Source organism: Ips typographus, linkage group LG13 (assembly GCF_016097725.1).
Source record: "Ips typographus isolate SLU linkage group LG13, UJ_Ityp_2.0, whole genome shotgun sequence".
NCBI lineage: Eukaryota > Metazoa > Arthropoda > Insecta > Coleoptera > Curculionidae > Ips > Ips typographus.
The window spans coordinates 2711597-2772544 of NC_138434.1; the positions used below are offsets into that span (position 1 = coordinate 2711597).

The 60948-nt window shown below is 35.0% G+C and overlaps 2 protein-coding genes across 4 annotated transcripts; both read right to left on the reverse strand.

The window, feature by feature from the left end:
• Positions 1 to 27434: 27434 nt before the first annotated feature.
• LOC145737021 (threonylcarbamoyladenosine tRNA methylthiotransferase) lies at positions 27435 to 35421 on the reverse strand. The gene is made up of 11 exons (XM_081991597.1): positions 35305 to 35421; positions 35026 to 35155; positions 33948 to 34165; positions 33748 to 33884; positions 32200 to 32319; positions 31932 to 32096; positions 31607 to 31880; positions 29579 to 29779; positions 29449 to 29524; positions 27597 to 27824; positions 27435 to 27536 (listed from the first exon to the last, which is right to left on the reverse strand). Exons 1-11 carry the CDS (start codon positions 35325 to 35327, stop codon positions 27471 to 27473), a joined length of 1638 nt encoding a protein of 545 aa, XP_081847723.1. The 5' UTR covers positions 35328 to 35421; the 3' UTR covers positions 27435 to 27470.
• A 260-nt stretch (positions 35422 to 35681) lies between these two features.
• On the reverse strand, positions 35682 to 60713 carry TrpA1 (Transient receptor potential cation channel A1). Of its 3 annotated transcripts, none has more exons than XM_081991588.1 (23): positions 60568 to 60713; positions 58870 to 59193; positions 58671 to 58814; positions 47803 to 47959; positions 45557 to 45647; positions 45072 to 45267; positions 43301 to 43530; positions 43178 to 43245; positions 42870 to 43096; positions 42500 to 42613; positions 41820 to 41998; positions 41657 to 41768; positions 41433 to 41600; positions 41209 to 41378; positions 38524 to 38668; positions 38104 to 38199; positions 37825 to 38046; positions 37576 to 37773; positions 36840 to 37067; positions 36504 to 36782; positions 36293 to 36452; positions 36083 to 36207; positions 35682 to 36028 (listed from the first exon to the last, which is right to left on the reverse strand). In XM_081991588.1, exons 2-23 carry the CDS (start codon positions 59173 to 59175, stop codon positions 35873 to 35875), a joined length of 3771 nt encoding a protein of 1256 aa, XP_081847714.1. In that variant the 5' UTR covers positions 59176 to 59193; positions 60568 to 60713; the 3' UTR covers positions 35682 to 35872. The 3 variants fall into 3 exon arrangements, with proteins under 3 accessions (XP_081847714.1, XP_081847712.1, XP_081847715.1); XM_081991586.1 differs by having other exon boundaries at positions 42491 to 42613; XM_081991589.1 differs by lacking the exons at positions 58671 to 58814; positions 58870 to 59193; positions 60568 to 60713 and adding an exon at positions 49865 to 50117 and having other exon boundaries at positions 42491 to 42613.
• Between the last annotated feature and the right edge of the window lie 235 nt (positions 60714 to 60948).

Genomic DNA, 60948 nt, shown 5'->3' on the forward strand with positions numbered 1-60948 from the left:
AAACTGACTTTACTTGCTCGAGAGCAGTTTAATATACTCAGTGCAGTAACTCCCTAATTTGTGTTGTTTTCTGCAATATTCGACAGGAGACTTAAAGAGCATTTTTAGGCCAACACAGTGGTCAAAATTAGAACTCTGTAACTGTCAAATTCACCAAGTTTTCGCCTGTCAAAACTGCCTTTACTTGCTTGAGAGCAGTTTCGTTTACTCAGTGCAGTAACTCTCTAATTTGTACTATTTATTGCAACACTCGATAGGGGACTAAAAGGGCATTTTCAGGGCAACACAGTGGTCAGAATCAGAACTCTGTAACTGTCAAATTCACCAAGTTTTGGCCTGTCAAAACTGACTCTACTTGCTTAAGAGTAGTTTCGTTTACTCAGTGCAGTAACTCTCTAATTTGTACTATTTATTGCAACACTCGATAGGGGACTAACAGAGCATTTTCAGGGCAACACAGTGGTCAAAATCAGAACTCTGTAACTGTCAAATTCACCAAATTTTGGACTGTCAAAACTGACTCTACTTGCTTGAGAGCAGTTTCGTTTACTCAGTGCAGTAACTCTCTAATTTGTACTATTTATTGCAACACTCGATAGGGGACTAATAGAGCATTTTCAGGCCAACACAGTGGTCAAAATTAGAACTCTGTAACTGTCAAATTCATCAAGTTTTCGCCTGTCAAAACTGCCTTTACTTGCTTAAGAGTAGTTTCGTTTACTCAGTGCAGTAACTCTCTAATTTGTACTATTTATTGCAACACTCGATAGGGGACTAACAGAGCATTTTCAGGGCAACACAGTGGTCAAAATCAGAACTCTGTAACTGTCAAATTCACCAAATTTTGGACTGTCAAAGCTGACTCTACTTGCTTGAGAGCAGTTTCGTTTACTCAGTGCAGTAACTCTCTAATTTGTACTATTTATTGCAACACTCGATAGGGGACTAAAAGGGCATTTTCAGGGCAACACAGTGGTCAAAATTAGAACTCTGTAACTGTCAAATTCACCAAGTTTTCGCCTGTCAAAACTGCCTTTACTTGCTTGAGAGCAGTTTCGTTTACTCAGTGCAGTAACTCTCTAATTTGTACTATTTATTGCAACACTCGATAGGGGACTAAAAGGGCATTTTCAGGGCAACACAGTGGTCAGAATCAGAACTCTGTAACTGTCAAATTCACCAAGTTTTGGCCTGTCAAAACTGACTCTACTTGCTTAAGAGTAGTTTCGTTTACTCAGTGCAGTAACTCTCTAATTTGTACTATTTATTGCAACACTCGATAGGGGACTAACAGAGCATTTTCAGGGCAACACAGTGGTCAAAATCAGAACTCTGTAACTGTCAAATTCACCAAATTTTGGACTGTCAAAACTGACTCTACTTGCTTGAGAGCAGTTTCGTTTACTCAGTGCAGTAACTCTCTAATTTGTACTATTTATTGCAACACTCGATAGGGGACTAATAGAGCATTTTCAGGCCAACACAGTGGTCAAAATTAGAACTCTGTAACTGTCAAATTCATCAAGTTTTCGCCTGTCAAAACTGCCTTTACTTGCTTAAGAGTAGTTTCGTTTACTCAGTGCAGTAACTCTCTAATTTGTACTATTTATTGCAACACTCGATAGGGGACTAACAGAGCATTTTCAGGGCAACACAGTGGTCAAAATCAGAACTCTGTAACTGTCAAATTCACCAAATTTTGGACTGTCAAAACTGACTCTACTTGCTTGAGAGCAGTTTCGTTTACTCAGTGCAGTAACTCTCTAATTTGTACTATTTATTGCAACACTCGATAGGGGACTAATAGAGCATTTTCAGGCCAACACAGTGGTCAAAATTAGAACTCTGTAACTGTCAAATTCATCAAGTTTTCGCCTGTCAAAACTGCCTTTACTTGCTTAAGAGTAGTTTCGTTTACTCAGTGCAGTAACTCTCTAATTTGTACTATTTATTGCAACACTCGATAGGGGACTAACAGAGCATTTTCAGGGCAACACAGTGGTCAAAATCAGAACTCTGTAACTGTCAAATTCACCAAATTTTGGACTGTCAAAGCTGACTCTACTTGCTTGAGAGCAGTTTCGTTTACTCAGTGCAGTAACTCTCTAATTTGTACTATTTATTGCAACACTCGATAGGGGACTAAAAGGGCATTTTCAGGGCAACACAGTGGTCAAAATTAGAACTCTGTAACTGTCAAATTCACCAAGTTTTCGCCTGTCAAAACTGCCTTTACTTGCTTGAGAGCAGTTTCGTTTACTCAGTGCAGTAACTCTCTAATTTGTACTATTTATTGCAACACTCGATAGGGGACTAAAAGGGCATTTTCAGGGCAACACAGTGGTCAGAATCAGAACTCTGTAACTGTCAAATTCACCAAGTTTTGGCCTGTCAAAACTGACTCTACTTGCTTAAGAGTAGTTTCGTTTACTCAGTGCAGTAACTCTCTAATTTGTACTATTTATTGCAACACTCGATAGGGGACTAACAGAGCATTTTCAGGGCAACACAGTGGTCAAAATCAGAACTCTGTAACTGTCAAATTCACCAAATTTTGGACTGTCAAAACTGACTCTACTTGCTTGAGAGCAGTTTCGTTTACTCAGTGCAGTAACTCTCTAATTTGTACTATTTATTGCAACACTCGATAGGGGACTAATAGAGCATTTTCAGGCCAACACAGTGGTCAAAATTAGAACTCTGTAACTGTCAAATTCATCAAGTTTTCGCCTGTCAAAACTGCCTTTACTTGCTTAAGAGTAGTTTCGTTTACTCAGTGCAGTAACTCTCTAATTTGTACTATTTATTGCAACACTCGATAGGGGACTAACAGAGCATTTTCAGGGCAACACAGTGGTCAAAATCAGAACTCTGTAACTGTCAAATTCACCAAATTTTGGACTGTCAAAACTGACTCTACTTGCTTAAGAGTAGTTTCGTTTACTCAGTGCAGTAACTCTCTAATTTGTACTATTTATTGCAACACTCGATAGGGGACTAACAGAGCATTTTCAGGCCAACACAGTGGTCAAAATTAGAACTCTGTAACTGTCAAATTCACCAAGTTTTCGCCTGTCAAAACTGCCTTTACTTGCTTGAGAGCAGTTTCGTTTACTCAGTGCAGTAACTCTCTAATTTGTACTATTTATTGCAACACTCTAAAATAAGATTTAAAGGAAATTTTAAGAACTACACAGTGGTCAAAACTAGAACTCTGTAACTGTCAAAATAACCAACTTCTGACCTGTCACAACTACTTCAAAAATTCTCTTTTGACCACCATGTATAGCGATTTTACCTAAAATAGAACAACTGAGTTATGTACTGTTAAAAGTGGTTTGCTGTAAAGGTTGAATTTGACAGTTTTTACTTTGACAGCCCATAACTCGGTCGTTTTGACAGTTACAAGGTGGTTCAAAATACCAATTTGTAGGCCTTGAAATTCTCTTTTGATCGCCTTGTATAGTGTTTTTTCCTAAAATGTCGAATAACTGAATTATTTACTGTTAAAACTGAATTGTTCGCTGTAAAGGTTGAATTTGACAGTTTTTACTCTGGCAGCCCATAACTCGGTTATTTTGACAGTTACAGGGTGGTTCAATATACCAATATTTAGATCAGATTATATAATTGCCTTTGCATAAATTTATAAATAACAATTTTTGTCCTAATTATTTTGAAAAGTGTTTTGGTTAGGGTATATTACATTAAATATGGAAAATATTGCAAATAATATTCAGTATTTGAAATTTTTAGTAAATGAAAAATTAGTAATAGTTCAAGAGCAAATGTAACCAATCACCCTGTACGTATTTAGTACAAAACATTTTACGTTAAATTGTACTTCAAGAAACGGAGAATTCAGTCACGTGACTACTTTTTACGTCATTGGGGGGGATAGGGTGGGGGTGAATCAATGAGAGTTGAACTAATGCGGGTGCATTTCTTACCGCACTTAAGAATTTAATAAAAAGATAAGGTGTTTTATGGCGTTACTCCGAGGCTGCTGTAAAAGATTTATGGGATTTTAGCGAAAATTGTCCTCTCCCCAGGGATATTATTACAAAATCTTAAAAGGGCGCATTTGTACGGCTTAAGCGGGGAAAACTCCAGGTTTTCCTAGACGTCGCCTAATGGCAAAGGATAATAAAGGAAGTTTTGTCTTCAGCAGATTTAAGTGTCACGTATTGTGGATAAAAAAACACCAAACATTCTACGTTACATTGCGCGCCATTAATACTCATTAAGGACCCTTAATGACCCTCGGGGGCCCTTTGGCTTGACACCAGTTTTATATTGAAAAATTCCACACACAGGCACAACACCAAGGGCAATAACATTCAATTAAAACGATTTACGGTTGGCTGCGACACGGTATACAGGGTGTCCACTTGTGTGTAAACGAGCGACATTCTGATCTAAATTTTGACGTTTGACGGAACGTCCTACCTGTCACAGCGTAGGAGTTACAAGTTTGACACCGCTAAATTTGCATTGCGGCATTCAAGGGCAAAAATCTCGTTTATGGTGATTTTTTTGTGAAATTTTGCGTATAAGTGAAAAAAACTGGAAGTTCTGGGCTACATTTTAATGTTTGAAGGACCTTCCTATCTGTCATAGCAACCAAGTTATCATCTATCAAATTTTGACAGAAAATATAATACACATAACACTGTTGGCCACAATTTTGTACGTGACTGTATTTATTGTTAAATAACTCGGTTACTAAGCATGTTTGCATGAATTATATACAGGGTGGTTGAAAGAGGATTTCAAGGGCTACAAATTGGTATTTTGAATCACCCTGTAACTGTCAAAATAACCGAGTTATAGCCTGTTAACGTGGAAACTGTCAAATTCAGACTTTTTTAAATTGTGAAGGGTCTTTTGACAGTTGTGACATAAGCATTATATCAAGGAGTGTCCTGGTGTCACGTAACAACTTTCGGATACGTCACAACTGTCAAATTAGGCCTCGTTTCGGACGTAGAACTATCAAAGTGAAAGTTTCAAAAGGTTTTGAATTGTTACGGATGAAATGCACTTTTCAGCTTCATGGGAGAGAGTTTTTGACAGTTTTGACGTAACTGTTACGTTAACCACTAACTTAGTCTCACGTGACGTCTCTCAGGTACGTCAGAACTGTCCGAATTCCTTCAAAAAAGCTTAAATCCCAATGAAACCTTATTAATTGCTTTGGAAATACGTTATACAGCCCAAAAATAGGGACTTTGCCACTAGATAACTGAAACTGTCTTTTGTCAACTGTTGGCATACTTCAAAACTGTCAAAATTTGGTGAAAATACGTTAAAACCCAACGAAACCTGATTAATAGCTTAAATTTTCCTAAATTTGTTGTCCATTTCCAGTTTTAAAGTACATTTTTATGATTTTGACGCCAAATAGCGTCACAAATTGACAATAAATATGACGTTGCACTGAAATGCTATTACTAGACTTTGTCTATTTTGTCAGCTTGTAATTCTGTCATTTGGACACTTACGTCAGATTGATTTTTTCGACTTTATTGCCCTTTTAATTATCTTTTAACTATCATGAAATGCCTCATCTGTAAAGTGTCAAAATACATCATAATTAATGTGACGTTGCACTAAAATTATGTTTTTAAGTTTTTTCAATTTGACAGCTTGAAACTCAGTGATTTTGACAGTTACGTTAGTCGAGTTTTGATCAAATTGAAGCCCTTTAAACTGCCTTTTTCCTGCCATAAAAAGTTTGTATTGTCAACTGTCAAAATAACGTCATAATTTGACAATAAATGTGACGTTGCACTAAAACTATGTTTTTAGGTTTTTCCATTTTTGACAGCACATAATTCAGTCATTTTGACAATTACGTCAGCCTAGTTTTGACCAAATTGTAGCCCTTTAAAGTGCTTTTTACCTATTCTAAAAAGTTTGTATTGTCAACTGTCAAAATAACGTCATAATTTGACAATAAAAGTGACGTTGCACCAAAATGCAGTTTTTGTACTTTGTACAATTTGACAGCCAGTAATTCAGTCATTTTGACAGTTACGTCATTCTAGTTTTGACCAAATTGTAGCTCTTTAAACTATCTTTTACCCATCTTAAAATTTTGTAGTATCAACTGTCAAAATAACGTCATAATTTGACAATAGTTTTTTGAATTTTTGTTTTGCAAAAACTACAGTTTAAGTAATCGTCTCTATAGTGACGTATTTCGACATGGGACACCCTGTATATATGAGTAAAATGCGACAATTAAACGCGTTTGACACTGGACCGAATGCGCGCCCTTAAAATGCAGATCGCGTGCATATCCGGAGGGTGTAGAAACGCGTTTTATGGCGGTAATTAGTAATTTGTCATGTTGCCAAAATGCAGGTATCGATTTTGTTACGGAAATACATTTACGGCCTCTATTTGCCTAGGAAAGACCACTTTAAATGGCAAAATTAAAGTTGAAAATTTTAGCGAAGGCACACTATTTTAACTGGGACATTCTGTATACTTTTTACGTCAATCTGACAACCAGCTATACGCTGTAAATAAAGTGTACAATTCATGAGATATTCATAGATAAAGTTGTCATTAATTTCAACAGAAAATTACCCAAAACCTGTTGCATAGTTTGACATTTATGTCATTTTGACAGTTTTCGTGTTTAGATATTTTTCGATATTTTGACATTTTGACAGAATGAGTAAACACTTTTGCTTTTTTGAATTTCTTGAATATATTAACATTTTAAATTACGAATTAAAATAAGTTTTCTTGAACAGTTTTTTGATATTTTGACAGTTGGAAATGAAATATCTTTATACTTTATAGATATTGTGACGTTTTTGACAATTGACATTTGCTTCATGTTTGTGTCATTTTTTTAAATACTTTGATGCTTATTTTGATTGTTTATTTTTAAAATTCAAAACTTTGTACACTTTGACACTAATAATTTGAGTTTTTAAATATTATGACATTTTCATTTGTCTTTTTAAACATTCTTATCTTCTGATATTTCGGATTTTTTGACAGTTTAAACCTACACTTTGGAGTTACTATTGAAACATTTGGGTGTATTGCATACAGTTTTCAGCCTGTAACTCCCTTAAATGTCCATTTAGGGCAAAATTGTCTACAATCAATCTTATAGAGCATGAAATTACTTACAACTCTACAATTTACCTAAATAACCGAGTTACGTGCTGTCAAACTTTAGATTGTCTTTGTTAGACTGAATGTTTTACTCTTGACATTTCAAATCAAAATAACTCGGGTGTTTGACAATTTTTTTACTCGAACTGTAGAAAGTTGGTTTAAACATAATTTTATGATCTACATGATGGTAAAAAAATCAACTCTATAACTGTCAAAATAACCGAGTTACGAGCTGTCAAACTATATATGTAATTGTTAGACTGAATTTTTTGTTCTTGACAATTTAAGTCAAAATAACTAGGTTATTTGACAACTTTGCTACAAACTATAGAAAGTGATTTAAACAGACTTTCACGGCCTACACGATGGTATAAAAATCAACTTGCTAACTGTCAAAATAACCGAGTTACGAGCTGTCAAACTTTAGATTGTATTTGTTAGACTTAATTTTTTTACTCTTGTCAATTGAATTCCAAATAACTGGGTTATTTGACAACTTTGCTACTAGAACTATAGAAAGTGATTTGAACAAATTTTTACGGCCTACGCGATGGTAAAAAAATGAACTCGCTAACTGTCAAAATAACCGAGGTACGACCTGTCAAACTTTATGTTGTATTTGTTAAACTGAATTTTTTACTCTTGTGACATTTGAAGTCAAAACAGCTCGGTTATTTGACAACTTTGCTACTCGAACTATAGAAAGTAATTTAAACAGACTTTCACGGCCTACATGATGGTAGAAACTTGCTAACTGTCAAATAACCAACAATTTTGATGTAGCTCCTTAAATAATAGATCTACCCTCTGTCGAACCTACTCTTTGGAGTTACTGAAACACTTTGCATTGCAGACAGTTTTCGGCCTGTAACTGCCTTAAATGGCTCTTTAGGGCAAAAATACTTTGAAGCAATCTTGTAGAAAATGAAATTCCCTACAACTTTTTAGTTTACACTTTAGCTGTAACTCCCCAAATAATGGAGCTACGCAGTTAGCTTTTGTAAGCAAAACAAAAACGAGTTGAAGAGGGGTAAAAACGCTCTCGTGCAGCAAAAATTTAATAATACACGCTAAATCTCTGAAATCCAAAAAAAAAAAAAGTTTAAACTCGTCGATATTTAGCCGGGATTAAATCGCAAAACGGGGAGGTAAATAAAAAATTTGCGGAAACAAAACGGTCTGTCAACGAGACTACGAGCGCCATATTTCATGTTTTTCTCTCAGATTTTTCCAATATTTTAATAATGAACTTTCCACCAGTTTTAATGCTCGTAATCCTCAAGCAATTGACAGGTGGCTTATACACTATACAATAAAATAACCGGCCATTTTGTAACCCAATTATATTTCGATAAATCCACAAAATGGGATTTGCCTTTCACCCTCGTTTTGGGACATTTAGAACTTGTCATAACGAATAAATTCCATTAATTCAAATTCAGTCAGGGTTTTCTGGAAGTCACTTATTAATGGCAGTTTTTAATTCAATTAAATAGAATTTCAGCTTTCAAATTACTTCCAAGAAATCCTCTTTTTTTACAGGAAAATAAAGTAATTTTAGGTGTTTTTATCAATTTAGTGGTTAATAAATGGATTGTCCTAGATTGAAATGGGCGTTTAAAAGTCCATTAAAACTCTTAACTAGGTTACTAGTTTATCTTGAAATTTTATTCAAAACTATATTTAAATAATAGAAGACAAATTACTTGAAAGCATGCTTATAGAGCGTGAATTTCCTTACGACTCTCTAATTTACAGTTTTACTGTAACTCCTCAAATAACGGAGCTACAGTCACTCAAGCACTTGACTGCATAGCAGACAGTGTTCGGCCTGAAACTTCCTTAAATTGCCCTTTAGGGGCAAAATTGCTCAGAAGCAATCTTGTAGAGTATGACATTCCCCACAACTTTTTACTCGACAGTTTTGCTGTAGCTCCTCAAATAACGGAGCTATGCTCTGTTGAAGCGACACATACGTGTTACTGAAGCACTCGGTGCATTGCAAACAGTTTTCTGCCTGTAACTCCCTTAAATGACGCTTTAGTTAGCCCTATAGTTGTCACGTGACTGTGTAGGTGAATACTGCTCTCGTGTCACGTGACTGTTTTCTGAGTCAAAACTGTCAAAACTTGCTCTCAAAAAGTCAAATTATCAGAGGGCATTTTAAAACTTTATGATAATTACGATAACAGTTGTCACGTGACTGTGTAGGTGAATAGTGTTCTCGTGTCACGTGACAACTGTTTTCTGAGTCAAAACTGTCAGAGTTCGCTTTAAAGAGCTGAAAGAAGGTAGAAACAGAAACAGTCGGTTTACTTGCAGATGTAGGGTTATCACGGATTTTACCGCTTTATGGTAGTTATTTTGACAATTGTCACGTGACCGTTCAAGTAAATGGTGTTTTAGAATCACGTGACAACTGCTCAAGAAGACAAATTATCACAGTTTTCCTGAAATGCATTTTACAGCTTTTTTATAATCATATTGACAGTTGTCACATGACTGTGTAGGTGAATAGTGTTCTCGTGTCACGTGGCAACTATTTTCTGAGTGAAAACTATAAAAGTTTGCTCTGAAAAGCTCAAAGAGTGCACAAACAATCGGTTTACTTACACTTGTAGGGATATCATAAATTTGACCGCATTATGGAAATTATTTTGGCAATTGTCACGTGACCGTTTAAGTAAATGGTGTTTTAGAATCACGTGACACCTGTCACATATATCAAAATTGTCAAAATTTGCTCTCAAAAAGTCAAATTATCAGAGTTTCCCTAAACTGTTGGAAGCAGCATGCATTTTGAAGCTTTATGATAATTATGTTGTCACGTGACTGTGTAGATGAATAGTGTTCTCATGTCACGTGACACTGTTTTCTGAGTCAAAACTGTCAGATTTTGCTTTAAAGAGCTCAAAAAAGGTAGAAACAGTCGGTTTACTTGCAGTTGTAAGGATATCATGGATTTTACCGCTTTATGGAAGTTATTATGACAATTGTCACGTGACCGTTTAAGTAAATGGTGCCTTAAAGTCACATGACAACTGTCATGTATGTTAAAATTGTCAAAATTTGCTCTATAAAGCTCAAGAAGTCAAATTAACAGAATTTCCCCTCATTGTTGAAAGCAACATGCATTTTGGAGCTTTATCATAATTATGTTGCTAGTTGTCACGTGACTGTGTATGCAAATAGTGCTCTCGTGTCACGTGACAAATGTTTTTCAGGTTAAAACTGTCAAAGTTTGCTTTGAAGAGCTCAAAGAGTGCTCAAACAATCGGTTTACTTACAGTTGTAGGGATATCATGGATTTTACCGCTTTATGGGACTTATTTTGACAATTGTCACGTGACCGTTCAAGTAAATGGTGCCTTAAAATCACATGACAACTGTCATGTATGTTAAAATTGTCAAAATTTACTCTATAAAGCTCAACAAGTGAAATTATCAGAGTTTCCCTACATTGTTGGATGCCACATGCATTCTGAAGCTTTATGATAATTACGATAACCGTTGTCACGTGACTGTGTAAGTGGATAGTGTTCTTGTATCACGTGACAACTGATTTCTGAGCCAAAACTGTCAAAATTTAGTTTCAAATTTTATTTCAACTGACAACTGTTTTCTGAGTCAAAACTGTTGCTTTGAACAGCTCAAATAAAATACAAAATGCAAATTTAGGCCAAAGTATTGAGTTGTAAAGATATCATGGGTTTTGCCGCCTTATGAAACTTATTTTAACAATTGTCACGTGAACGTCTAAGTAAATGGTGTTTTAGAATCACGTGACATATATCAGAACTGTCGAAATTGGCTTCATAAAATTGAAGAAGTCAAATTATAAGACATTTCCTGCATTGTTAGAAGCGACATGTGACAGTTTAGGTAAATACGTCAAAACTGTCAAAATGTGCTTTAAACTTCAGTTAAGTGGAAATGGATTTTTAGGTAAATGGTGAGTTAAAGGCTTGATTCACCAAGATCATGTTTTTCATAATTATTGTACACGACACTGTCTTAAATAAATGCGTATCGTACAGTCACAAATTATGACACATGATCTTCAAGTTAACTGGAGGGTAATAAATGGTCCCTAAATTGAATTTTGAGTTAATTATCCGTGGCTACTTAGCATGAAGGATGATCCTAGTGTTATAAACAATTTGAGCACATGTCAATTTCCCACAGGCACGCTTTTATGTTCTGGCCTCCGGTTTTGTGAAACGAACCATCTAATTATTACTCAATTGTGAGCCGGGAGAACAAAACGAAATTTTGGAAGCGCTTCTCCTCTATTGTTCCGTCAATTTAATATCTGATGGTCGATCGATTTTAAGATTCCATTGTCGGTGTTAATTATTATTTTTTTTGCCCAAGTCCGGTCCCTTTTCGGCGACAATATCCGTTGATTTTATGAATTAAACATGAACCTGAAAATTTTAATTAATTTCCAGAAGGCATACGGAAATCCCACTGCGAGAAAGTTTTTAATTACTCTAACGTGTATAATAGCGAAAATTGTAATTATTTGTCTTTGTGACAATTACAATGTATAATTTATAATCTGCGAGCTCCGGAAAGTGTTTAGAATTTCAAATCTGACACTTTCAGACATGTATAGTATTAGCATATTTAAATTCGGCGAAAAGGGATGATTAACGGTTGTTTTCGGCCCATTTCTTAGTTTTTCAAATAATCACTAATAGTTCAGTCTTCATAATTTAATAGAGTATGATAGGCCGTTTTTTATTACTCTGTATACAGTAGGACCTGAAAAAGATGAAATTTTTTGCATAAATTATATAGGGTGTTTGAAGGAGGATTTCAAGGGCTAGAAATTGGTATTTTGAACCTCCCTGTAGCTGTTAAAATTCCCAAGTTACAGCCTGTTGAAGTGTAAAGTGTCAACCTAAGACTGCAATTAACTCCACTCTGTATAAATCGTTAAATAACTTGATTACTAAGCATTTTAGCATGAATTATATACAGGGTGGTTGAAAGAGGATTTTAAGGGCTACAAATTGGTATTTTGAACGACCCTGTAACTGTCAAATTACCCAAGTTACAACCTGTTGAAGTGTAAAGTGTCAAACTCAGACAGTGATTGACTCCACTCTGTATTTATTGATAAATAATTTGATTACTAAGCATTTTTGCATGAATTATATACAAGATGGTTGAGAGAAGATTTCAAGGGCTACAAATTGGTATTTTGAGCCACCCTATAACTATCAAAATACCCAAATTACCGCCTGTTGAAGTGTAATGTGTCAATCTCAGAATGCAATCGACTCCACTCTGTATTTATTGTTAATTAACGATTACTAAGGATTTTTGCATGAATTATATACAGAGTGGTTGAAAGAGGATTTCAAGAGCTACAAATTGGTATTTTCAACCACCCTGTAACTGTCAAATTACCCAAGTTACAGCCTGTTGAAATGTAAAGTGTCAAACTCACACTGCAATTGACTTCACTCTGTATTTATGGTTGAATAACTTAATTACTAAGCAAGTTTGCATGAATTCTATACAGGGTGGTTGAAAGAGGATTTCAAGGGCTACAAACTGGTATTTTGAACCACCCTGTAACTGTCAAATTACCCAAGTTACAGCCTGTTGAAGTGTAAAGTGTCAAACTCACACTGCAACTCTGTATTTGTTGTTAAATAACTTAGTTACTAAGCATTTTTACATGAATTATATACTGGGTGGTTGAAAGAGAATTTCAAGGGATACAAATTGATATTTTGAGCCACACTGTAACTGTCAAATTACCCAAGTTACAGCCTGTTAAATTGTAAAGTGTCAAATTCAGACATTTTTAATTGTGAAGGTTTTTTTGACAGCTGTGACGTAAGAATTATATCAAAAAGTGTCCTGGTGTCACCTGACAACTGTCAGATACGTCACCTCTGTCAAATTAAGCCTCATTCCGAACGTAGAGCTATCAAAGTAAAAGTTTCAAAATGTTTTCTTTTCAGCTTCATGGGAGAGGGTTTTTGACAGTTGCAACTGACATCACTGTTAAACTAACTACTAACTTAGGGTCACGTGACGCCTGTCAGGTACGTCAGAACTGTCCAAATTCGGTCCAAAGAGCTCAAATCCCAATGAAACCTTATTAATTGCTTTGGAAACACATTTGACAGCTCAAAAATAGGAACTTTGACATTAGATAACTCAGTCTTTTGTCAACGGCTGGCATACTTCAAAACTGTCAAAATTGGGTGAAAATACTTTAAAACCCAATGAAACCTGATTAATAGCTTAAATGTTCCTGAATTTGTTGTCAATTTTCAGTTTTTACGTCGATTTTGACGTCAAAATAGCGTCACAAATTGACAACAAATATGACGTTGCACTGAAATGCTATTACTAGACTTTGTCTATTTTGACAGCTTGTAATTCTGTCATTTTGACAGTTACGTCAGTCTGATTTTCACCACTTTATAGCCCTTTTAATTATCTTTTGACTATCATAAAAATCCTAAACTGTCAACTGTCAAAATACGTCATAATTTGACAATAAATGTGACGTTGCACTAAAATGCTGTTTTTAGGTTTTTCCAAATTTGACAGCTCATAATTCAGTCATTTTGACAGTTACGTCAGTCTAGTTTTGACCAAGTTGTAGTCCTTTAAACTGCCTTTTGACTATCCCAAAAAAATTTGTAGTGTCAACTGTTAAAATAACGTCACAATTTGACAGTAAATGTGACGTTGCACCAAATGGCAGTTTTTAGACTTTGTACACTTTGACAGCCAGTAATTCAATCATTTTGACAGTTACGTCAGTCTAGTTTTGACCAACCTGTAGCCGTTCAAACTGCCTTTTGCCTGCCCCAAAAAGTCTATAGTGTCAACTGTCAAAGTAACGTCACAATTTGTCAATAACGGTGACGTTGCACTAAAATTAAGATTTTAGGCTTTGCCCAATTTGACAGCTTGTAGCTCAGTTATTTTGACAGTTACGTCAATCTAGTTTTGACCAAACTGTAGCCCTTTAAACTGACTTTTGACTGCCCTGAAAAGTTTGTAGTGTCAACTGTCAAAATAACGTCAAAATTTGACAATATATGTCCACCGTACTCGATGGAAGCTAAAAACACCAAAACAAGTGAATAAAGCGCAGTTTTAGTGACAAATGGACTAAATTTATACAGTAAGGGTGGTAATAAAGGTGGTTTGCACGTGATCAGTTAGATTATAGTGTTATTTACCGCTAGTGCAAATTTCAGCTCAATCCGATCAGTAGTGTTTCTGAGATATTGATACACTTTGAATCTAGACTAGTCTATAAATGGTTGTAATTTCCTTTAAAAATGTCAAAACTGCTCGTTGTGTCAAAGTTAGCTAAAACATGAACTGTCCAAGTGTTGGAAATTATGAAAATTCGAATCGCATTATGTTAGAGCGAGAGGTCATTCCAAACAATCGGGCTCAATCTGCAGAGCGGCTCAATTTCCTATGAAATTCGAGAACGTTCGCTAATTTACTTAATTTCCTGAATGGATTCGCATTGTTCATTGTCAAATCACTTGTCATTAACTATGGGAGGACTGCCGCTAACCCTATTATCAGAGATGTGGCATATTAGTAGCTGATTAATCGCTTTAATGTATTATTAGAGCCGCGTATGCTCTATATCTGACAGTTCTTCGGACACAGCAATTTTTCCCATTTGCCTTGATTTACTACACTCGGCTCTATTTATTATTGAGCAACCCAACAAATAACCGGTGTAACTGTTAGAGCGCTGATGGCTCTATATTCCGACGGGGATATGGTTAAATTAGAAACCTGGTTTCGGAGCACAAATTTACTGGTATGTGACCTGAATAGTTTACAAGTCCGTTAATACCTCTATACTGTTACTCAATCGGAAACAATTTCAGCTCTATCCACACTATCAAGTTGCTCTATTGCAGAAATTACACTTTCCCGAATTAAATCACTTAAAACGTGCATAACTGACAAGAGTACGACACTCCGTTATTTATTTTTGGTTTCTACTTGTTGCACTTGACAGTGTTGCCAGATGTATTGGACGTTTCTATGATGGTACTAAATTTTGACAGCTGACAATAACAATTCTGACGTTTGAACTGTCAATTTTTTTAATAAGTTAAAATATTTATTTTTATTATTTTATTTTTTTTACTTAAAAATAAATTAAATGAAACTACTCGGCACCCGATGCAATGATTTTCCACCAAAAAATGTGTTTTAGAGCTTTATGGTAATTAACTTAAACGCTGCCACGTGATTGGCTAAGTGAACAGTGTTCTGGAATCACTGTCTTCTACGTCAAAACTGTCAAAGTTAGCTTTCAAAAACTCAGAATTCAAGTACAGTCAATTTACTTGCAGTTATATAGACTTGATATATTTTATAGCATAATGGGAGTTATTTTGCCTGTTGTCACGTGACTGTCTAGGCAAATAGTACTCTAGTATCACGTGACAATTGTCACACATATCAAAATTGCCGAAGTTTCTTTATAAAGCTCTTGAAGCTAAACTACAGTGCGTTTTATTGCAATTTTGCAGACAAGATGTGTTTTACAGCTTTATGGTAATTAACTTAGTCGCTGTCACGTGACTGGCTAGGTAAATACTATTCTGGTGTCACGTGACAACTGTCTTCTACGTCAAAACTGTCAAAGTTTGCTTTCAAAAACTCAGAATTCAAGTACAGTCAATTTACTTGCAGTTATATAGACTTGATATATTTTATAGCATAATGGGAGTTATTTTGCCTGTTGTCACGTGACTGTCTTGGCAAATAGTACTCTAGTATCACGTGACAACTGTCACACATATTAAAATTGCCGAAGTTTCTTCATAAAGCTCTTGAAGCTAAATAACAATGCTTTTTTTGCAGTTTTGGAGACAAGATGTGTTTTACAGCTTTATGGTAATTAACTTAGTCGCTGTCACGTGACTGGCTAGGTAAATACTATTCTGGTGTCACGTGACAACTGTCTTCTACGTCAAAACTGTTAAAGTTTGCTTTGAAAAGCTCAGAATTCACGTAACAGTCAGTTCACTTGCACTTCTATAAACATGATATATTTTATAGATTTATGGTAATTATTTTGATTATTGTCACGTGACTGTCTTGGTAAACGGTACTCTGGAATCACGTGACAAATGTCAACATTGTCAACATTTCTTTAGTTTCTTTATAAAACGTTTGAAGCTAAATTTCAGAGTGTTTTATTGCAGTTTTGCAGACAAGATGTGTTTTACAGCTTTATGGTAATTATCTTAGTCGTTGTCACGTGACTGGCTAGGTAAATACTATTCTGGTGTCACGTGACAACTGTCTTCTACGTCAAAACTGTCAAAGTTTGCTTTCAAAAACTCAGAATTCAAGTACAGTCAATTCACTTGCAGTTTATAGGCTTGATATATTTTATAGCTTTATGGTAATTATTTTGATCATTGTCACGTGACTGTCTAGGTAAATAATACTCAAGTTTAACGTGACAACTGTCAAATACATTAAAACTGTCAAAGTTTGCTTCACAAAACTCAAGACGTCCAATTATAGTATGTTTACATGTATTCTTAGAGAAAATATGTTTTTTACAGCTTTATGGCAATTAACAGGCAGTTGTCACGTGACTGGTTAGATAACTAACGTTCTAGTGTCACGTGGTAACTGTTTTCTACGTGAAAATTGTCTAAATTTGCTGTGAAAATCTTAGAGTTTATTACAGTCGGTTTATTTGCAAGTTGCAGTGACATAACTTGTTCTATCGCTTCATGATAATATTTTTGCGAGTTGTCACGTGGCTGTGTAAGAAAATAATCTTCTAGAATCACGTGACAACTGTCATCTATATCAAAGTTGTGAAAGTTTGCTCTCTATAAAGCTTTTGCTGGACTTAAAATATGTTTGGTTTTTGTAATCGATCAATAAATCTCCTTTTAAAATTTTTGGGCAGTTAGTCAGCTCAATTATCAAACAAATTGGCCGTCATTTTTAACTTCTGACATTAAACGATGTTGCACCTCATTTTAAAGGAATTTTTTGGTAGATTCAAGTAAGGACAAACAAAATCAGGCCGTTATTTTGAATTTCTGGTCAAAAATCGAATTGCATCTCATTTTAAAGAAAATTTCGATTAGATTTAAGGAATGACAAATAGAATGGCATCCCAGGCTGCCATTTTGAATTTCTAATCTATCCTAACCTAATAAACTTTATGTAAATACTGCACAAGCAAATAAAACAATAAATGACAATCATACAACAGCAAGTTATGTCAATTTTCTGTATGTACTGGTTTAATCTCAGGTTTGTCAGATTGGGAGGGGGGGGGGTGTTGGAAGGGTTCAATTAAAACAACCCTCCACCCCACAACAATCCACTTTCTAAGTGGTATAAATGCGAGAATTGGGCAACATTGCGGTCGCAAATTGTAGCCCAAACCGTGTCTGGCCGGGAGATAAAGTTATCTAAAGCAACGAAGTGGTCACTGGCAACTTGAAGCAAAACCTATTTTCAAGTTGCCACTTGTATGTGATGTGAAGGAGGAAATTAAATGAGCTCCAAAGTTTGCGGTTTACCCGGAACCGTACGTAATTAGACCGGTTTTGATTCTAACCTACCGGGTGGACCAAATTTCATTTTTTAATTCAGGAACACCCTTCTGTTTTGGGGGGTAGTTCAGTTATTATTACTGGGAGATTATTGCAAGCTTAGCAAATTGCTATTCAATTTATTATGAAACTACACTCGCCGGTATAATGTAGTATAAAGCGGATCGATTGGGAGGTTAATTTGATATTAATATTCGGAAATGAAACTCTAAGCGTTCACCCTGTTCAAACACTAATTTATTGACACGCTTATTTGATTTTCGATGATGACCAAATTACTATACAGGGATAGATGTGTTAGTAATGCACCATAAAAAAACGGCCTATCATACTGTATTAAATTATGAACAAAACAAATAATTTCAAAATGTTCCTGAAGTAGTCTAAAAGAATGTAAAAACATTACAAAACATTATAGAAGCTTAAAAATGCCTTGCAAAAGCTTACAAAATAGCCTAGAGTCTTACAAAAGCTTTCAGAATAGTCTAAGAGCTTCCCTATGCTTCTAGAGCAGATTAACAGCTTACAAAACTTTCTAGAACCGTCTACAAGGTTTCAAATGCCTTAAAAGCCGCCCAGAACCTTCAATGTTCTTTTAAACTATGATTCTCAAGCAGTCTAAAGGCTTCCAAATGCTCTTCAACTAGTCTAGAAACTCCCAAAAATTATCACACCAGTATAACAGCTTCCAAAACATTCTAGAATTTCCAAATGCCTCTAAAGCATTCCAGAACCTTCATTGCTCTTAAACTGTCAAAAAATCTTCCAAATATCTCTCAAGTAGTTTAAAAAGGTTTTAAAACACTACAGGAATGTCAACCTGAGGTTGACATTACTTTAATGTTTTCAATACAATAACTCCCTAATTTGCAATATTTCTTGCCAGGCTCTAATCAGCGCCTTAAAGACAATTTCAAAACCTACACAGTAGTCAAAACCAGAATTCTTCAACTGTAAAATTAACCAGATTATGAGTTGTCAAACTTACACTAATAACTTGACTTTACGTTGGCATTGCAATAACTCTCTAATTTATATTATTTTTTGCAATTTTCTCCCAGGGGATTTAAAGAAGACTTTGTAAGCTACACAGTGATTCAAACTAGATATCTCTAACTGTCAAAAGAACCAATTTACGAGCTGTCAAAATTCACACTACTAAGCTGATATCACTTTGATGGTTTCAATGTAATAATTCCCTAAATTGTATAATTTCTTGCCAGGCTCTGATCAGACCTTTAAAGAGAATTTCATGACCTACTCAGTGATCAAAACCACAACTCCGTAACTGTCAAAATAACCAAGTTATTATACCAAATAATTACTTTAATGTTTTCAATACAACAACTCCCTAATTTGTACTATTTCTTGCCACACTCTAGTAAAGAGTTTATAAAAAATAGTAAGGGCTACACAATGGCCAAAATTACTACACTGAAACTGTCAAAATAACTAAGGTACGAACTGTCAAAGCTCAGACCACCAACTTGATATTACTTTGGTGGTTTCAATGCAATAACTCTCTAATTTGTACTATTTCTTGCCAGGTTCTAATCAGGGCCTTAAAGAGAATTTCAAAATCTACACAGTGGTCAAAACCAGAACCCTGTAACTGTCAAATTAACCAACTTATGAGTTGTCGAACTGACAGTAATAACCTGACTTCACGTGTGCGTTCTTAATGCAATAACTCCCTAATTTCTACTATTTCTTACCAGACACTAATCAGTGTTTTTAGGAGAATTTTAAGATCTACACAGTGATTAGCACCAAAATTATGTAGCTGTTAAATTAACCAAATTATGAGTTGTCAAACTTGCACTAATAACCTGACTTTATGTTGGCATTGCAATAACTCTCTAATTTATATTATTTTTTGCAATTTTCTCACAGGGGATTTAAAGAAGACTTTGTAAGCTACACAGTGATCCAAACTAGATATCTCTAACTGTCAAAAGAACCAATTTACGAGCTGTCAAAATTTACACTACTAAGCTGATATCACTTTGATGGTTTCAATGCAAATAACTCCCTAAATTGTATTACTTCTTGCCAGGCTCTAATCGGTGCTTTCAAAAGATTTTCATGACCTACACAGTGATCAAAACCACAACTCCGTAACTGTCAAATTAACAAAGCTATGAGTGGTCAAACTTACCCTACTAACCTTACATCAATTTGGCGTTCCTAATGTAGTAACTCCCTAATTGTAATATTTACGATAACAGTCAAATAGTTGTGATCAAGAGGACTTTCAGGACTACACAGTGGTTAAAAGTAGAACCCCGTAACTGTCAAACTAACCAAGTTATGAGCTGTCAACCTGATAATAATTACTTTACATCACTTTAATGTTTTCAATGCAACAACTCCCTAATTTAAACTATTTTTTGCAATATTTTTTAGAGAAATTGAAAGGCAACTTTATGAACTATACAGTGGTCCAAACTAGATTATTCTAACTGTCAAAATAACTAAGTTAAAAGCTGTCAAAATTTGCACCACCGACTTGATATCACTTTGACGGTTTCAATACAATAACTCCCTAATTTTTATTATTTTTCTGCACCATTCTAATAAAGAATTTAACGGAAATTTTAATGCTTACACAGTGGTCAAAAACTAGAGCGCTTTAACTTAAGTTTTCCCTGTCAAACTGACATTTTTTATTTCATATTAGTTTGGTATGTTCAATGCAATAACTCCCTAATTTGTACTATTTCTTGCCAGGCTCTAATTAGGGCCTTAAAGAGAATTTTAAGACCTACACAGTGGTCAAAACTATAATTCTTCAACTGTCAAATTAACCAAATTATGAGTTGTCAAACCCCAAGCAGTCGACGTCGTCCCAAAACGGTCTAATAGTTTCCAAAAGCTTTTCAACTATTCTAGAAACTCCCAAAAGATATCAAAACAGTCTAGAAGCTTCCAAAACATTCTAGAACCTGAAATATGCTGTTAAACTGTCCAAAAACCTTCCAAATACTCCTCAAGTAGTTTAAAAAGGATTTTAAACACTACAGGAACCCCAAAATGCTTCCCAAACAGTCGAAGACTATCCAAAACCGTCTAAAAGATTCCAAATGCTTTTCAACTATTCTAGAAGCTCCCAAAATATTTCAAAACAGTCTAGAAGATTCCAAAAAATTCTAAAACCGTCTAAAAATTTCCAAATGCTTCTAAAGCATTCGAGAACTTGTAATATGCTCTTAAACTGACCAAATACTCCTCAAGTAGTTTAAAAATATTTTAAAACACTACGGGAACTCCAAAATGCTTCCCAAGCAGTCGAAGGCTTTCCAAAACGGTCTAAAAGTTTCCAAATGCTCTTCAACTAATCTATAAGCTTCTAAAAAAATTCTAGGACCGTTTCCAAATGCCTCTAAAGCATTCCAGAACCTGCAAGATGCTCTCAATTTGGGCCATTAAGACTCATTTTTGTTTGACATTATACGAGTTTAGCAGGGTAAAAATGGTTGAAGCACCGATTTGTTACAATCGAAAATCGACTCTATTTCCCAATTAAATTTTTGATGGAAAACAACTAATCCACAGATTTACACGATAAAAAGTCGGAGGATCTTTCAATTTGTTTTAGTTTTCTTTAAATCCCAGTTATACGTCAGTAACGCCATGTTGCCAGTGTCATCTGGAAGATTTCCCGAGAGATACTCCGGAGACATATTTGGAAAACGTTCACGACGTTTAACTGACATGCTAACGCCTTTGGATTTATTTCATTTCCAGGCAGTATGGCAATATTTCCAGAATTCTACTGTTTATAATCCACTGGGAGGGAAAGGGGCAGAAAATAGAAACTACCGCCCATTTCGTAAACCATCTAATATTGAGGAGGGGAGGGAAAATAATAAAGTTACACATTCATGACCTTCTCCCGGTCATAACTTGCAAGTTTCGCACCTAAAATTCGCCCGTTATTGCAGTTAAATTGCAACTTTCGGGAATTTATGGGAAAGTCGATGACCGTAAGCATATATGCAGCTTAGAGAGTTTCTTTTTAAACTAACAGAAAAATTGTGTAGAAACATCCAAAAATTTGTTTTGATACGCCACTGGATACATCAAATATTGCAAGAAAACGTTTCTAAATCCTGATTTTTGTAACTTTAGAGCATGGTTTGACAGTTTTGACGTTATTGACCATTGTCACGTGATTTCGAAAGACTATTTAGCTAGAATATGAAGTGAAAATTGCCAAAATTACTGTCATAAATCTCAGAAACACATTTTACATCAAATACTGCGAAAAATGTTTTTAAATCCTGATTTTTGCAACTTTAGAGCAGGGTTTGACAGTTTTGACGTTAGTGGCAGTTGTCACGTGATTTCAGAAGACTATTTAGCTAGAATATAAAGTAAAAATTATCAAAATACCTGTCATAAATCTCAGAAACACGTTTTATATCAAATACTGTAAGAAAACGTATCTAAATCCTGATTTTTACAACTTTAGAGCATGGTTTGAGAGTTTTGACGTTAGTGACAGTTGTCACGTGAATGTAGAACACTATTTAGCTAGACGGTCACGTGACAATTGTCAAAATAACTGTCATAATTCTTATAAACACGTTTTATATCAAATACTACAAGAAAACGTTCTTAAATCCTGATTTTTGCAACTTTTGAGCATGGTTTGACAGTTTTGACGTTAGTGACAGTTGTCACGTGATTGTAGAATACTATTTAGCTAGACGGTCACGTGATAATTGTCAAAATAATTGTTATAAACCTCATAAACACGTTTTATATCAAATACTACAAGAAAACGTTCTTAAATCCTGATTTTTGCAACTTTAGAGCATGATTTCACAGTTTTGAGGTTATTGACAGTTGTCACGTGATTGTAGAACACTCTATTTAGCTAGACGGTCACGTGACAATTGTCAAAATAACTGCTAAATCTCAGAAAATCGTTTTGTTTCGAAAACTGTGTTAAAATGTAATTCTTGCAAATTCTAGTAAAATTTTGACAATTCTGACAATAGTGACAGACACGTGGTTGTAGAGAATAATTTGGAGTAAGAAAATGACTGTTTTAAGCGCATTTTTAGAATCCTTATTAAATGTCCTATTCAATAAACTGAAAAAGTATATAAACAGAATTTTACAACCAACATAATGGCAATAACGTAATTAAAAACGGTAGACTACATACAAAAAACAGGAGAACGGCAGATCTGGCAACATTGGCCAGATGTATTCGTTGTATGCTATAACAAGCATACAACTAACTAATAATATACAGTGTGTCCCAAATTGGTTCTACAGGTATATTGAGATCTCGGTAACCGTAAGATGCAGCCTGTGACGTTTTTCCAATTTTCCAGAAAACGAAGAAAGATAATTTAATTTGGAAACCGGAAAGAAGTTTGACATAAAATTCTCTAAAACTTTCCCCATTTAACCGACTCTGTAGCTCTCTTACAGTTACCGAGATCTTAATACATGTAGAACCAATTTGGGACGCACTGTATTTTAAGTAATTTTAACTGATAAGATTAATCAAGTATAAGCCTGAATGTTATGTACTAAAAATGTACTGTTTCCCAGATATTCAGTATGAGAAAATACAGCAAAATGATGAGTTTTAAAATGGTACACTCTGTATATTTTTACGTCACTAAATTCCGCTTTTTGTGGAGTGAAATCTGACAATTTTTCTCGAAACTATCGATTAGCACCCAATACTGGAAAACATCATATTTCACTTAACTTTCAGTGGGGGTGGGGGCGGCAGGGAATGGCAACAAAACAAATACGTGTTCAGGAGGCGGCAATAAAAATCCGAAGTCTATAATAACAGTTTGACGGGCCGCCGCCTCTCGATTTATAACCGTTTTAAAGCACGTTTCGGCCATGTTTCTTTTGCCACCCCTTTACCTGTTTTCAAGGGATGGAAAGGACACTTTTCGTTATTTGTTATGGTAACTTCAGTGCCAAACAATTAATATACTTTCCCATTCCAGAGTGTTTTTGACGTCATAATGACTGTAATTTGACAATTGGTCAAATTATGGTTTTGCCAAATTACAGTCATGGTGACGTCAAAAACGCTCTAAAAGCAGCCACAGTAAAATGGTTTCAATTCAACTATAATAGGCAAACATTCACTAAAATTGTGAAATTTTAACAAACCTGTATAAATAAACCGTAATTGTAATGTACAACATTACGTGAATGGGAAATTAGCTGGTAATTTTCACGGGATTAAATAATTGAGCGATCACCGGGCAGGAAAAGGGCGGGCAGGGGGTGGTAACCGCGCGTTTTAGGCCCTCGCAGACGTTAATAAAATCAAGTTAATTAAAATGCCTTTTCGAACCCCAAAAACCAATTAAACGTTAATCATTTTTTTAAAACAATAATCGACGCAAAAACAATTTAATATCCGAAACGAGAGAATGGAATTATTTAATTTTGGGTAATTTGCGCTATTGTGTGTATCGCAAACGGGGCCCAAATACATTGAAAATAACTAACGCAACAGATTAAATTAACATTTATTCTATTGTTGCAACCGATAATTCTAAAACAGACGATGATATACATGAATGTGCTAATAATCGTGCGGTATGTTCGTAAAGTACCATATTGAATATATCGTAGTTATATAAAAAATAGATATTTATCAGTTTGCAGGTACCTACAGACTTCCAATACATCTGGCAACACTGACATTCAATTCCGGAAAATTAAATTTATGGAAATTTTTCCAGAAAATTTATTAATCATATTATTCCGGTAATTTTCTGGAAAATTCAAAAATAATTTGTTTTTTACATTTTTGTACTATTAACTTGAAAGTATTTTGGGCAGTTGAGGTTAATTTTGAAAATAAAAAATATTCTGAACAAAAACAGTTCTTGAAAATTCTAGTTTTTAATTTTTCAGGCATCCCATCGAGGTGCATTTGTGGTAAATATTTCTAACCTGAAAAGTTTCTGAAATATTGAGCAAAAACTGCAAAAAACGTGAGTCAACTTTGACGCCCTCTAGCGGCTGAACGGGGCAACCTAGCCGTGCCCGCTCAACGTCACGTGATAGCCCCCTTTTATTAGCTTTCTTTTATTATACGGTGGTTTTATACAGGGTGTTTCAAATAAATGAGTTACGGGCGATTATCTGGAAAAGTGCACAAAAATTTAATCTAAATTTGGGATTTTTTGGGCCTACCATACTAACGGCGACCATTTTGGATTTTCTTCAATCAAAGTGATTTTTTTAACTAACATGAACCTGGGGAACACAAATCTGACATCCATTTTGCTCTAACTGGCACCGTTTCGGAGATGACCTTGAAATTATGTCAATTTTGACACTTTAGGGCGTGGCACCTTTGCAAAATGACATTTTGACAAATGGCACTTTACGTCATTTTTGTACTATTAACCTGAAGGTATCTGAGCAGTTGAGGTTAAATTTGAAAATAAAAAATTTCCTGAAAAAAATCAGAAGGTATCACCCTTGAAAATTCTTGACAATTCTAGTTTTTAATTTTTCAATGTCAAACGGTGCATGGTACCAAAAAAGTGTATAGAAGGTAAAAGTGACATCCCATCGAGGTGCATTTGTGATAAATATTTCAGACCTCTAACCTGCAAAGTTTCTGAGATATTGAGCAAAAACTGCAAAAAGCGAGAGTCCAATTTGACGCCCTCTAGCGGCTAAACGGGGCAACTTAGCCAGGCCCGATCAACGTCACGTGATAGGCCCGTTTACTAGCTTTCTTTTGTTATACGGTGGTTTTATACAGGGTCTTTCAAATAAGCGAGTTATGGACGATTTTCCGGAAAAGTGCACCAAAATTTCGCTCAAATTGGAAATTTCTGCTTTCGAGGAGGGTGGTCAGAGTAAGGCTGCTAGAGCAAAAACAATTGAATATCGATACAAACATTTTACATCAAGTAGACCTAGAATTTGACGTAGATTCCAAAAATCGAATAAAAAATTATAAGTTTGGTTTGTTGCTCAAATTTGGGACACCCCCTGTATTAATATGGTAGCTAGCCAGTTTTGACGTTAGTAACAGTTGGCACGTGATTGTAGAACACTACTTAGCTAGACGGTCACGTGACAATTGTCAAAATAACTGTCATAAATCTCAAAAACCCGTTTTATATCAAATACTGCAAGATAACGTTTCTAAATCCTGTTTTTTGCAACTTTAGAACATAATTTGACAGTTTTGACATTAGTAACAGTTGTCACGTGATTGTAAAATACTATTTAGCTAGACGGTCACGTGACAATTGTCAAAATAACTGTCATAAATCTCAAAAACCCGTTTTATATCAAATACTGCAAGAAAGCGTTTCTAAACCCTGTTTGTTGCAACTCTAGAACATAATTTTACAGTTTTGGCGTTAGTAACAGTTGGCACGTGATTGTAGAACACTACTTAGCTAGACGGTCACGTGACAATTGTCAAAATAACTGTCATAAATCTCAAAAACCCGTTTTATATCAAATACTGCAAGATAACGTTTCTAAATCCTGTTTTTTGCAACTTTAGAGCATAGCTAAATGTGATCTAGGAATAAAGTATAATATGCAAATATCTACAAGATTCATATTTGGTATTTATTTGGCAAAACAAAAAAAATCAATCGAAAAGTGTTGACTTTTTCTATTTCTCATTATTATGGTTTCTTTTGTTAATAAGGTTGGAATTTGTTTTTGCCAAATTACTGCACTAATGCAATTTTCCCAAAAGTAGAAAACCCTATGAGGAGTTTACTAGTGTTCGCGCTGAAGGATTGTAGTGGGAGAAGAGGGCGGAGCCTAGTAAACCTATAAATACATTCAGTCGATTGCACGTTAAGCCAGTTGTTGTCGCGCAACCGAAATAACCAAAACTGTAGCTTATAGATTCAAATTTCCAATGTAATTACCGGCACGATAGGAAAATCGGCTTACAACTCCATTCCAGGAAAATTCCTTACGCATTCAAAGAAGGAAATTGCCAATTACTTTCGATAAACAGCTTTTATGTCCGGTTTCCTTTTAAATCGAAAAATATGCTAAACTGATTATCGGAGGTTTTGCTACTTTAAAAACAGAAAAACAGTCCGAGGAATTTATCCAGAATTTCAGAAGAGTTTCGTGTCAATTAAAAAGGGAGGGAGATTTAGACAATGTTGCCAGAGGCCAAAAATTGCGGTTTGCCTCGGTTCACAATCGCCCGAGTTAATTAACGTTTTCGTTCTCCCCCTCGGTTTGTTTACGCTTTATACCTCTAAAAACATGATTTCTTGACAGTTGACAAAAAAACTTTAAAAATAAAATGACAGCTGTCAAGATCTGCAAAAAGGCTTCAATTGGTCTTGGCTGGAAGTTATATCAATTTGGACTACCCTGGAAAAAATATACTCAGTGCAACATCGGCTATATTATGTCAAATTGTGACGTAACTTTGGCAGTTGAGTTAAAAGACAATTAAATAAGCTACAATTTGTTCAAAACTAGACTTAACTGTCAAAATAACAGAATTACGAGCTGTTAAAATAGACAAAGCATTTATTGTAAAATTGTGACAGTTGACACTATACATAACTTTGACAGTTTTGACGTAGAAAACAATTGTCACGTGACACGTGATATACAATTTTTTTTTCAAGTAATTTTTGAAATAAAAATGGTGTAAAGGTAATAAAACATAACTAACTTTACAGGCATTTATTAATCATTTTAAATGCATCAAATTAAAGCCCAAATAACCCTAAAAACAATGCTTACGACAACCAGAAATAACGGCAACCAAAACTGGAAAAAAACCATAAATTTTCAGTCAAATATTGGGGAAAACAGCCACTTTTCACTTACTTTCTGGTCGTTTTTACTAATTTTCAATCCAGAGACCGCACCTTTTTCCAAAGGTTGCACCAATCCGGGCATTACCACCTCGTTCAAAGGCTTACCAAGCATGGAAAACTTGGTGGCGCTAGTTATTCGGACCTTAGCCAGTTTTCCCATTAGTTCGCTGTTCATTGGTAGCAGCACTTGTTCGTAGAATCGATTATGACCCACGTAATGTTTTTTATCGTGAGAGATCTGGTAAAATTGACAATTTTAGCTTGGTAATTCATTGAATTACATTTTTGTGACACCCTGTGCAAGTTTGACCACTGTAAATTAGAACTATGTTTTGCGTGAAAAAACAGGGTTGTTCATCTAAATTGCACAAAACAATTAATACTTCTACGATGTCTTAGATTGGTGGCTATGTAATTTAATTGGGACACCCTGTATGGTTTAAAAACTATTCTAGAAGCTTTCAGACAGTTTTGAAAGCTTCTAAATTGTTCTGAAAATGTTATGAGGGTTCTAGAATGTTCTAGAAGCTTTTGGAACTTTCTGAAGGTCTCTAGCTAGTTCTGAGAGCTTTTAGATTGTTCTAGAAGCTTCTAAAAGTTTTTGAAAGTTTATGGAAGCTTCTAGATAGTTTTGAAAGTCTTCAAATTGTTCTGGAAGCGTTTGGAGCTTTCAAGATTGTTCAATAAATTTTTGGACTTTCTAGAAGATTCTAACCAGTTTTGGAATGTTTTAAAATTGTTCTTGAAGCTTTTTGAGATTTTTAGATTATTCTAGAAGCTTTTTAGAGCTTCAGAAGGTTTATGGAAGCTCCTAGATAGTTTTGAAGGCTTCTAGATTGTTCTAGAAACTTTTGGGAGTTTCAAGATGATTACAAAAGCTGCTAGACAGTTTCGAAAGCTTCTAGATTGTTCTGGAAGCACTTGAAGGCTTCCAGGTCTTTGTAGAAGCTTCTGAAAGCCTCTAGATAGTTCTAAAAGCTTTCAGATTATTCTCGAAGCTTTTGAAGGTTCCTAGATTGTTCTAGAAGTATTTGGGAGTTTCAAGATGTTTATAGAAGCTGCTAAACAGTTTTGAAAGCTTCTAGATTGTTCTGGAAGCACTTCAAGGCTCCTAGATCATTGTAGAAGCTTTTGAAAGTTTCTGAAAGCCTCTAGATAGTTCTAAAAGCTTTCAGACTGTTCTGGAAGATTTTGAAGGTTCCTAGATTGTTCTAGAAGCTTTTGGGAGTTTCAAGATGTTTATAGAAGCTGCTAGACAGTTTTGAAAGCTTATAGATTGTTCTGGAAGCACTTGAAGGTTTATAGATCTTTGTAGAAGCTTTTCAAAGTTTCTGAAAGCCTCTAGACAGTTCTAAAAGCTTTAAGATTGTTCTGGAAGCGTTTGAAGGTGCCTAGTTTGTTCTAAAAGCTTTTGAGAGTTTCAAGATGTTTATAGAAGCTGCTAGACAAGTGTGAAAGCTTTCAGATTGTGTTGGAAGCTTTTGGAGGTTTCTAGATTCTTTTAGAAGCTTTTTGGTGCTTCTCAAAGATGCTGGACACTATATTCTTCCACTATAGTCTAGTTCGATAATTTATTTTAATAAAATTTGATTGTTTTATAGGAATGCTAAAATCGACATAAGAATTGTTTAGAATATTGAAATTTTAATTTGTTTTATGTTTAAAAATGCTGAAATCTAGGCTAGAGTAATTACTTTGATGAAATTGACACTGATTGCTTAGAATATGAGGAAATTGACGCTAAAGAACGATGAAATTGAAAATTGCCTAAAATACTTTTTAATTGCTCTAGATACGCTGAAATCGATTCTTAAATTAAGGCTAAAAATCTTTGAAAAACTTGATTTTTCAAATCAGTTTACCTCAGTTACTAGAACATCCTGTATTTCCCCCACTTTATGGCCGTACGGTTCGTAGCTGTAAAACAAGTCAGTCAACCTGGAAAAAAAAAACATGTAAAAATGGAATTTCGAAGCAAACAATGAAGCAAACCGTTTGGTTCTCTTCTTCACCGCTTGCGGATCAATCCGAGCCATCAAAGCGGCCGGAGTACCCGGTCTAGGGAAGAACTGATTGATAAACAAACTAGGAAACTTGTATTTTTCGCACAACGTCATCGTTTCCTCAAAATTTTCGTCAGTTTCGGTGGGAAAGCCGCAAATTATGTCGGTAGCGATGGTCATTCCGGGCACCCTAAAACCACCATTTTAGCACCACAATTGAACGAATTAACACCAAACCGAGGGGCATTATGGTGTACAAATTTTAGGAATTAACGGGCATTACTGGAGGAACATTGGTATTTTGAAAACATCTAAATTCAAATTTAAACATAAATAAAGTTTGGTAATTTCAATGAATTTCGTTGGAATACAATAAAAAATGATGAATTTTGTAATTTTACTTTTAAAAATTTTCACGTTCTCTAGCGTCAAAACCGTACCCCTAACCCATCATCTTTTTTACGTCAATAGAAAGCTTATTTCATTGGCTATACATTGACATATAAAAGTTTATACAAAATGTGGCAAATAAGCTAGTTATTGGTCAATTATGACACCCTCTAGCGGCCGAACTGTCTAACCTATCCATTCAAATTGGGAGACTGTTAGAAAGCTCATTTCATTGGCTATCCATTGACGTATAAAACACTACTAAAAATGGTGCAAATAAACGAGTTATTCAAGATTGAACAAAAGGATGCACGGAAAAAGTCATAAAAAAATAGTTCACTTTGTGAACCGTCTAACCTATCAATCCATGTTAAGAACTTTTTAGAAAGGTCATTCCATTAGCTCTCCATTGACGTATGAAACTCTAGCAAAAATAGTGCAATTAAACGGGATTTTGAATATTAAACAAAAGGATACACCAAAAAAATTGGTCAAAGTTTTTGCCACGTCTTTCTATACCTCTAAACCTAAACTTGTTATTAGTGCAAATTTGACGCCCTCTGGCGGCCAAACCGTACTACTTTCTCCAAGCTTCTCTAAAGCTCATTTTATTGGCTATCCATAGACGTATAAAAATCTATACAAAGTATCGCAAATAAGCGAGTTCTTTAAGGTTAAATGAGTTGGTGCACTAAAAATTTTAGGATAATTGCTAGTGCATATTTGACACCCTCTAGCGGCCAAACCATATCACTGACAAACCAACTTTTATACGTCAATGGAAAGCTCATTTTATTGGCTATCCATAGACGTATAAAAGTCAATACAAAGTATCGCAAATAAGCTAGTTATTTAAGGCTAAATGAGTTGGTACACTACAAATTTTAGGATAATTGCTAGTGCATATTTGACACCCTCTAGCGGCCAAACCAGATCACTGACAAACCAACTTTTATACGTCAATGGAAAGCTCATTTTATTGGCTATCCAACGGGTTGTTTGATAATAAAGACAGTTTTGATTGAATTTGACAGCTACTACTTTAACCTTCAATAACTCGATTATTTTGACAGTTACAGGGTGGTGCAATGGATCAATTTAAAGCATACGTTTTTCAAATAAGTGACTTAATACAAACTTACCTTAATTTTGAACAGAGAATCAGAGAACGTGCTTTTTTAGGACTGTTGTCTTGAGCTCTTTTTTTGACCATCCTGTATGATATAGTTTATCGATTTCTTCACCCACTTTTAGAACAAACCTGTATAAGACGACAAAACACAAAAACCAAGAAAAACACGTTTCCTGATGTGCATAAATTAAAATTATTGTTTTGGAGACTGGAAATATTAAATTTCACATAAAACGGTAAATATCTCAGAAACTGATACAGAAAAGTGTACGACATTAATACATGAAATATGTCTAGAATTTGAGGTAGAATCCAAAAAATGCAATAAGTATACAAAAGGTGTCCCATTTAAACTAAGCAACAGTTGATATCTACTTCGGGTTAAATCGTTGCACGCATATTTTCTTATTAAAAAAGTAGGTTAGGTTAGTTATTGGAAGTTATTAGGAATTACTGGGCATTACAAGGAATTATTGTACAAAATTGTAAACCAACCTGTCTTGCAGAAAATTGACTACGTGCTCGAAATCTGCCCGACAATATTCACGTTTCATGTCGGCCAACACTTGATCACTCCCGCTTTGCACCGGCACGTGCAAGAAACTGTAAACCCTTGGATGGAGCATTATTTGGGCCACTTGGTCCAAATGCTCCAGGATATAGGGTGGATTCGTCATTCCCAGTCTGAGACGACAACCTTCCGGGATAACCTCAACCAATTGCCATAACAGTTCAGGCAGTGAGGAACCAATGTCACGCCCGTAAGTCCCTGAATAAATTCAGTGTAAACTGTGCAATTTTTTTTGGTTATTTGAGCCACCTGTATCTTCTGAGGTGAGCCAGATTTCCACCACGCCTTCCTCAAAAGCCTGTTTGGCTCTGGCGACTATTTCTTCCGGGGGATAACTGCCTAAATCACCACGCGCATGCTTGGTTTTGCAGTAAGTGCACTGGTTCAAACAACCCGTATTTATCGCAATTATTTCTGGTGGTTTTAATAATCAAATGAGAATTTTCGTCCGTTAATTAATCAAGTATTCAGTTTTCATAATTTCACCCTTAAATCCAACACTCTGTATAAAACTCACCGATTAACGGGTTCCGTCTAACTTTCGGCAGTAACAATGAAGCCCCACCTTGCTTTTTACCATTTTCCTTTTTAGTCCCCAACAGTTTTACTGTGTTGCCCTTTAAGGTTTCCTCCACAACTATGCAACCCAAAAAACACTACAGCATTTCAAAACTGCATATAATTGACATTTTACCTGTCTTAAATGACGTCATATTTTAGCATCTTTCTTTCTCTCATATAAAACAGGTGAAATGGAAGAGAATGTCGGTTAGACAAACCAAAATATCTATTATAAACACATTTCTAATGGCACACAAAGAGAAATTGAATTAATACAATGTAGATGGTAGAAATTTTGTTTGACATGTACTCGACCTGTCATTAAAGTGTCAACTGTCAAAATGCACCCCATGGAACTATAAATCTGTAAAACGCACTGGGAAAACCTGAAACTTAGTTCAAAGTAGTTTAACATCCCTTTACACCTCAATGAGTCAGGTTTTGATAGTTTCTAAAGTAAAACCGTCTGTTTGGCATCTAGCCTGTTTGACATGATACTGTTTTAACTGTCAAAATCCATTTCATGAAGATATAAAACTGTAAAACACACTTGAAAGACCGAAAAGTTAGTTCAAAGAATTTTTATGTTTTTACACCTCTATGAGTAAAGTTTTGACAATTTCTAGAGTAAAACTGTCTACTTTACACGTACTTTATCATTAAAGTATCAATAATAGTAAAAATGTTGTCTATGGAGGTATTAAACTATAAATAACACTTGAAAAACAGAAACTCAGTTCACAATCATTTAATAATACTTAATAGCTCCATGAGTGTGGTTTTGAATGTTTCTAAATTAAAACTGGGTGATCTGAAATGCACTCTATCTGTTGTTAATCAGTCAACTGTCAAAATCCACTCCATGAAGCTATAAAACTATAAAACACGCTTGTAAGGCAGAAAACTCAGTTTAAGGTTATTTAACAGTATTTAATACCTCCATGGGTGTGGTTTTGACTGTTTTTAAATTAAGACTGTGTATATGGCCTACAGTCAAGGTACTTTAGGGGTTATCTGAATTACGGCACTAAGCAAAATTCAACCCCCTCCATCTCAGTTTATGGGGCAAAATTAAGGAAAAAACTTAAAGAGGAAAATTGTAGGAAATTCAATTATCTAGCATAATCTAAGAAACACATTTTGCTCTAAATAAGCCTGGAATGGAACAATATTAGGAAATAAACTTTAAAGGCAATTAAATACCTGAATTATTACTAAAGAAACTTCAACCCCCTGTAACTCGTTTATTTGGTCAAATTGAAAAAAACGTTAGAAGATGAAAGTTGTAGGAAATTTCATACTTTATCAAAACTGTAGAAGGTCATTTTGCCCTAAAAGTCCCCAGAAGGGAGATATTTGAATGAGAATGTATAATAGTCAACAGTTTGTCCAGTAAGAAAATTTCAACATCAATTCCAATTTTTCCAAAGCATTTGTAAGTGTTTTTCACTTGACGTCATTTAAAATAAGTAAAATTTTCACTTTAAACATAATAGTTACATACCTTCAACCACTCTATCAATTTGCTGCACTCCTATTATACTGTAGCCTTGTACAAAGGAGGATTTTGGGGCACCTTGAGGCACACAACCCGCCAATACCACGTGTTTTCCCAGTTTTTTCGCCGACTCAATTTCATTCCTAGTCAATTGTTACGTCACGGTATTTTACTGTGATTTTTGCCGTATATGAATAATAACCCACCTGAAATGATCTTCTGCCGGATTTTTGACTGTACAACTGTTCAACAGCCACAAATCCGCTTTGGCGCGATCATCAGTGAGATTATAACCGTAGGCGCTCAATTGTCCCGCCATGTATTCCGAATCGGAACTGTTGTGGGCGCAGCCCCATGTTTTTACGTACACATTTTGTACACCTGGTATATTTTCGCCCAGTGGTTCAGGCAAATTTTTTTCCTCCTTAATTCAAGAAGTAATATAAGAACAAACTCAAACAATATTTCTCTGATGTCACATGTTGAATTTAACAACTTAATCCTATTATAGGGAGCTGAGCAAATATGACATCATGTTAATATTACTTTCACTACTGGACAATAATTCTAATAGTAGACTAATGAAAAGTATCAAGTGATTTTTGCTAGTTTTTGTTTTTTTAGACACCATCAGACTCCAACAATGTTGCCAAGATTGTCAAGAAAGTAATAACTAAATCACAAATTTCCCACTTAAATTCAGAATAACAATGAAACACTAAATGTGAAGCATTAATTTGAAATTAACACCATCAAAATATAGGAGATAAGCTTATTTAACACTATATCAGGCAACATTGCTGTAACTGATGTTAAAACAACTACAATGAAGCCAAAAGTCTGAATGAATTGAATTTAGCAACATTAGCCACTTGGCAACACTGATCTAATAGATAAGAAGAACTGTTTTAAGTTCTTCTCTTAAGTGAATGGTAAAAATGTACTGAAATACAGACAAGAGTTGGTTTTATGATTTTCAGATTAATTGCTTGTTCTGTGGTGTGTTTTCCTTAAAATAAGCATTTTTTAAGTCTGTAAAGCATTTGCAGACTGAAACTACTAAAATGACTGAATATAGTGAAGCTGAAGGAAATGTTTTAGAGACTGCATACTCTTTGAAGAAGGCTTTTTCTACACTAGAAACCCTTCAAAAGTGAAACAACACTAAGACTGTCTAGCAAGCAATGTTTGCCGGTGCAATACAACTCAAAGACAAGCAACTTGATTTTGTACGTCTACTTGGCAATATTTAATGAAATAGAGCCCCTTAACTAACAAACTTACATGTTTTTTACGTGCTTTAACCTTAATAGCTTTTCGTGTACTGTACCGCTCTTTGGGGGTGATATCTTGGGCTGAAATCAGATCCTCGATATCCTCAATGATTTCGTTGCACGGAGGCTCCAAACTGGACCTGAAATAACAAAATTTTCATCCTATTTTTGCACTTTTTATCCCTAAAATTGGAAAAAAGTTTAAATCCTTGTATGGTGTCTCATTAACAATTTCAGCTAATCATACAATTGGAGGATGGTGAAATAGGTTAAAAAGAATGTGTTTTACCCGGAATTTCCGACAAAATCCATAATTTTCTGTAAATAAAGGTGTTTTTAGTAGTTTTATTAAATGGTACAAAATAACTAAATAGATTCATAACCTCAAAATGTCACTGTCACGTTGTGCGGTATGGACAGTTGCCGAAATGCCAGGTAGGGAGGCAGTGCGTGACGTCATAGTGGATGCTCGCATGAACTGTTGCAGCTTCATGGCACCTATTTTGACAATTCTCTCTATATTTATTTAAGCAGTATTTAATCTATAGCACTCTGTATAATACATTGTAACACCTACAGAGTCTGCCTTAAAAAAAAAATTATTGAAATAATAATTTTATTGCACTGACTATGGGAGAAGGATTGTAAAGATCACCCACTGGAATATAGCTAAATCTATATATATTTTGTACACAACAAGTCAAACGTATACCCTTCCTGTAGGGAACACTACACACTGATTAACTTAAGACAAAATACAGCTTAAATTACTAAAAATAGTTGTGAAAAAAATCCATTAATTGGTCCATGATGCGGCAAAATTTGTAGACAGCAAATACTAACTGACTTTATGGGCTCTAAGAAGTGCTGTTGGCTCTATGTGAGAAGCTTAAAACCGTCTTAATTTTCTTGCGTATTTTGGGAGAGGACCACTTGTTTGAGTGTCCCAGCATATCCCCCTTTAGGGAAACACCTTCGTCAATATCGTCCGCTTCGGATTTGATTTCCATTTTCTTCAAATCAGTCAAATTCAGTTAAAAAATCTTTAAAATAAAATGGGTACATACCTGGACGATTAGTCTGAGAAACTGATTCTGGGTTTCCAAAGTTTGGGAAATGTGCCTGAGTTTCGCTTTTGTCTTGGCCAATTCGTTCATCACGTAGTCTTCAGAGTTTTCCATTACAATGTCACCTGGAAAAAGCAATCAGTCAAAACACTACCAAAGCCTGTATCCTCTATTGTCTAAGGGTCACGTGATATTTAGTGACAAACTTACTTTCTTCAGAAAAAGGGCTTCCAAACCACTTTTTCAATATGAAATCCATGACTCCCTTCTTGGACTTGCATTCATTAGGGTATTCAATGATCTCAGCCTTGTCGACCTTTTCCAACCATCTTCCAGGCAGTTTCCTCTCCAATTCAGTGTGCAAAACCACCTAAACCACCAATTAACACCTTCAGTAAATCTTAAAATAGGATGGACCAACCTGCATTGCGAGTCTTTTTAGCTGGGCATTTCTTCTGACACTCTCAATGTCCCCCACAGCCAGACCAATCAGTAAATTCATCAGTAGAATTGGCATTAACACCATGAAAAGGCTTAGAATTAGAAAGGCTGGAATAGGGAATGGTAGAAAAGTGTTCTCTTCCTTGCTGCTCAAATAGTACGGTTTGACGTAAGTCCCTAAAAAGTCGATTTCCCCTAGCATCATTGAGAACGTCCTTATCAGTGCCATAGGGATGGTTTTGAATGACAAATGGTCTCCCTGGAAGGAATTTTACAAGGTTTTATACCACCTTAAAGTGGTCAAGTAGATACCAACCCTGGACAGTAGAATGTAGAAAGCCAGCCCAAATGCTATGATCAAAATGGAGAAAACCATCAAAACTTTTATCAAAGTCTGCAAAATTTCCAGGAACATCACCACGTAGATGCCAACCTGGTCGAAACGTTGCAAAAGCAGCAAAAGGTTGAACCAACTGAGGAAAACGACCAGAGAGGCGAAGGAAAATTGCACTTCGTATATTTCCCCACCGAAAATCGGTAGAACCTATTAAAAAAACATTCTGTACACACTGATGCCCTCTACAGAGGAAATCAACGTAAATTGGTATGACGTCACAAATGAGTAAATTTAAATTTTCCAATTGAAAGCAGTTGAATTTTGGTACACTTTCTTCTTCTTCTTCGGGTACCTATATCCGTTTCCAATGTTGGCAATCTTCTTTTGGGTTTCCTTTTCCGAACCAGGTTCTAAGGTTACGCAACCATGAGGTTCTTCTTCTGTCCTCTTTTACCATGGATGGTAATAGGGAGTATCAGTGTTGATTTCTCATGACATGATGGTATACATGATATCTTGAGGATTCTTCTATACAACCACATCTCAAATAATTACTCCATTAACGTCTGTAGTCCTACCAAACTATCTGTATCGTCAGCGTATCTGATTTTTTCTGACTTTGTTCAATAAGGTACACCTTTGGCAACACTTAAAGCTTTGTGCTAGGTGTGACGTCACCCCAATTCACCTGGACCTTCTCTATACCATCACATACCATAACGATTGTAGAACCATACAAACACCATGTAACCAAATTGATAGGGTTGCAGAAGTATAGGTAGCGTTGCTGGACCATTTGGGCGAGTTCCCTAGCCCCGTTGACAGCCACAAAAACCAGAATGACCATTGCGCAAATGTACATCGAGTAATTCATGCGAACGTTGAGTATTTCCGATTTTCTCTCGGTGTATTTCTGTCAAACATAACCTCAGTAATTTTGCTTTGGCACTGTTGCCAAACCAACCTGTTCTGTGGTCATGTTGTTCGAGTACATATAGCTGAAATTCAGGGCTTTTTCGTGTTCCATCAGTTGTGACGAAAAACACGTAATCGATCCCAAAAAAATGCAGTAGAACACCAAATTGGTGAGGTGAAAGTACTTCCCGTAGGTGTTCCATTTCATTTGCAGGTATTTCTGGCTTAGTGGGTGAGCTAGGAGTTCCACACGTCCATGGGCCACCATAGCCTAAAATTATTTTAGGTTAAACCATATTGGTAATGGTTTAAGGTGATCATAATATACGTTCAAAGCTGGAAGGGGTTCGACTTTTTTCCCAGTCTTGTCCTCGTTTTCTTCTGCCACAGTTTTGCACTGGAGACATGCAAAGTTGTACTTTATCTGCAAATTAAACTGTTTTCAGTCGAATTGGCAACACTGGAATAAGTAGGTTTTATGTAGACTCTTTTAATTCGTTTAAGAGTGGTATAATGAATTCTCAAAACTTTCCCAGTCTTGTAAAAGTCTCTTTCACACAAAACCGACTTAATTATGAATCATTGGAAACTTTCTGTACATTTAAGACAAATTTAGCACTTGGAGGAAAATTGTTTCCTAGTTTCGGTTAATTGCTCGCCTTCCTCAAGTTTACTACCACGTTTAAATATATGGTTCTATTCAGGGAATTGAGACGACGATTTAAACACAAATTAGAGACTTCCTTACCGAAAATAGCTTGGAATCCTTCTTGCAATTAGCTTTGATAATGCATTTATCTTGGACAGCCTCAAACACTCGAGGCATCAAAGCAATTAAGGCCAATGACACGCAAGGATTCTTTGAGGACTTCATTGCCAAGATTTCTTCAGCCCTGTAAAATTATAGAGCAAATCAAACTAAATTGCTGTGACGTCACTAAAAACAAAAACTTTAGAATCGCATGTTTGAGAATGAGTATCGGCGTTGACGACATTGCAATTTAACGTGATTTCCTGTATATGTATGTATAAGGGTTCGTTCACACTGTTTACAGAACGCAGCTGAATACAAAACACTTAATTTAAAACTGTAGCGTTTCAGAGATCGTTGAATCCTTTAAAAAACAAGTAAAATACACTGCGAGCCAAACGAATTGGTTATTTTATTAATATTTTCAACAGAAAAGCTGAAATTATTACGTCACGTGACATCTGTTAAAACCCCGCTCATGGAGCTATAAACTGTGATTTGTATGAATAATAATACCACTTTTTTCTGCCACAGAACTACATTTTAGAAGTTTATGGTTGAAGATTTGACAGTTGTGACACGGCTGTCTAATTAGAGTGTAGTCACGTGACATCTAAATAAGGTGTGCTTTAAGTTGCACATGATTGAAAGTGTCAGTGTGGTTATGTTTCGGAAGCATCCTGTAAATTAAAGAAAGTTTACAGAAACTAAAATAGTGATCCACCCTGTACCCATTTTCAGGGCTAAAAAATATAGACTCATGCCACATAAAAAGGGAGCTCACGAGGGTTATTTTGGGAGGTTGAGCATTTCTGAACTCCAAAAAATAACCGAGATACAGGGTGTTGAATTTTCAGGTTAACATAATATGGTAAAAACTACAAAAGTTACACTCAACGAAGTTTAGGGCAAATATCTCGAAAACGGTGAAAGTTATCAAAAAATTGCAAGGGAACAAAAATATTCACAATTAAAAACTGAACTAGGAAACCTAAGTTTGAAAGTCCATTTTGTTTTCTGGTATACAGGGTAGTCACAACAACTGCAATGGTTTACGTTCTTGACCCACCCTGTACACATTTTTAAGGCAAAAAAATATTGACTCATACCACGTAAAAAGACAGCTCACGAAGGTAATTTTGAGGGGTTGAGCATTTCTAAACTCGAAAAAATAATCGAGATACAGGGTGTTGAATTTCCATGGTAATTTAAGGTAAAAACTACAAAAGTTGCACTCAATGAAGCTTAGCGCAAATATCTCGAAAACGGTGAAAGTTATCAAAAAATTGCAAGGGAGTAAAAATATTCACAATTAAAAACTGAACTAGGAAACCTAAGTTTGAAAGTCCATTTTGTTTTCTGGTATACAGGGTAGTCACAACAACTGCAATGGTTTACGTTCTTGACTCACCCTGTACCCATTTTTAAGGCAAAAAAATATTGACTCATACCACGTAAAAGGGCAGCTCACGAAGGTAATTTTGAGGGGTTGAGCATTTCTAAACTCCAAAAAATAATCGAGATACAGGGTGTTGAATTTCCATGGTAATTTAAGGTAAAAACTACAAAAGTTGCACTCAATGAAGCTTAGCGCAAATATCTCGAAAACGGTGAAAGTTATCAAAAAATTGCAAGGGAGCAAAAATATTCACAATTAAAAACTGAACTAGGAAACCTAAGTTTGAGAGTCCATTTTGTTTTCTGGTATACAGGGTAGTCACAACAACTGCAATGGTTTACGTTCTTGACCCACCCTGTACACATTTTTAAGGCAAAAAAATATTGACTCATACCACGTAAAAAGGCAGCTCACGAAGGTAATTTTGAGGGGTTGAGCATTTCTAAACTCCAAAAAATAATCGAGATACAGGGTGTTGAATTTCCATGGTAATTTAAGGTAAAAACTACAAAAGTTGCACTCAATGAAGCTTAGCGCAAATATCTCGAAAACGGTGAAAGTTATCAAAAAATTGCAAGGGAGCAAAAATATTCACAATTAAAAACTGAACTAGGAAACCTAAGTTTGAGAGTCCATTTTGTTTTCTGGTATACAGGGTAGTCACAACAACTGCAATGGTTTACGTTCTTGACCCACCCTGTACACATTTTTAAGGCAAAAAAATATTGACTCATACCACGTAAAAAGGCAGCTCACGAAGGTAATTTTGAGGGGTTGAGCATTTCTAAACTCCAAAAAATAATCGAGATACAGGGTGTTGAATTTCCATGGTAATTTAAGGTAAAAACTACAAAAGTTGCACTCAATGAAGTTTAGCGCAAATATCTCGAAAACGGTGAAAGTTATCAAAAAATTGCATGGGAGTAAAAATATTCACAATTAAAAACTGAACTAGGAAAACGTAAGTTTGAAAGCCTGTCCGGTTTGTTAGTATACAGGGGACACCACAAACTAAAAAAATAATTCAATTTGTTTAGCATGCAGTGTAGTTACTCCAGGTCTGTTTGCCGACTTCAAAGGATCTTAAGATCGAACTTTGATGCTAGAAAGTTCAAAGGAGTTGCTTGTTAGAGCTAATCAAGCCTGGATTGAAGTGCGTTAAGGCATTGTCAGCAATTTACTCTCTCTTTAACTGTATTTGTCTTGTTTGATTAGGCCTTTTTGCTTGTACGAGCGGAAATGTTCGCTCTATTTCACTACAAAATTGAATTATTAATACTCACCTGTCTTCGTGGGTGACCATAGCCAAAGCAGCCTCTAAGTATTTGTAATAGATTGCATAATCCATGGCGCTCATATCAGATTTATTGATGAGCAATTGACAGTTCATTGACAGGAGTTGAGCAATCACGTTAGGCTGATTTTCCATGGTGGCTAAATGCAGGGCTGTATTCTGCAAATTTTGAGGTTGTCAATCAGATAATTTTAGTTTAGTAAGGGTAGATACCCCATCTTTGTCGGTTTGGTCCAGTAAATGTGAATGTACAGACAAAAGTAGCTCGATTGTTTGGGTGTAACCGTTCATGGCAGCCAAATGTAAGGGATTACGTCCGTTATGGTCACGATGCAACAAAGCACCGCGGTTTAGCAATAATTGAACCACCCTGGTATGTCCCTGACTCAGAAAATTAAAATTCAACATAATTTGTAAGAGTATGACACACATTTTACCTGTTGTGAAGCAATATGCAGTGGGGTCATTCCCTCTCCGTCACTCTCATTGATAATAAAGTTACCTTTTTCTGAGTCTAAGAGCTGTTTTACAGTGTTGTAGCGTCCGTACCTAATACAAAAATTGCATTTTTTTGTGTTTTTTCAGCTTTGCTGGGGTTACCTGGCTGCAAAGTGTAAAGGGCTTTCGTTGTTATTATTTTTCAAATTGATACAAGCCCCTAATCTGATTAAATTCTCCAAACTTCTGATGTGCCCCTCACGACTTGCATAGTGCAGAGGAGAGCATCCAGTCAAGTCCTTTTCGTTCAGCAATTGTAGGAGGCTTTCCTTAGATTTGGCCTAAATTGTCACGTCAATTAATTAGGCCATTTTATAGAACTTAAAAGTCGAATAGAATAACCCTAAAACATACAGGGTGTTCAATTTAAAATATTGCAGATTGGTGGTTTTGAAAACAGTAACTTTTGAGGAAGATACAAGCAATTTTGATTCTAAATACCTCAGAAACTGTATAATACTGAAATTTTGTAAAATGGGTACAGTACATTATGGGTACATACTAGTTACTAAGTGACAGTCACTAAACTTCTGTCATAAACTGTCACATGTCAGGGCTACCTTCAGTACGACCGTTTATGGAATACCCTATCAGAATTGTGTGCATCGTGCATCTTTCTACTTAAGTAGTAAATAACTCGGTTATTTGAAACTTTCTGCAAAAAGTTATGAGAAGATCGTAGATAGGCAATGAATGGGGCTATCACGTGACATTAAACGGACCACGCTAAGTCTAACCGTTTGGCCGATAGAGGGCGTCAAAGTTTTACTTACATTACTTACTTCCTGGGCAAACTTTTCGAGTTGACCCCCATTCATAACCACCAAATGTAGCACGTTTCTTTTGTTGATGTCTTTGATGTTGATGTCAGCCCCCAGACGAATCAGTGTATGAACCTGTTATTAAAAAAAAAATAGTTAAAGTTTTCCTAAATATACTAAAAATCAAACAAAATTTGCACCACGTCACATTGTTGCCTAAACTCAAGCAGAAGTAAATCTAGTGAATGGAAGAAACATTCTGAATCTGAAACAGACGAAAGGGAGAGAGGGGTATTGGTTAAACCAGAATTAAGTACGTTTACATCCGCTACTGTGGATTCTGACAGATTTGACGTGGATGACGTTTCAAATGAGGGAAAATCTAACTTACAGTCTTCCATCCTCCTCTTAGAGCAGCCAATAGCAAAGGAGATCTACGTTCCTTGTCGATTGGGTTACAATCAGCCCCCTCGCTGATCAAGTACTCCACGATTTCGGGATGATCAAACATGGCGGCGCAGTGTAACGGTGTCATTTTCTGCACGTCACACGATACCAAACAACCCATTTTCTCTTCGGGTTGCATTTGAAACATTATTTTCACTATCTCAATCGCTCCTGTAATAATTTTTGATTTGTCAAACGGCAAAAAATAAACTGGAATGACGTCACAGCACTGTGGTTTGGTTTTTACCATACCTTGAGCACAAGCCAAATGGACTGGTGTGGACAGGTCTTGCTGCTGAGTGGATATTTTGGCGCCAGATCTAAGTGATTTTAAATTAGCCATTTTTTTGAGGTTTAGGTGTTAGTGGTGAGTACCTGATACACAACTCTACCGCTCGAATATCTCCTCCATGAACAGCAGAATGTAGGGGAACGTTTCCTTCAGCGTCGTAGAAAGAAATCATCTCCTCCCTGGTGCAACCTAACGACTCTCCCCAGGCTAGAAATACCTCCATGGTTTTTGAGGAGGCGTTTTTGGCCGCCTCGTGGATGGGATAGTAACCGTTGTTGCATGGTTTTCTGGGGCAAGCACCGAAGTCTGACAACTAAACAAATTCCAAATATTACCAAAGGCACGCCACTGGAAATCATTGAAAATGGTAAATGCAATGTTGGTCTACCGATAAAACGGTATATCTACCGTTTTTGTGGTTCTTTTACCGTTCTTCTGGTTTTTCGTATATACCTAATCTACTAGTAATGTCAAAACTGTCAAACTATACTCCAAAGTTGCAAAAATCATCAGGGTTTAGAAGCGTTTTCTTGTAATATTTGATATAAAACGTGTTTTTGAGATTTTTGACTGTTATTTTGTCAATTGTCACGTGACCGTCTAGCTAAATAGTGTTCTACAATCACGTGACAACTGTCACTATTGTCAAAACTGTCAAACTATGCTTTAGAGATGCAACAATCAGGGTTTAGAAGCGTTTTCTTGTAATATTTGATATAAAACGTGTTTCTAAGATTTATTACAGTTATTTTGACAATTTACACGTGACCGTCTAGCTAAATAGTGTTCTACAATCACGTGACAACTGTCACTATTGTCAAAACTGTCAAACTATACTCTAAAGTTACAAAAATCAGGGTTTAGAAACGTTTTCTTGTAGTATTTGATATAACACGTGTTTTTGAGATTTATGACAGTTATTTTGATAATTGTCACGTGACCGTCTAGCTAAATAGTGTTCTACAATCACGTGACATCTGTCACTAATGTCAAAACTGTCAAACTATGCTCTAAAGTTACAAAAATCAGGGTTTAGAAACGTTTTCTTGTAGTATTTGATATAACACGTGTTTTTGAGATTTATGACAGTTATTTTGATAATTGTCACGTGACCGTCTAGCTAAATAGTGTTCTACAATCACGTGACATCTGTCACTAATGTCAAAACTGTCAAACTATGCTCTAAAGTTGTAAAAATCAGGGTTTAGAAACGTTTTCTTGTAGTATTTGATATAAAACGCGTTTTTGAGATGTATGACTGTTATTTTGATAATTGTCACGTGACCGTCTAGCTAAATAGTGTTCTACAATCACGTGACAACTGTCACTAATGTCAAAACTGTCAAACTATGTTCTAAAGATGGAAAAATCAGGGTTTAAAAACGTTTTCTTGTAGTATTCGATATAAAGAGTGTTTTTGAAATTTATGATCTTGACAATGTCACGTGACTGTTTAGCTAAATTATTATTTAAATCCACGTGATCTAACAATTATTAATAAAAAAAGTTAAAAATTTGGATTTTTGAAGTTCGGTTTTTATATTATTAATAGCAAGAATCAATGATTACAATTTTTGACAACTATTAAAAGACACCCTGTATAATAATGTAAAATGAATGAATTTGTTTTGATCTACCGTTTTTCGACCGATTATTCTACCGTCATTAAATAATTTGACTTGGCAACATTGGGTAAACAGTCAATAGAGTCGAAATTTGCTTCAAAAGAGTTGCGCAAAGTAATCTAATTGATTTAACGATCAACATTGATTGAGAAAACCAAAATAGACTTTATTGACCAATATTTCCTTGATGTAAAAATCGATTTTTTTAATGTATAATCTTGGTAATTACCAAAATTCGGGCACAAGCTTCGTGATCGTAAATGGCCGCAATATGCAAAGCTGTTCTTCCATGTTCTCCACCTTGCTGAATGTCAATTTTGTCCTTGTATTTTGCCATTGTTTCCAATACTGTTGTTTTGTTCAGTTCAGTAGCCAAATGGATTGGCGCTTGCTTTTTTTCATTTAAAATGTTCGTTTTAACTCCCCTGAAAACCATACAAAACTCACTAAAAGTCAAAAACCGCAAATTGGACACCCTGTATACTGTCAGGTCCGGTCAAAACTGACTTAAAATCCGAATTGTCTTGGCAAAGTTAAAAATGCCAGCAATTCAGTTGATATTGATTTGGAAAGCTAGTTTTTAGTACTGTACGTCATCAGGTTATACTTATACAGGGTGATTCATACGTAAAGCAGGTCAATGAAAGTGACACCCTGCAGCCTTGTCACAATCTTTATGGGACACCCTGTAATTTGATTTTTGTCCTTACTTACAGTGACAGCAAAAAGGCAATGGCGTCCAAGGCTTGCGCTTCGACAGCCACGTGCAAAGGTGTGTTCCCAGCATTGTCTTTAGCATTTAAATCTGCAATTAAAAGCGAAAATTAATTAATAATTTGTTACTAAACAAATTGAAAATCAAAAGTTTCGGGATAAATAGGGATCACCAATGGGATGAACAAAGAGGAATGGAAAAGGACGCTATTTAAAGACTTTGTGTACAATTCCAATCGGGACAAGGCAAATAAGAAACCGGGTTGGTTTTCTGTTGGAAAAGTGAGTGTAGAAGCAGTTTCTAAAGTTTCCGCAAAATACTTAAAACTTTAAACAGATTTTGCCATGTCTTTCTATACTTCTAAACCTAAACTTGTTATTAGGGCAAATTTGACGCCCTTTATACGTCAATGGAAAGCTCATTTTATTGGCTATCCATAGACGTATAAAAGTCAATACAAAGTGTAACAAATAAGCGAGTTATTTGAGGTTAAATGAGTTGGTACACTAAAAATTTTAAGTAGGATAATTGCTAGTGCATATTTGACACCCTCTAGCGGCCAAACCATATCACTGACAAACCAACTTTTATACGTCAATGGAAAGCCCATTTTATTGGCTATCCACAGACGTATAAAAATCAATACAAAGTGTCGCAAATAAGCGACTTATTTAAGATTAAATGAGTTGGTGCCCTAAAAATGTTAGGATAATTGCTAGTGCGCATTTGACACCCTCTAGCGGCCAAACCATATCACTGACAAACCAACTTTTATACGTCAATGGAAAGCACATTTTATTGGCTATGCACAGACGTATAAAAATCAATACAAAGTGTCGCAAATAAGCGACTTATTTAAGGTTAAATGAGTTGGTGCACTAAAATTTTTTAGGATAATTGCTAGTGTATATTTGACACCCTCTAGCGGCCAAACCATATCACTGACAAACCAACTTTTATACGTCAATGGAAAGCCCATTTTATTGGCTATCCACAGACGTATAAAAGTTAATACAAAGTGTCGCAAATAAGCGACTTATTTAAGATTAAATGAATTGGTGAATTAAAAATTTTAGCATAATTGCTAGTGTATATTTGACACCCTCTAGCGGCCAAACCATATAACTGACAAATAAACTTTTATACGTCAATGGAAAGCACATTTTATTGGCTATCCACAGACGTATAAAAGTTAATACAAAGTGTCGCAAATAAGCGACTTATTTAAGGTTAAATGAGTTGGTGCCCTAAAAATGTTAGGATAATTGCTAGTGCGCATTTGACACCCTCTAGCGGCCAAACCATATCACTGACAAACCAACTTTTATACGTCAATGGAAAGCACATTTTATTGGCTATCCACAGACGTATAAAAGTCAATACAAAATGTCACAAATAAGCAAGTTATTTCAGTTTAAATGTGTGTGTGACCCGAGAATTATATTGAGGGATTTGTAGCAGGAAGTGTAGTCACTCTTTCAGGTATAACTCAAAAACGGTCAAAGCCTGAGGAGTGAGTGTGGGTCACGTGACTGAACAGCCCTCTAGGCAAATTTTGTTAAGTAAGACATTTTTCGATACAACACCCAGTTTGCGAGATATTTAACAGAAACTTCAAATCATAATAAGAGTGAACAGAAGAGTTTCCGATGATAAATTCAATAATGCCAGTCAACTTTAAAACGGGGACAGCTCTAGGGACTTTAAAACTCTTTATAAACTGTCCGGTTTCAAAGAATATTTACATTCTTAGAAAGTTTCTAATTGAAATTTAAGGCCAGTAGAAAAGGGCGATGACAAGAGAGTAGAAACTTTAGCGACAACAACACCATAGAGGACTAAAGTGGATAGAATTTTAAACAGTACAACAAAACTATAAAGAATCAACAACGTTCACAAGTCAATTGAGAACAAAATGGTCTTAATTGCTACTAAATGCGTAATTGAGCAACCCTGTATTTGACAGGTCACCTAAAACTCATTTGATTTTCTGTCGTACAGAGAAATTGAGCTGAAACTACCACGGTGAATAAAACTTTTAAAGTAGTTTATTTTAAATTATATTCACTTTTGACGTGGTTCTAACAGTTTCAGAGAAAAACCGGAAAAATGCAAATCAGAAAACTCACTTCCCCCATCGCTGTATTAGGTACGTGTAACCTTGCTCCCTTTGAGTAAATTATTCATAATTGCTGTGTATTCGGTTAATTAATTTACAGTCAGTCAATTAACTTCGTTAACTTACCTCCGCCTTGTTGTGTGATAAACGTCAAAATATTAATTCGATTCCTCAAAGCAGCCTGATGAGCAACGGTTCGTCCTCTAGGATCTTGTATGGCCAAACGACTTGGATCCTGCACATACAATCTCTGGAACATTTCCAGATTTCCACTTTCTGCCGCCTGGAACAAGTCTCAAAATAAATTCAGGGTTAAAAAAAACAATTTGTAATCGATATTTTCGAAATTTGAGGGGCTGAAAACAAACCGAGTGTGCATAACATGGAGGCTATAAAAAGGTTGCTCTAATACACACTCGTTAAAAGTTAAGGGGGCTCTTTTACACCACACGTGCACTAGATTTGATTTAGTTGGATCCGAATATAATTTTTGAAGCCATTAAAAGTTTGCTTTTATAATTATTTTGGCACGTATTTTGCTTACAAAGTTTCCTGAAAGTTTATTACTTCAGTAAGAAATTTCTTGGAAACTTTTGGCATTTCCAAAACGTTCTGACAGTTTTAGGAAATTTTTGTGTAGGGTAACTATTTTGTTTCATGCCTAAATGATTCAAAGTCAATTATTTCAATTAAGTGTAACACAGAGAGGGATTTAAAAAGTGCTTTAAAACATCATGTAAAAATTAATAACAAAAATTATGTATCTCATAGAGTTACAAAACTCGTTTTCTACATCGATCTATTAGAACTTTATCTAGTTTACTTATTTGTAAACTGACGTTAATTTTGTAAATAGTTTCGAAAATATGACCTCAAAACCATCATCAGGAGGTATCCTGAAACATAGTGGAGATTTGTTCCTTGGATGCAGTTAATTAAGATATTCACTTTCCTCATCACTCTATGAGCACAAGTGATTACTATTTGGGTTTTATTATAACAGTATAGATTGCCTTGAAATTTTTGTAGAAAAATGACTAGAAAACAAAAGAAAAATGTAGTTTACTGCCAAAATACGTAAACAAACAAGGCGAGAGCCATAAGATGTCACGAGAGACAGCCAAATAATGAGCTCAGGGAGTCAGAGAGCGTATTATGGAAAATTTCTGGTTTGTATTGCATATAAGTGATAAATTGTGACTAGATTTCTATTTAATGTTAAAAAACAGTAGTTTTTAATGAAACTTTCACATTTTTGTGTGAAAATTGACAGGTGATTGTCAAAAATACGTCAAGTATTAACAACTATAAAAAATCGCACTAGTAGCACTATAAATCCCTAAGGAATATTGACAATATGTCGCAACCTGTCAAAATCCAGGATTTTCAACTGGAAATTGTATTTTCAACTCTATCAACTACTTCTCATGAGGCCTAAAGATGAAGCAAAAGTTTCTGATGAAATTTTGACAGTTTTGACGTTTGTGACAGGTGACAGATGCTACTTTAGTCCACTCAATACAATGACAATTATCGTCACAATCTGCGTCGATGGTTTTAAGCCCTTCATGGTGTTTAATGTAACCCGAAGCTTTATATGACAACATTTTGACAGTTTGGACTTTACATCCTGTTCATTGTATCATTTGACAGCTGTCACATGAGGGTCAACTGTCAAAAATCCGGTTCGTAGACCTGTAAACATAACTTATTGTATTAATGTTTTATTGGTTCTCTATACACTATTTGTGACAGGTGTGACGTATTTCACGTTGTGTTTTGACAGCTGTCACCTTTATGAAAAAATTTGACGTTACACTACTAAACTCACGTGATATTTGCGAAAAATGGCAAAATTGTCACTTGTCATTTGAAATTTTGACAGGTTTTTAAAAGTTTGTTTTGCCTAGTCAGTGTGGCTCAAGAAGGTTGGAATTCACCCTGTATCTCTGTTCTTTACAGGAGAAAAATTCTAGAAAAACTTGACGTCACTAAACCCACGTGATATTTGTGCCAAATGTCAAAACTGTCACTTGTCATTTGGAATTTTTTACAGGTTTTTTAAAGTTTGCCCAGACAGGCAACGTGAGTATTTGATAAGTTCATGGTAAGAGTTTTGTCAGTTGTGACTTATTCTTGATTCAGTCTATAGAACTATAAAGGTAATGCTGAGAAAAAATCAACTTACCGAAAGCACTTCCTGAATCTCTTCCATTGTAATTTTCTTCGAATTCAGAAACACTTTGGCCCATTGCTTGTACATTTTAAGGGAGCCATGAATGGACATGACTCTTCCTGGTATGAAAACCAGGTTGAAATGTTTATTATCCACGTCTTTTTTGTGTGATATCGCCGTTTTGACGTTTTTTAGCCCACTTTTTGTAGGTTGTAAAGGTTTTTTTTCGATCATATTAAAGCTTATTATATTTGCCTACACCCAAAGGGTCTTATACGATTTTATCAAAGGTTTTTGAGTCGATTTAGTTAGCTGAAGAATAGGAAAACAGAGGTCAAAGCAAGTGCTTATAAGGCGTCGTTTCCCAGAAAAGGAAACTTAAACTAAACAGAAATCGCTTAGTTTTAAATGCATTTCTTTGACAACAACCCTTTGACGAATACTTTGAGGATTTTCAATTATGTTTAGCATGTTGTTATTATTAAACTAATTGTGTCTGAATACTCTAGGGAGTAATGCCGCATTGTTCTAATACGTGTCAATGTTGTTAAACACAATTACTACAGTTGAATCGCATGTTTTTGAGTGTAAAACAGTACAATTCACTATTCTATTGATTATGTAAGCGGATGAAGGCTGCGAGTTTTTTAATTCAGTTTAGGAGTTTCTTAATTTACTATTAAGTGGAAAATAACGAGTTTGTCGCAGATTCATGGTGAAACATGAAAGGAAAAACTAAATTTCTATACAACATTGACTAAAGTGAAATAACTGAGTTACAGAGAGGGTTAAAGAATTTTTTTACTGAACTGAGGTAAATGGTAACTGGTTGGAATAGTTCAAGTTTTCGATTAAGGGTCGATATCAGAGTTTCTAGAGCAATTAAAAAGTATTTTAGACAATTTTCAATTTAGGCTAACTCAATTTCAATTTCATCGTTCTTTAGCGATTTCAAACGTCAATTCCAGCATTTTTAGCAATTTTTGTTTAAGTGTCGATTTCAACTATCAATTTCCTCATATTCTAAGCAGTCAGTGTTAATTTCATCAAAGTAATTATTCTAGCCTAGATTTCAGCATTTTTAAACATAAGCAAATTAAAATTTCAATATTCTAACCAATTCTTATGTCGATTTTAGCATTACTCTAAAACAATAAAATTTTATTAAAATAAATTATCCAACTAGACTATAGTAGAAGAATATAATGTCCAGCATCTTCGAGAAGCACCAAAAAGCTTCTAAAAGAATCGAGAAACCTCCAAAAGCTTCCAACACAATCTGAAAGCTTTCAAAACTGTCTAGCAGCTTCTATAAACATCTTGAAACTCTCAAAAGCTTCTAGAACAATCTAGAAACCTTCAAAACCTTCCAGAATAATCTTAATGCTTTTAGAACTATCTAAGAACTTTCAAAAGCTTCTACAAAATCTAGAAACCTTCAAGTGCTTCCAGAACAATCTAGAAGCTTTCAAAACTTTCTAGCATAAACTGAAAGTTTTTTGAACTATCTAGAGGCTTTCAGAAACTTTCAAAAGTTTCTACAAAAATGTAAAAAAATTCAACTGCTTCCAGAACCGTCTAGAAGCTTTTAAAACTGCCTAGCAGCTTCTATAAACATCCTGAAACTTCCAAAAGTTTCTAGAACAATCAAGGAACCTTCAAACGCTTCCAGAACAATCTGAAAGCTTTTAGAACTATCTAGAGCTTTTCAGAAACTTTCAAAAGCCTACAAAGATTTAGAAAAAATCAAGTGCTTCCAGAATAATCTAGAAGCTTTCAAAACTGTCTAGCAGCTTCTATAAACATCTTGAAACTTCCAAAATCTTCTAGAACTATCTGTAAACTTTGAAAAGCTTTCAGAACAATCTGAAACTTTTGGAACTATTTAAAAACTTTCAAAAGCTTCTATAAAGATCTAGAAACCTTCAAGTGCTCTCAATTGTTCTGGAGAACAATCTAGAAACTTACAAAACTGTCTAGCAGCTTCTATAAACATCTTAAAACTCCCAAAAGCGTCTAGAATGATCTAGAAACCTTCAAAAGCTTCCAGAACAATCTGAAAGCTTTTAGAACTATCTAAAAACTTTCAAAAGCTCCTACCAAGATCTAGAAACCTTTAGATGCTTCAAGATCAATCTAGAAGCTTACAAAACTGTCTAGCAGCTTCTATAAAGATCTTGAAACTTCCAAAAGCTTCTGAAACGATCTAGAAACTTTCAAAAGTTTCCAGAACAATCTGAAAGCTTTTATAACTATCTAGAAGCTTTCAAAACTGTCTAGCAGGTTCTATAAATATCTTGAAACTCTCAACAGATTCTAGAACAATCTAGAAACGTTCAAAAGCTTCTAGAATAATCTGAAAGCTTTTTGAACTATCTAGAGGCTTTCAGAAACTTTCAAAAGCTCCTACAAAGATCTAGAAACCTTCAAGTTCTTCCAGAACAATTTAGAAGCTTTCAAAACTGTCTAGCAGCTTCTATAAACTTCCAAAAGCTTCTAGAACAATCTGAAAGCTTTTTGAACTATCTAGAGGCTTTCAGAAACTTTCAAAAGCTCCTACAAAGATCTAGAAACCTTCAAGTTCTTCCAGAACAATCTAGAAGCTTTCAAAACTGTCTAGCAGCTTCTATAAACTTCCAAAAGCTTCTAGAACAATCTGAAAGCTTTTTGAACTATCTAGAGGCTTTCAGAAACTTTCAAAAGCTTCCACAAAGATTTAGAAACCTTCAAGTGCTTCCAGAACAATCTAGAAGCTTTCAAAACTGTCTATCACCTTCTATAAACATCTTGAAACTCCGAAAAGCTTCTAGAATGATCTAGAAACCTTCAAAAAGCTTCCAGAACAATCTGAAAACTTTTAGAACTATCTAAAAATTTTCAAAAGCTTCTACAAAGATCCAGAAACCTACAAGTGCTTTCAGAACAATCTAGAAACTTTTAAAACTGTCTAGCAGCTTCTATAAACATCTTGAAACTTCCAAAAGCTTCTAGAACAATCTAGGAACCTTCAGAAGCTTCCAGAACAATCTGAAAGCTTTTAGAACTATTTAAAAACTTTCAAAAGCTCCTACCAAGATCTAGAAACCTTTAGATGCTTCCAGAACAATCTAGAAGCTTACAAAACTGTCTAGCATCTTCTATAAACATCTTGAAACTTCCAAAAGCTTATGGAACGATCTAGAAACTTTCAAAAGTTTTGAGGACAGTCTAAAAGCTTTTATAACTATCTAGAAGCTTTCAAAACTGTCTAGCAGCTTCTATAAATATCTTGAAACTCTCAACAGATTCTAGAACAATCTGAAAGCTTTCAAAACTGTCTAGCCGCTTCTATAAACTTCCAAAAGCTTCTAGAACAATCTAGAAACCTTCAAAAACTTCCAGAACCATTAGAAAGCTTTTAGAACAATCTAGAAGCTTTCAAAAATGTCTAGCAGCATCTATAAACATCTTTAAAGTTACAAAAGCTTCCAGAAATATCTGAAAGCTTTTAGAACTATTTAAAAAGTTTCAAAAGCTTCTAGACAGATCCAGAAAAATTCAAGTGCTTTCAGAACAGTCTAGAAGCTTTCAAAACAGTCTAGCAGCTTCTATGACCATCTTTAAACTCTCAAAACCTTCTAAAAAAATCTAGAAATCTCCGAATGCTTCCAGAACAGTAGAAGCTTTCGGAACTATCTAGAAACTTCTACAAACTTTCAAAAGCTTTAAGAACAATCTAAAAATCTTTCAGAACTGTTTAGAAGCTTCCAGACTCCTTCTAGAAACTATAAAAAGCTTCTTAAACAATCTAAAATTCTTCAAAAACTTTCATAACACTCTAGAAGCTTTCAAAACTGTCTAGCAGCTTCTATAAATATCTTAAAACTTCTAGAAAAATCTAGAAATCTCCAAACGCTTCCAGAACAATCTAAAAGTTTTTAGAACTATCTAGAAGCTTCCAGAAAGTTCTAGAAACTCCCAAAAGCTCCAAAAACAACCTAGAAGCCTTCAAAACTATCTAGAAACTTCCTCAAATATCCTGAACATCTCAAAAAGCTTCAAGAACAATTTAAAAACATTCCAAAACTGGTTAGAAGTTTCCAGAAACTTTTAGAAAGTCCAAAAACTTATTGAACAATCTAGAAAGCTCCAAACGCTTTCAGAACAATAATTTGAAAACTATCAGAACTATCTAGAAGCTTCCGTAAACTTTCAAAAACTGTTTAGAAGCTTCCAGAACAATCCAAAAGCTGTCTGAACTATCCAGAAGCCTTCAGAAAGTTCCAAAAGCATCTAGAACAATCTAGAAACCTCAGAAAGCTTTTAAAACTGTCTGAAAGTTTCTAGAATTTTTTTTAAATCATACGATGACCGTTATTCGTTTTCAGTCGTTTAGGGTGTTTAGACTATTTTGCTAAATAACAGAGTTTAGGGTGTTTAGGTGCTTAATATTGCCTCTAAAGTTTATTTAGCAAATATCTCCATTCTGGAGCGATTTAGGGCAAAATGTGCTTCTTAGGTTATGGTAGATAATCAAATTTCAAACAATTTTGCTTTCTAGAGTTTTTAGTGAATTTTGTCAAATAACCGAGATAAAGAGAGTTGAATTTTTCTTAGTGTAGTAACTCAAATGCTTAATGTTATTAAATAAAGCTAATTTTTGAGTACTGTAATTGTAATTATTACGGCAGGGTCCATAAAGAGAGTGATTTATTTCAAGCCAGTTTCAACTTTGTTAACAATCAAAATGAAAATGTCAACAAAGTCTATTTTCGTTTACCATTAATTGTAATTATAGCGACAAGTCCCGTTCAGATACCAATTTGGTACATGGAAATATGGTCTTTATGCATAAATATTAATAGTGATTTTGGTAGAAAATTTCATAAAAGCTAAACAAATATGAATAGTACACCATTTCACTGGGATTTAAGGTGGTTCAGCTTCATATATGAAGAACATTATTTTATATCAAATTTGCCTGAAAAATTGCAATTTTTTTAGGTAAAAAAAAACAATTTTCTGCAAACCTAACGAATCTTACCTAATATTAGGGCAAAATACGCAACAAAATAAATTTTTTTAATGATAAACTGAACTGAAAAGTCTACGATTTGAATATCAGTTTAAATACCGTAATATTCCAGAGGGCACTGCCAACCAAGACTTTAATATGAGGCTGAAAAAAGCCCTACAACCTTGATAAATTCACTTTTTCTCACATTTTTACCCTAAAAAATACACGAAAAGGCGCGAAAATTTGAATTTTCCATTACACGGACATGTCGGGACAAACACTCGGAGTAAACTGATGGCTGAAGAATGGAGAGAACACCGCACATTCTCAGTGAATTGTACACGCCGAATCTGTATAGACGTTTTTTTTTATGTCTGGTTAATATCAGTAAATAGGTAGGTTAGGAGCTAATTTACTTGTTTTTGTACAGGGTGTCCCAATTTTTAACAATTAAGTATTTAATAATGGAATTCTTGGTTTTGGCCAATATCTGAAGAACCAAAAATGACTGGAGAGATTTTTTGATTGGATCGTATTTGACGGACAAAAACGCAACTTTTTTGTTTCTTGGTATTTTTTTGTACGGCGCCCCCTAACAGCGTTGCTCCAAACCCCCCAAAACTCCTCATTTAGAGAGAGTTTTAGTCGGTCAATCGTGAATAACTTTGGTAATTAAACATTCGCACTAGACATATCATATGACCGTAGATAGGTAATGAATGAGGCTTTCATGTGACGTTGAGCAGACTAGTCTAAGTCTTACCGTTTGGTCGCCAGAGGGCGTCAAAGTTGATTAAGTATTTTTGTCCATATTTCAAAAACGGTTCAACTCAAACTACTCTAAGTTTTACCGTTTGGCCGTTAGAGGGCGTTTTACGTGCTGCATGGAAAAAGGACACCCTGTAACATTAACTGTCCAGTCTTAGATTATTATCGATGACCCACTTAGTAAACCTTGTACCCTTTTTAAAGTATTTCTATACAAATTGAGCCCTTTAGGGCAAATTGGGGACATCAGGTGTCTTAAAAGCAATTCACTCCACTTTAAAAAAAAAATGACTGATAACAACAACTTAATAGAATTCAAGTGGTGGAAACCCCCTTTCCCACCCTTAAACCGGTTTTCACTCAAGTTTCCAATTTTTTATGATAAAATGTGCGTCATACTTTGATCAATTATGATTTTATATACTGAATTTTACGTCCTTACGTAAACTGCCGGTTTGTTTACTCTTAAAATCCAGGAAAAACCTTAATCTCAAGCTTTTCAGCAGGGGATTTTACGTAAGCATCCCCTGCTAAGGTGACAGAATAACTGTTTAAACACCCCAAAAAGAGGAATTATAGCCAAAATCGATCGCCTTCGTGTTATTATAAGACATGAATGGTGTTTACTGGACATTACTATTTACTGGAAAGGACAGTCAGAAACAAAATCTCCTGTAAAACCCACTTGGAGTGAAAAAAGCACATTTTTGTAATCCTCATTAAATCTCCTATCTAATAACATAAAAAACACTGCAAAATCAGATAAATTCAAAAAGAAAAATGGTGTCAAAGTTTGAACTACCAAAAACACAGTTTGAAAGGACAGTCAGAGACATAATCGCCTGTAAAACCCACTAGGAGTGGAAAAATCACTGTTTTAAGCACATTTTTGGAAACCTCAGTCATTTTTCTACCTAATAACATAAAAAACACTGCAAAATCAGATAAAGTCAAGGAGAAAAATGCTGTCAAAATTTGAACTGTCAGAAACACAATTTGAAAAGACAGTCAGAGACAAAATCGACTGTAAAACTTACTTGGAGTCAGAAAATGACTGTTTTAAGCAATTTTTGGAATCCTTATTAAATTTCCTATTTAATAACATAAAAACACTGCAAAATCAGATAAAATCGAGGAGAAAAATGGTGTCAAAGTTTGAACTATCAAAAACACAGGTTAAAAGGACAGTCAGGGACAAAATCGACTGTAAAGCCCACTTGGAATGAGAAAATCACTGTTTTAAGCACATTTTTGGAAACCTCAGTCAATTTTTTACCTAATAACATAAAAAACACTGCAAAATCAGATAAAGTCAAGGAGAAAAATGCTGTCAAAGTTTGAACTATCAGAAACACAGTTTGAAAAGACAGTCAGAGACAAAATCGACTGTAAAACCTACTTGGAGTGAGACAATGACAGATTTAAGTACATTTTCGGAATCCTCATTAAATTTCTTATCTAATAACATAAAAAACACTACAAAATCAGATAAAGTCAAGGAGAAAAGTGGTGTCAAAATTTGAACTGTCAGAAACGCAATTTGAAAAGACAGTCAGAGACAAAATCGACTGTAAAGCCCACTTGGAATGAGAAAATCACTGTTTTGAGCACATTTTTGAAATCCTCATTCAATTTCCTATCTAATAACATGAAAAAACACTCAAAATTTGATACAATCAGGGAAAAAAGCGGTGTCAAAATGTCAATTACCAAAAACACAGTTTGAAAGGATAGTCAGATACATAATCGCCTGTAAAACCCACTAGGAGTGGAAAAATCACTGTTTTAAGCACATTATTGGAAACCTCAGTCATTTTTCTACCTAATAACATAAAAAACACTGCAAAATCAGATAAAGCCAACAAGAAAAATGCTGTCAAAATTTGAACTGTCAGAAACACAATTTGAAAAGACAGTCAGAGACAAAATCGACTGTAAAACTTACTTGGAGTCAGAAAATGACTGTTTTAAGCATATTTTTGGAATCCTTATTAAATTTCCTATTTAATAACATAAAAACACTGCAAAACCAGATAAATTCAAAAAGATAAATTGAGTGAAACTTTGAACTACCAAAAACACAGATTGAAAAGACAGTCAGGGACAAAATCACTTGTAAAACCCACTTGGAGTCAGAAAATGACTGTTTTAAGCATATTTTTGGAATCTTCATTAAATTTCCTATCTAACAACATAAAAAACACTGCAAAATCAGATAAAATCGAGGAGAAAAGTGGTGTTAAAATTTGAACTGTCAGAAACACAATTTGAAAAGACAGTCAGAGACAAAATCACTTGTAAAACCCACTTGGAGTGAGAAAATGAATGTTTTAAGCACATTTTTGTAATCCTCATTAAATCTCCTATCTAATAACATAAAAAACACTGCAAAACCAGATAAATTCAACATTCATTTGAACTACCAAAAACACAGGTTGAAAGGACAGTCAGGGACAAAATCATATGTAAAATCCACTTGAAGTGAGAAAATGACTGTTTTTTGGAATCCTCATTAAGTTTCCTATTCAATAACCTAAAAAAACAATAAAAAGTTTGGTACAGTCGGAGAAAATCGGTGTCAAAGTTTGAACTGGCAGAAACACAGTTTGAAAGAACAGTCAAGGACAAAATTGCGGTCAAAACCCACTTGGAGTGAGTAACTGACTGTTTTAGCAACATTTTTGAAATCCTCATTAAATTTCCTATCTAACAACATAAAAAACACTGCAAAATCAGATAAAGTCGAGGAGAAAAGTGGTGTCAAAATTTGAACTGTCAAAAACACAGTTTGAAAAGACAGTCAGGGACAAAATCGCCTGTATAACCCACTTGGAGTGGAAAAATTACTGTTAAATAATAAAAGTTTAGGGAAAAAAAATAAAATTCTCCACAAAAATAAATTAAAAAAAAAACATTGAACTTAAGGCTCATTTTCGCTTAACACAAATCGCCTACCGTTAAGCAAATCCTATTACAGTGTCGCTTTAATTCAAGCAAATTTGGACTTTAAGGCCTTAAAATTGAATTTTCAGGCGACATCTACACAAAACTCACCCTTAATATTCGATAAGGGCTGGAAGCAATCGAACACACAGCTTCCCCTCCTTGTTTGCCCTTTTCGCCGTCCGAGGGCGCTGCAGTTTCCACTACATTTCGATCCGGAATCCCTAAAACTGTCCTTAGAGACTGCAACAACCCCTAAAAAAAAACATTTTGATGACTTCTGAAATATTTCCAAAAAGGAAAGACGTACAAAAAACCCTTTTTTGCTATCCTTGTTCTCCAGATCCGTACTCAACATTTTGTTGACGAGGTTTTTCTGTTCAACTAATTGTCCTGACCTGGAGCGTTCAATAAGTTTTTTGATTTCAGACTGACACTTGTTCTCCCCTTCATTTGTTTTTACAGGGTGGTCAAATGTGATGATAGCAGTTTTTTCTGGCGGACCGACAATTTCAGCTGGCAACACTGTAATAATCGGCGTTGCCGTTCTGGATGGATGGGTTTCGTTCAATTGCCAGAACCTGATAGCTTGGAATAAACGGTGTAAATTTGGCATTTTTAAGCCAAGTTTTCGCTGGAAAAAAGCATTATTAAATGAATTAGTTGTAGTATATGGGGAATTAAGTCCCCAAGGAATTTGGCAACCGTGTAAAACAAATATGAAGCACTACGCTTAATTTGGCTTGGGACCTAATTATGTTCTATTTACTCTGTAAACGTGTCTCTGATGTGGATTTCAAATAATTAAAAATTGACAGTTTCCTAGATTAACAAACTTTCAATTAATTTTTGGTAGAATTGGCAACGTTGCGTTTCTCAAGTCAATTAAAACAATCTTTGCAAATTCCCATTTTGATTAATTGTTTGCTTGCAGCGTTGTAGAAAATTGGCAACAGTCAAAGACAAAATTACTTGTAAAACCCACTTGGAGTGAGAAAATGACTATTTTAAGAATATTTTTCGAATCCTCATTAAATTTACTATCTAGTAACATAAAAAACACTGCAAAATCAGATAAACTCGAGGAGAAAAGTGGTGTCAAAATTAGAACTGTCAAAAACACAGTTTGAAAAGACAGTGAGGGACAAAATAACTTGTAAAACGCACTTGGAGTCAGAAAATGACTGTTTTAAGCACATTTTTGGAATCCTCATTAAATTTCCTATCTAATAGCATAAAAAGCACTGCAAAATCAGATAAAATCAAAAAGAAAAATTGAGTCAAACTTTGAACTACCAAAAACACAGGTTGAAAGGACAGTCAGGGACAAAATCGACTGTAAAACCCACTTGGAGTGAGAAAATCACTGTTTTAAGCATATTTTTGGAATCCTCATTAAATTTCCTATTTAATAACATAAAAACTGCAAAATCAGATAAAGTCAAGGAGAAAAATGCTGTCAAAGTTTGAACTGTCACAAAAACAGTTTGAAAAGACAGTCAGGGACAAAATCGCCTGGCCTGGCAACGTTGCATTTCTCAAGTCAATTAAAACAATCTTTGCAAATTCCCATATTTTGATTAATTGTTTACTTGCAGCGTTGTAGAAAATTGGCGACGTTGCATTTTTGTTTATAAGAGTTCTTCTTAAAAGTGTCCAAAAACTGATTTTTAGTACAACTACATTGCAGGTCGATAAGGTTGAAATTTGCTTGAAAAGAACGTGCAGACTAAACGGGACTACCCCTAACAAAGCGTATTAAGTGCAAGCAAAAATGACCCTTATTGAATTTTTTATTTTTTATCTACTTATTTACAATCAATTGTGTTGTAAATAATTTCTAATATAAAATTATAGGTTAATTGAACGACCTGCACTTAAAATACGTGATTTACTTGAAAAAGCAATTGCAGACCAGTTGCTAACGTGGTTTATTAAAATCAGGGACACTTTTAATTACTATTTACCCATCAAATCATACAAAATTGGTGAAAATACCCTAAATTACCTGCTATAATCGAAAAAAACCATACAAAAGCATTTCCCACCCAGTTTTCTCAGTGGTGTACTCACAATTAACTGAAAAAACCCTCCAATGTAAAATCACTGTTAATTTGCGATGACGTCACTTATTTACACATCTACAGTTGCAGTAACACTGACTGTAGCAATTTTTAAAGGGAGTTATCAATGCATGCAACGTTCCCAGTGAGTTTCCACACTTAGACTGTGCTAATTAGCTAATCATGGCAATTTCCTAGCAATAGTCTAGCTCTACAACATCTACAACTATACAGAGTGGCACCAAAAACATCGTTCATCACTCGAAGAGAGAGAAAATACGAGTTTTTGATATACCTACAGGGTGGAAAACTTGCAATTTCTATGA

What these genes read in the sequence shown, in the direction of transcription:
- TrpA1 (XM_081991586.1), bottom strand. Translation starts at nt 59,175, where the DNA reads ATGCCAAATTTACACCGTTTATTCCAAGCTATCAGGTTCTGGCAATTG. An exon ending in GCCCTTATCGAATATTAAGG is followed by an intron (nt 47,960 to 58,670) that starts GTGAGTTTTGTG and finishes GACTTGTTCCAG; the next exon opens with GCGGCAGAAAGTGGAAATCT. An exon ending in TTGCCCAGGAAGTAAGTAAT is followed by an intron (nt 41,999 to 42,490) that starts GTAAGTAAAACT and finishes GTGACAATTTAG; the next exon opens with GCCAAATCTAAGGAAAGCCT.
- LOC145737021 (XM_081991597.1), bottom strand. Translation starts at nt 35,327, where the DNA reads ATGGATTTTGTCGGAAATTCCGG. An exon ending in CCGGCAGAAGATCATTTCAG is followed by an intron (nt 33,885 to 33,947) that starts GTGGGTTATTAT and finishes ACAATTGACTAG; the next exon opens with GAATGAAATTGAGTCGGCGA. An exon ending in TAGACGGAACCCGTTAATCG is followed by an intron (nt 32,097 to 32,199) that starts GTGAGTTTTATA and finishes TAAAACCACCAG; the next exon opens with AAATAATTGCGATAAATACG.